General features: G+C 43.5%; 1 protein-coding gene and 3 long non-coding RNA genes across 4 annotated transcripts; all 4 read right to left on the reverse strand.

Moving 5' to 3' along the window:
• Positions 1–12,783: 12,783 nt before the first annotated feature.
• On the reverse strand, positions 12,784–13,700 carry LOC111256835. The gene is made up of 2 exons (XR_002677134.1): positions 13,401–13,700; positions 12,784–13,264 (listed from the first exon to the last, which is right to left on the reverse strand). It is a non-coding gene; the product is annotated as an uncharacterized LOC111256835 (long non-coding RNA).
• Positions 13,701–26,402: 12,702 nt separating this feature from the next.
• On the reverse strand, positions 26,403–27,886 carry LOC111256656. The gene is made up of 2 exons (XR_002676817.1): positions 27,729–27,886; positions 26,403–26,822 (listed from the first exon to the last, which is right to left on the reverse strand). It is a non-coding gene; the product is annotated as an uncharacterized LOC111256656 (long non-coding RNA).
• Positions 27,887–36,129: 8,243 nt separating this feature from the next.
• On the reverse strand, positions 36,130–41,452 carry LOC105914131 (zinc finger BED domain-containing protein RICESLEEPER 2-like). The gene is made up of 5 exons (XM_022825366.1): positions 41,281–41,452; positions 37,866–39,816; positions 37,685–37,783; positions 37,469–37,567; positions 36,130–36,534 (listed from the first exon to the last, which is right to left on the reverse strand). The coding sequence occupies exon 2, from the start codon at positions 39,802–39,804 to the stop codon at positions 38,605–38,607; it is 1,200 nt and encodes a 399-aa protein (XP_022681101.1). The 5' UTR covers positions 39,805–39,816; positions 41,281–41,452; the 3' UTR covers positions 36,130–36,534; positions 37,469–37,567; positions 37,685–37,783; positions 37,866–38,604.
• Positions 41,453–64,200: 22,748 nt separating this feature from the next.
• On the reverse strand, positions 64,201–65,843 carry LOC111256679. The gene is made up of 2 exons (XR_002676856.1): positions 65,688–65,843; positions 64,201–64,875 (listed from the first exon to the last, which is right to left on the reverse strand). It is a non-coding gene; the product is annotated as an uncharacterized LOC111256679 (long non-coding RNA).
• Positions 65,844–72,089: the final 6,246 nt, after the last annotated feature.

Here is a 72,089-nt window from a genome sequence, read left to right on the forward strand (position 1 = left end):
CACACAAGCACAACATGGTTGGGTTTAAAGTTCTTCTGAACTTTTACGCGACTTGTGGGTAAAGATGTACAACCTCTACAGAGTCTAAAATTGATATATCAGTCGTGCTCACTGTTAAAAGTGGCCTAGACCCTCACATGATAATTGAACTTGAAGATAGACTTAAATCATGGTTTATGTTATGGTTATGTTTCTACCATATGCTTATGGCTAATGTTGATGTCAATATGGGTTGGTATATACTTATACCTTAATAATCAGGTGCTAATAAAATTGACCTACTGAAATTGCTTATCGCAGTAAACTAGTAAGCCTTTCCTTGTTTAAGCCTTGCATTCATAATTTCCCCACACTTGCTGAGTACGACATGTGCTCACACTTGCTATAATCAACGTTGCTCAGAAGAAGAAGCTGTTATGAAGTTGTTGTGAAGATGATGCTGAGTTCTAGGCGTACGCAACCTCCAGTCGATTGCTTGTGAAGTTTGGAGCCTTCATTTTAAGGATTAAGCCTATATCTCTGATAAACTCTTTTTCTTTATGTGATATCGTTACTGTTATTCACTTATGATGTCACTATATGTATGGAACTAGATCCTGGCATACATAAAGGTAGCACTTGGTTTTGTTTTAAAACCGGGCGTGACACTCGTTTTAGTGGATTAACCAACTTCACCGAGCTTGTCCAGCTCTACGAGAAGTACAAGGACCAATGTTAGTGCCTTCTACTGAAGTCTCTGACTTCTTCATGACGTATCATTTGAAAAATTGAGACATATGTGATTTCATTGGGATAATCATAAGGTATAGATAGATAATGCATATTTGGCTATGATCCATTAACATTATTGTTTCCTGGCAGAACATTGCATCATATTTCTGACATCTAGTGCTGTTTTAATTTTTTTGCCTATCTGTACTACTACTATAGTGGTCTCATTCTGTTTTGATTTTTTTATTTTTAACTTTTTTAAAATATAATTTCAAAAATAACCTCAGCGGAAGATTATTAGCGGCGAGTGACCCTTTTGCCCGCGCCAGACTGCCTGGTGCGGCAGGAAGCCTCTGCCACGCCACTTGCACTAGCGCGGTGGATCCCTGCCACACTGGCGCGGCGCGGCACCGGGCCAGGTAGGCGCTGACGTGGGCAGGCGCGTGTCGCGCTAGCCCGCTTGGCGCGGCAGCGCCCCTCCTACACACGCGCGCTGGCTCCTTCCTCCCTCCCTCCCTCCTTTCTTCTTCCTCGAGAACACCCGCGCCCAACCGTTCCACACGCCGCCGGACGCCTCCATCCCCAAATCCACCCAAAATCCGGCGATTTGGGTGGGGGAAAAGAGTGAGAATTGGTCAACACTTTGTGTGGAAGGTATCCCCCAACTTCTTCCCTTGGTTTAGCGTTGCATTTGGTAGATCGGAGGATGTTTAGGTGAGCTAGGGTTAAGTTGTTGATTTGAAATTTTGATGAAATGCAATGTTGTTATGTGTTAGATGATGCGTAGTTCAAACACAATAGAGTCTCTGCCCACGATATTGACGTGTAGAACTTGTTGAATGTTTTGATTTAGGTATATATTCATCCAATTGTGTAGTGTACATGACACGTGTATTTTTTTGTTTGCAGTATGTCCAATTAATATGTCCAATATGTTTAGTTTATAATATAGTTTATATGGTGAAGTATTTGTATTTTGCAGATGGATTGTTTAATTTGTATGTTTGATGGTGGGATTGTGTAAGTTGGTATGCAATTGTGTAGTGTACATGATATGGTGTACATAACATTTTTTTGGCAATATGTTCAATTAATTTGTCTCATATTTTTGTTTCTTAATTTAGTTGCTATAGTTGATATGGTTAAGTGTTTGTATTTTGTAGATGGAGTGTTTGTATTTTGTCGAATTGATGTATATAGTCCGTATGGTGAAGTACATGGATTACGTGTTTAAAGTTTATTTGTGTATTAATTTACGGGCACTTGATGTGTAGGTGAGATGACGTCGTCCGGTTATGAATACAAGCGGCGTAGGTGGTATGTGCATTACGTGGGAGAGTCCAATGCTGGTGGTCTCGTACCTCCTGCCCTTCCGGTACCTCTTTGTAGATGTGGCGTGCAAGCTGAGGTGAAACAATCACGGCATCCAAAGACAGCCAGAAGAGCCTTCTATGTGTGCAAGTGTACTTTTGGTCCAATGCCTCCCGCGCCTTGTGATTTCTTTCAGTTGATAGATGGACCCAACAAATATGATCCTAGGATCCACCTATTCCCATACCATAGCACAGAGCTTAAACCATACCATCAGTTTAGGCGTTGGGTTCCTCCACCAAACCCACCTAGAATGACCGAGGAGGAGAAGCAGGAGGCTGCTTGTAGGCGTGTGAGGGATCCTTCCATGTGCAAGTGTGGAGTTCCTGCTAAGCTTATGCATCCTAACTTAGTGGTTCTAGCTAAGTTCACTCCATTCTTTTGATGCTCGCTAAAGACTCATGTAAGTTTATTATGAGAATGTTAGTATGATGTGTAGCTAGTAGTGATAGTTTTATTGATTTATGGTAACTTTTAATCTGGGCACCATTTTTATGCAGGATGGGTGGCCGTTGTGTGATTTCAATGAGTATATCTACGGTCCAAAGGCGATGTGGCCAACGGAGGAGCAAGTGCGGGAGTTCGAGAGTGGAAAGGCACCATGGCCATGTGTGTCCTCTCCTAGTTGTAGATGCAAGTGTGGCATATTGGCAACAAAAGATGTGGTGCCTTCTCAGGTTGGATATGGTTTGTTTGAGTAACTACTCGTGTCTTTTGTGTTTTTGAGGTTGGATCTTGTTTCAAATTTGTAAGAAAATGAAAATCTTGTTGTAGGAGGGAAGGACATGTGAATGGAAAGATTTTTCTGGTCATTGTGATTTATTGTTAAAGTTGGGTAGTACATCGGAACCATGGAAGTTAGGAAAAAAACAAGAACTGATAGAAAAGATTAGAAAGGAGTATGATGTGCCTATACCTGACGGCGACTTACTTTGGGGGAAAAATATACCAAGATATGGTTCAGGAGGTTCGAGTGGAGCCTGAAGGACCTTATGCAAGGGAACCTATTATTAAGTATTGGAGGCAAAATAGAACTAAGTATCCATGACCTCTAACTAAAAATGAAAAGAGAGAAAATAGGAGGAAGTTGCAGGAGAAGAGGGAGTTGGAGAAACAAAGGTTGAGGGAGGAGAGAGATCGCTTAGGTTTTGTGGTTGACCCGAATGCGAAATACCCTAAGGGTTCATGGGAAGAATATTTGCAGTAGGTTAGGGCAAGGAAGAGAAGGATTGAAATGGAAGAGTTAGAAGAAAAAGCGGAGGAGGCACAAATGGAGGCGATGAAGGCACTTGTTGCCGATTTACCTGTTGGTAAGGTTAATGTGGATAAGAAAGGGAAGGGAGTTGTTATTGCGGATGATGATGATGATGATGATGATGATGATGAGGATGATGAGTTACTATGTGAATGTGACTCCGACTAGATGAACGTGTTGATTGAGTTGGATCATATTTCTCTTTAGTTGTCAAAACCATGTTCATTTATGAGACAACTATGTTTATTGTGAGAACTACGATTATTTGTGAAAAGCTATGTTCATTTGTGAGAGAACTACGTTTATTGTGAGAATTATGATTATTTGTTGACAAAACATGTAATATGTTATTTGCATTGAGTGTGCGTGCGTGGTCGCGGTCAATGTTTGCATTTTGATAGTATGTTACAAGGGCTATTTAGGAGCCCATGGTGCCTATCCGATATCATACACACTTGCCGTGAAGGTCCAAGTACGTATCGTCGAACCAGTTTCATAAATCATGACCAACTCTCATTGTTCTCACTCTCGGCCAAGGCAAAAGCAAGAGGCACAAGCTGCTGTTCTTGATTGACACCAACTGCCATTAGTAGTGTACCCTTATACTTTCCAGTTAAGAATGTACCGTCCACAAGTATCACAGGACGACAATGTAAAATGCCTCACTACATTGAGGGAAGCACCAAAATACCCTTTGGAGCATGTGCTTCAAAACTCCATTGTTAGGATGCATCATGCCACATGAGTCAATGAACCATTTAACCCTGAGATTGTAGTAGGCCATAGCTGTGAGTACCCTAGGAACCATGCCATATGACTCCTTCCAGTCCCCCCAAAGCAGGGCAACGGCATGTTGCTTCGCCCGCCAAGCCTTTGAATACTTGACATGGTATTCACTAAAGGCGAAGATGGACTCTATGAGGGATGGCACCGATGTCTTGCTGTCTGTATGGATAATGCATAGGATACGCTGCCCAAGGTACTTTGCTGTGCACTAGACATGCACTCGCTTCGGTTGTGAAGAATGACAAGTATGCGGTTGCACAACATTTGAAATCCTCCATTGTCCGGTGCTTGATATTAGCCGAGACCATAGACGCTAATGGCGTCCTTGCTTGCACATCACATTGTACCTTAAGTTCTTGTCGGAGTGAACTACACTAAAAGGTCTATGTAACCTTACTGGTAGTCAGCCAAGAAAAACTTCAGCTCCTCAAAACTTTTGAACTTCATTCCCTTCTTAATCACTGGACTCTCATTAAAGGGTATCTCTTCAGAATTCACCATACTAGATTCACATATGGCTTTGTGGACCATACTAATGTCCTTATCATTGAGAACAGATGGCAATTCGGCATCATGTTCCTTCAACAACCGCAACTTGTTCTGGGTGTAAGAAAAACATTCGTCCATACGACCAATGCCTTTTACATCATGCCCACCATTCTGAGATGGTGACTCCTCCTCTGCCTCAACACCTACTACCCCATCTTCCTCGAATTCACTATCTTCGGAACCCATAGACACATCATCATCATCTATATTTGCTTCATCCCTCTCAAAAGTGTTATTGGGAAAATCATCATTGGCAATGGCCAAGTCAAAAGCAGATTTTGTTTCACCTAACACGTGTTGCAAAATTTCTTACTCCTGGGTACCATTACGATTCACTACCGGCACTTCGTCCCTCAAGACAACATTTGGGCAAGGCATATGAACAATTTCAACTATAACCTCCAAACATGCAACATTGGCTTCGTGAACTACATCCTTATAGTGCTTCCAATTTGAATCGGATGCCAAGTTCATGAGAACATAATGAGCTTTAGCTTTCCCACAATCAAAACGACCTCTCAAACTCATCTCATCCACTTTACATCCATACTTCCTCATTGCACGGTTAACTACATCAGTAAAACTTGGAGGACCCTCGAAGAATTCAACTAACTGATTCATATTCTCTAACTCCCCATTTTGTTTCACAATACCACAATAAAAAAATCGAACTAAACGATCCATCTACAAAATACAAACATTTCATCATGTCATGTACACTACACACTGCACATATTCGACATATCAACTGGACACATTCCACATATTGGACACATTGCAAACAAAAAAATACACATGTCATGTACACTACACAATTGGATGAATATATACCTAAATCGAAGCATTCATGAGAGACCAAGTTGAGATGTGCCTTGGTCTATATGTGATGAGTGATTGACAAGATGATTTGAGGCTTTACCGGTTGAGTCAATGTTTCATATGTGCATGATTATGCTAACGGCTAACTGGATGTGTTGTGTTGCGGTGTTTGTACAAAACATATCTTGTGTGTTGTGTCTCTTGGCTTGTGATGTGCAGGTGTAGAATGCGACATGGCGGTCGACGGTATGAGGTGAAGGTCAAGCGAAAGGTTCATGCCGATGTATTAGGGCTGTGAAGGGTGGACATGAGTAGGCTTAGACTGAGGGACCCGAGGAGTTCAGGTGGAGTCATGGACGATCCACATTGTGCATGGAAGAGCAAGAGTACACGAACGGGATGGAGACGACGTCGGTCGAGTCAAGCGGGATGGAGGCGAGTCGAGTAGGCGGCCCGGGAGCCGGGACCGAAAGACTTGGAGGCGTCAAAGGCTTGGCGCAGGCTGGATACGCGTCGACATCGGTGAGTCACGCCTTGGGGGGCGTGCAAGAGGGTTTGACCGGTTCGACATCAAAACTGGGGGTGAGTCACGCCAGGTGGGTGTGCAGAGGGTTTGGGTGGTTTGGACCTCAAAATCACCGCGCAGGCAGGTTTGCCAGTGTGGCCGGACGGCGTTGAGTCGGAGGATACGTGGAACCATCGCGAAGCTTGCATTGAGGCGAAGTGAAGTCGTGAAGGTGCTGGGTCCGTCCGATGAATGAAGAAAAAGTTGGATGACTTTACCCCTGAGGGTATTTGGATTGTGTGCTTAATGTAAGGGTATTTTGGACATTTTCCAAATGCCTATATATGTATAGGAGAGGCTGTTGGGGTAGCCAATCTCCTTGGGCTAGTTGGTGGTTGCTACTCATTTGTTTGTGAGAGGCTTTGGGAGAGAGGTGAGGAGAGCGTGGAGTGGATCTTTGTTTGATCTTTTCACCATCCTAGCTTTGATTGTGCTAAGGAGTGGCTTGTAACCGGACATGGTGGAGTAATCCAAGAATCAATTTCGTGCCATCTTGTTCCATCCCGTTTGGATTTGCAATTTTCGGTTGTGTTCTTCGCGTTCTTCGTTTCTTAGCTCTCACCCTTTTCACGTTTTTGTTCGATTCATGACTTGTGGGGTGTTTTGAATCAAACCGATTATTTGGAGATAAATTAGGAAGTGAGTTGAACCTTTCCACCAAAGGGATTTGATTGAAACCTCACGAGTTCATAGATCGGGTCGATTCAAGTTTTGGGGTTGAGAAAATAGAGTTCTTCACAAGATTTGTAATTCCTCTTGATTCGCAAATCTTTTGGGGATGATTTCTTAGGATAAGCTTCTTTACTATGTTGTGAAGGTATGGTTCAAATTTCGTGATTTTTGGAGGTCGTTTGACCCCATTTTGGATTTTTCTACCATCTTCGCGCAGGCTGTTTTGGAATTCCGGAAATCTCTGGACATAAAATCTCCGGACCTTCGGAAATTTCCGCACGTCCAGAATTTTTTGAAGCTTCCTGCGGATTTTTCCGCACAGAGGTGTTGGTTTTCAAATTTTGTCTTCCGAAGCTTATTTGGAGTCTTTCTTGCTTCCGCTATTCTCAAATTGGGTCCTAGCATCATTCCTAGGTCCATTAGCTTGTGCATAGCTAAGTGGACTTGATTTTGCTAGAAGAGAGGCTTGTGGGTTTTTAGCCGAAGTTCTTGGAGAAAATTTGAATCGGCTCCCATTCACCCCCCCTTTGGTCGCCTTTCCGGTCCTTCGCCTTTCCGGTCCTTCAATTCAACAAGTTCTACACGTCAATATCGCGGGCAGAGACTCTATTGCGTTTGAACTACGCATCATCTAACACATAACAACATTGCATTTCATTTAAAATTGAAATCATCAACCCTAGGTCACCTAAACATACTCCAATCTACCAAATGCAATGGTAAAACACGGGAAAAAGTAGGGGGATACCTTCCACACGATGCAGGGATCAATTTCCACAACTTTCCCCAAGCCGAATTGTCGAAGATTTGGAGGATTTGGGGGTGGGGCGGCGGCCGGCAGCGTGGAGGAGTTTGGATGCGGGTGTTCTAGAGAAAGAAGAAAGGAGGGAGGGAGGGAGGAAGGAGGCGGCGCAGCACGCGCCTGCCCACGTCAGCGCCTACCTGGCCTGGCACCGCGTCGCGTCAGCGTGGCAGGGATCCGCCGTGCTAGTGCATGTGGCGCGGCAGAGGCTTCCTGCCGTGCCAGGCGGTCTAGCGCGGGCAAAAGGGTCACCCGCCACTAATAATCTTCCGCTGAGATTATTTTTTAAATTATATTTAAAAAAGGTTAAAAATAAAAAAAATTCTTCTGTCTTCAGATCAGGTCGATGCATTCTAGCAAATCTGAAGTGTGCACTAGCTTCTGTAATGTTCGATTCTTCTTTGCCAGATTCGGCATTTGATTGTCCTCATGGTTCTATTCTAGTAGAAAGTGTTCAGCAAATTGAGAACCGCATATTCCATTTATCTTGAAATGTAATGAAGTGAGTGAACCATGCTATGGCCATCTGTTCCTGTCGATACAGTTCAGCATCATATTCAGGAGTATCCAATCTTGATGCACTTCCTGATGGCTCTAGTGTGCAGATGTCTGTCCGGTGGAGAAATGATGTTTGAAGGAGAGATTACTGGAGAAATGCTGTGAAGAGAAGAGGTTACTATGTAGCAGATAAGGGTAAAAGAGAGGTAAACTTAAAGCAATTTGATTCTTCTTGCTAACTTAGAAATATTCTTGTTTGTACGATCTAATATGAGGTTAACAATAAGGTGCTGCCAGGACCAGGCCATAATTCAGTAACATCCCGTTGTCACCGTTGTTGTTTTCCAACTCGAGTTCCGATATAGTTACAAATTGTGAAAAGTATTAGTACAATGTTTAACATAGTCCGTGCATCGCACAGGTTAACGACTAGTATAAACAAATTACACAGGAAAAAACTTAGCCCAGCTTCTGCTCGGAGCGCGCGTGGAGATTCTTTTCCGCGCCATCTACCAGACGAGCAACGAGATCGGAGCCATGGCCGCGACAGTGCAGAACCGCAGTGTCATCCACCACATCGCCGAGCTCGTAAGTCTTTTGTTGACATGTAAGTGCTGGCCTGCACATGTGCAGTTGACTAATTCCACTGTTCCATCATCATTGCCTCATGACAATAATGGCCATCATCGATCGATACATAAGAGCAGCTCCAGCGTATGTTTTGGGTACCGCTAGCAGGAAAGAGAAAGGTAGGGAGAAGCAATGCCATACGCTGGAGGAAAAAATTTCATGGGTGCTCCGGTAGCACCTGGAGCCAAGTTGAGCAGCCGGTGCTCTGGTAAAAAAGGAGAGCATGTTGTCAGGAAAGGGCTGTGCTTCCATAGAGTAGTAGTTTTTCAATTCAAAGTGGGACCACCATTGGCACAAGGCAAGAAGCTAACGTAGCTTCCTCTGCCTCCAGGGAACAGACTATACGCTGCTCCTGCTCTAATATATATACATTTTGTTGCAGGTGGGATGCACACGAAGAAGCTGGCTTCGGCTCGGAGCGCGTGGATATTATTTTCAGCGCCACCTACCACACGAGCAACGAGATCGGAGCCCTGGCCGCGGCGGTGCAGAATTGCAGTGTCATGCATGTCAGATCTTAAAAGCAAAACCAGATGACTATCATATATGTACCAGGATCAAGTTTCATACGTACGATAACTTCAGTAAATATTAGAAATAGTGTTATAACGTAAAGAGAGAGTTATATAAATTACAAAACCAGAAATGAGATAAAAATCTCTAGTATAAGCAGCCGGATCTCCAACAACTCTACGGGCAGTTGACTGGGGAAACGTACGCATAGCAAATCTTCAAAGTCTTTAACAGATTTATCTTGTACTGAACAACAGATATAGCAAGTGTGAGTACACTTATGGTTAGTACTTAGCAAGTATGGGGAATGTGTATTGTAAGGCCAAGTTAAGGAATGGCTGACTGATTTACTGCATTTAACCACTTTTAAAGTTGGTCAAGTTTTAATAGATTACTTACTAGAATGTAAGTTTATACAACCCAATTAAGTATAAGAGCAAGGATATATTACGAACATAAGTGAAACATAAATAAAGCACATGTTAATTATTCTTCAAGTTTAATTATCATGCGAGGGTCCAAACCGCTCTTGACCGTGAGCACAGCTGATATATCAATTTTACACTCTGCATAGGTTGTACACATTCACTATAAGTCGCGTAAAAGTTCAAGAGAACTTTAGAGCCAACCATGCTGTGCAAAAGTAGGCACTTATCAAACTACCGAGGTGTGACTGCATAGGGACGCTACGAAGCCTTTACAAAGATTTCCTAGTAGGTAGTAGTTCGCTAAGGTTTCGACAATTGCGTGTGCATAACCCTCCCCTGGTGAGTATCTACAAAGAGAATACCACTCAAAGGAGCCAAGCTATACCCCATCACAAGACCCGCTCTTGCCCTTTCGGTAAGACCACCACAAACTAGAGTCTCTAATTAATAAGCCAAGACCTGTTGGTCTTATGGTTGTACTGTTTTCCTGAGTGGTCACTCCATGTTCCAATTAAGGCACGTGAGTGGTTGTAATTAACAAAGATGCATAACAGAAATAAATTAGGTTCATTGTTGTTCATTACTTCCCACCATAAACCAAGTATAGCAACTAGCATAGCTACCCAACCATAAAGTAAAACCTAGGTTGACAAAGGATAATATGGAAACTAGGTAAATCCTTAATTAGGACCCATCAAATTAAGATTCAAGCGTGCATAGCATATGTTTCATGTATAAATGTTGTATAGGACATAATGTGATCATGGACACACTTGCCTTTATCCACAGTACCATTGCTGCTCAAAATGTCTCCATCTCCTTACTCTCGAATGTCCTCGAAGTGTGTTCGTACTACTCGTGACAATCATTCAAAGCAAACATCCAGAGCACACACATACAAGCAAACAAATGAATTAAATTAAAACAGTACACCAATCATCATAAACAATACTGAAAGGCAGTACAAAACTAATTTACACATTAATACGAACGTGTGAGTGAAAGAATCACTCAAAATGGAGTTAAAACGCAAAAGATATGGTTTTATGAAGCTCTAGGGACTTGCTGGCGAGGATTAGAAGCTTCCAGGGGCTTAATTGAGAGAAACTGAGGACTTAAACCTAATTTTATACAGAAACTCAAGGGCTAACGCGCAAAAGCTTAAAGATGGACTGGATCGAGAGAATCTAACTTTTGTGAGGGTCTTTTCGCAAAAACAGCAAGACTCAAACTTTTGTATCGGGATTTCCTACTTCTTCGAGGGCTAAATTGCAAAACACATCTTCTCCATCCTCCTCCAGATGCATCTCGGCCGACCAATTCAAATCGGTCAGCATAGGCAGTGGCGGCGACCGGGTCGGGGCAGCTCGCGCGGCCAGTGCACTCGGCGGCGGCACGGCGCACGGGTGGCTGCAACTCGGTGGCGGCTCAGGCGGCGGCGAGGCTGTTCGGGATGCAGCGGCCGAACACGGCAAGGTGGTGGGTGGGCCGGTGGCGGCACTGCATGGGCACAGCCATGGCCATGGAGGTTGACTAGAACAGTAAAGAGAGAGAAAATGGGAAATGTCGGGGACAACCTCGAAACTTGCACCGGAGTGGCAAAATGAATCAAGGACAACAAGATGAACGTATTGGTGTGCTCACCTTCAGTTGAGGACTGACGGTTTCACCGGATTTTCTCGTCGGAGTTTTGTTGGAAAACTCGTCGGAGTTTAATATATTCGTATGTTCGGCGCTGAATTGCGGGAGCTAGGGTCGTTGAAACGAGGTGCGGTTTGCGACGTTGGAAAGAGGATGTCAAGGAGATCACCGGAAAGTATTTATAGGCCAGGTTGCAGTCCGGATTCATTTTCCTCCTTTTTCTAATTTCAAGAATTAATTTTAGATTCAAAAATAATTTCAGAAAATCCTGAAATCGTAATTAAATTACGAAAAATAATCCAAAAACTCCAAAAATTTCAGGAAAAATCTTGGAGATGATTTGGGAAATGAGGAACCCAAATAAAATACTTGGAGCTCCTGAAAATACTTGTAGAACCATCCAAAAATTGGATTAAACTTTAGAAAAATAGAATAAATTCCAAAAATCTGAAAAATTCTTAGAGGAACCTAATCATCGTCTGAATGCATTTTAAAACTTTTTCACACTCAAGAAATAAGAAATGCAACTAGCATGAATGCAACACACATAAACCTATGGTTCGTTATGTTAATTTTAGAAAAAGATATTCATGCCTAATAAATTCACAAAGAAACTTTAAGACCATAAACGAACTCAAACAAATTCTAAAGAAATTCTAATTAATTCTTTTAATGTGCAAATTATAAAAATTATGGTGTTACAATCCACCACATCGCCGAGCTCGTAAGTCTTTTGTTGATCAAACTGTGCTATCCCCAGTGACAGTGAGCTGCTGATGTCGTCGCCGCATGGATCCTTGCATTGCAGTGGTCGGAGGCGGCGAGGGCAATGATGGTGGAGGCGGAGTGGAGGATAACTGGGTACCCGCCGTCCATGGAGGAGTACATGTCGGTGGCGCTGCCGTCATTCGTGCTGGGCCCGATCATCCCAGTGTCGGCCTACCTCGTCGGCCGGAGCCGCCGGAGGCAGCGTTCGGGTGCCCAGAGTACGGAGAGCTCTTCCGGCATATGAGCCCATGCGATCACCTCGTGAATGACCTCCGGTTGTACGAGAGGGAGGAGGAAGGGAATGTCAATAGCGTCCTGCTACTGGCTGGCGATCCTTACTGTGGGTCTGTGGCGGCGGTGACATCCAGGCGGCGAAGAGGGAGGTCAGGAGCGTCATGAAGGCATCCAGGATGGAGCTCTTGAGGCTGGAGGTCGGAGAGGAGGGGGGTTCGGTGCCCGGGCCATGCAGGAGGCTGTTCTGGAACATGAGCAAGGTGGTTCACCTGTTTTACATGGACGGGGACGGCTATGCATCTCCAACGGAGATAGTGCGCGCGGCGAACGCGGTGGTGCTCGACCCACTGTGGCGGCTACCGGCCGGGGAAGATCGTCGACTCATCGGCCACATACAGTAAATCTGGACTTGCATACTTGTCGTGATATATCACGGCTGGACAAAGAGTGAGCTCTAATAATACATGCATGAAAATATCAATTTGAGCCATGCCATGTGAGCCCATATTAACAAGGAAAAATTAGAAAGAACGATGTTTCCGAAAAATACCACCGGAAGATCTTCGTCACGTAAAATACCATCGAAAAAAAGAACTGTTACCTGAAAGTAGCATTCCGTCACATTTGCTGTTAACGCCGCAGACTCCGTGGAGAACATGTCCGGCTGGAGAAAGAACACGACGCGCACCACACCTTCAGCGTCCGCACCACGCGCCGCTGCCCAGCTCCAATTGTGACCCACGCGAGCCACGGCCTATTCCCGGCAGAGTTCATGAACGGGGACGCCGTGCGCGTCATGCCGGCCTGCGGCCAGGGCTTCCGGACACGCTGCATCGAGCGCTGGCCAGGCCGCCATGCCCGTGCTCCGGCCGTAGCGCCGCCTGCTGGTGGAGCCGAAACTTCCAGGCAGAGGCTGCTGCCGCATCATCATGAAGGCTGAGGCCCCAGGCCCCCAGCAGCCAGAGTCGCATGTCCTACCGCTGCCTGCTTTCGGTGCCAGCACAGGCCTCGCCACGCACATCCTGCTTGATTGGTAGCAATGCGTTACAAGGCGCTCCAATGTCCGATCCATGGCTATGTAATTGATTGAGTTTAGTATAGAACAGAACAGTTAACTCTTTTGCTTCAGAATTTCATCATGGATTCACGGAATTTTACCTCCATGGCCTGTCGATCGAAGAGGTTCTCCGTTCTCGTTCGTTGGCACCGTGCTTCCGGCCGGCGGTTTGTCGTCCTGGGCATCGCGTCTGTTGCAGCGGCCAGCGGCACGGGCTTGGGCGGGCTTGCACGGCGAGCTCCTTACGGGATGCCAAGCCCAAGCAGCAGGAGGAAACTGCACAAGCTATACGCTGCGGCCCGCGCCGAGCTCTGCGGTGCCGCAGTTCGCGTCAAGCTGTCGAGCTCCAGGACATTGGCAAGGTGCGCCACCACGCAGCTCAGTCGGACCAGCCGCCTCGTCAGGCCCACCCCACCGGCCGGGATCCGCCCCTGACCAGGGCTCCGCCGATCTACGCCACTAGACTTAGTGGCGGATCTATGATTTTATCAATCATAGGATATGCTAAAAAAAATTTTATGCAGTTCGATAAAACCATTTACAATTCGATAAATTCAAAGATTAAGCTAGAAACAATAACAAATCATAATATAAATAGTTCGAAATATAGCATAAAAGAAACTTACAATGTTACTTGTCTGCTTTGTTTACCCACCGCTTTTTGAATGACATGAATGTCTTGATTATATCTTCTTCATTCACTTGGAAGAAAATATCCCGCTCAATGAATGTGACTAGACAATCATCCAAAACACTGCCACCTAGTTTATTCCTTGACTTTGTTTTCACTTTAACCATTGCAGAAAATACCCTTTCAACACTCGCTGTTGCCACTGGTAAAAGCAATATCAATTTGAGAAGCAAGTAAACCATATCATACACTTTGTGCCTCCGTGTTTGAACAAGTTTAACTGAGAAATCAACGATGCTATCTAGACCCTTGAAGCTATCATCTCGTTGCATGTCATCAATATAATTATCAAGTTGTAATTCAAGTTTTAGCAAATCATTATTAGAGAAGTCCTTAGGATAAAATTCAGCCAATCTATGTACCTTCTGTGCATCAAACGAAGCAAATGAATTGGAAGGACTGAAGGCTGACATACACGAAAGTAGCTCCATATTGATCTCATCAAACCGATTATCAAGCTCTTGCCTAATTTGATCAATGACACCAATATATACTTCTCTTCTAAAATGATCATCATTTGTTTGGTTTCGAGCACGGGCATACCTTGCTGATTTTCCATACGACACATAATCACCATCCATAGCAGGAACTTCAACATCATGTTTAATGCAAAAAGAAGTGACCCTCTCAAGGAAGTGGTCCCAACCATCAGACCTTAACTGTTGCATTTTGTTCTTTGCCACATTAACAAGGGAGATTGCATTAAGAATATCTTGATCCCTTCTCTGCAAACACTCTGATAACTCATTTGTGTATCCAAAACTAATAAACATTAAGTGCACAAAGAAAATAAACTCAAAAGTTTCAAATGCTCCAAGCACAAAATGTATCTTTGTCCAATCATCCTTATGTGAAATATCATCACCAAGATCAATGAGCACATCATGGATTGAGGAATACATTGTAATGATGCTGCATATAGTTTTGTAATGAGAGCCCCATCGAGTTTCACCAGACCTAGGCAAACTCATCTCTTGATTTAATCCACTCCCTGATTCAAGTTCACCACACTCAAGTGATTTCTTGATATTCTCAAGCCTAGCAGTTTGAAGCATACCATGACTCTTGCAAGAAACTCCAATAATATTCAATAAGATAGATACTTGATCAAAAAAGCTCTTACAATCAGTATTTCTCTTGGCAACAGCAACAAGAACTAGTTGGAGTTGATGTGCAAAGCAATGAATATAATAGGCAGAAGGTGATTCTTGCATGATCAATGTTTTAGCCCTTTAATATCTCCTTTCTTATTGTTGGCCCCATCATAACCTTGACCTCTAATTTGAGTCATAGTCAATCCATGACTAACAAATAAACCCTCAATAGCTTACTTAAGTGACAAAGAGGTAGTATCATCTTCATGAACAACTCCAATAAAGTGTTCACAAGGCCTTCCAAGTTTATCAACATAACGCAAGCAAAGAGCTAGTTGTTCTTTATGTGATATGTCACTGGACTCATCAGCTAAAATTGCATAGGGCTCATCATCAAGTTCTTCAATTATTTTCTTTCTAGTTTCTTTGCACAACAATGAATAATTTATTTTTGTATCTCTGAGCTAGTTAAGGTGCAATTACCTGGAGCATTATTCAAGACATACTTGTTCACTTCATCACTATTTCCTGCGAGAAACTTCAAAAGTTCAATGAAATTTCCTCTGTTGCTAGATTCTTCATTTTCATCATGTCCACGAAATGCCAATCTTTGATGCAAAAGAAACTTGATACATCTAAGTGAATATGTCAACCTTTTCTTATAAAGACGAAGATCCTCATCAATCCACTTCTCAATGTGATAATCAATTGCTACCTTGGGATTTATAAAACCAATGTATCTCTCCTGAGCTGCATTGTGTGCCATAGAACCACTATGTTTGAGAAGTGCTTTGTTTCCTATATTCCAATTATTCAATCCTCCAACAATAAATGTATTTGACCTAGCACCCTTCTTGAACAAGTAGCATATAAAGCAAAACGCACAATCCTTCTTGATACTATATTCAAGCCACTCATGATTATACATCCATACATAATTGAATTGGCGATCCCTACCTCCAATTTTTCTTGATGGAAAATCATGATTAACAGGTTTGAATTGACCTTTAATAATATATGCTCTTCGAATTGCATCTTGATCATTAATATGATAACTTTTAATGGGCTGTCTTTCACCTGGATCATGTGGAAGGGGATTGATGTCATAAACTGGCGGCTGTGATGTGGGTGGTTGTAGTGGCGGAGGCGAGGGCACAGGATCCACGATTTCTTCAACTACCACTCTATCATGCTCTTGATTCAGTTCTTCCACAAAAGTTTCAACTGGAGATAGGATAGTGCTTGAAGCAGCTGCTGCCTTCTTTGCTGCATGTTTCTGAAAAAGAGATGCAATATCTCCGCCTCTCTTCATAATCCAACCGTTCTGAAAAAACAATGTCTATGTAATGTAAGTACAACAACTAACTAGACATTATAGCAAAACAAACATGTAACGATAGAATCATATTTTAAATTTTCGGATAGAAAACTTACAAATCACAACCTCACACGATATTAAGTTAAGAATGCTGATGGATTGACAGTCTGTTCAATAAACTCACGAACTGAAATAAAAAAAGCACTCATACATAAATAAATAAAAATATTTAAGAATATATGTCTTTTCAAATAAGAAAAAAAATAGAAGATTGATTCATCTTAAACCTCCTCGTGGTTTGTGGACGATGAGAAATTTTCCTTGTGGACCATCAGAAGTTTTCGAGCACAAAATCCCCACGCAGTTGCGCACTTGCGCAGACGCGCTGTCCCTGGTGGCCTGGTGCGGCGGCCGGCGGCACCGCGGCGGAGCCGCGAGAGGATGGGAGGAGTCCTGGCGGGCGGAGGAGTTGTAATCGTCGAGACGTGGAGTCTGATGCGTCAAATCATGGGCCAATCTTGTACCAGAGGCAAGCAAGCAGTCTACACACAGTACGTCGTATCCACGCAACACAAGTCGCAATCGGCAGGGGGCCAAAAGCTGGGCCTGGGCATCGTCTGCCTTGCATCGTCTGCTAGGCCTAGGAATCGGTTTTTGCAGCTTGATTTCTCACGGATGTACACGTAAAGTGCTGGATCCCAGGGTATGCCGGGGCCCACCCGGCATACCCTATAGCTCCGCCCATGCCGGACTCCATCCTACACAGATCCACCACCTTTGGAGCTCGGGGAAGAAGAAGGTGAGAGGACTGTCTGCCAGAGCTCAGCGTCGGAAGAAACTGAGGACTTACCAAAGTTTCACACCGTTAGCTCCAAACTGTGATAGAATGCTATTTTCAAGTAACGTCCATTCCATTCTTTCAATGGTATTTCACGTGACGGAAGTCTTTTGATGGTATTTTCTAAAAATGACGTTCTTTCGGTGCTGTAGAAACAATTTTCCCAAGAATGCGTATACAACAGTGATCCGTGTGAGCCCAGCCGGTATCTAGGAAACTGGTAATTTCCATGTGAGCCTGCGCGCCGCCCATGGCAAGGTGTGCCTAGAGGCCACTTCAAAATCTAAGAAGGCCAAGATGCCAGAACAACCAGAGGATGATAAATGATCTCTGCTGTTATTCTATTTCCCTCTTTTGTTACTTACGGAAACAAAAACAATGTTGGCTGTGTTACTAGTGTGTCTCTGTTTATTGTCAATGCTTTATAAGCAGACAGTTACTCAACTTTATGTTCCTTTGAAAGGCCTATATACTCTGTGTCTCGCCTTTTTACTGGTTTATATTACCCCACGTTCTGGAAATGTGGAGGTCACTTTGGTTACTCATTGTTCGTTCATAGATGAATAATTCCTAGTCTTTTCGATCATGGAAAGTGCTCTCTTGGAATGTACGGGGGAGCAACTCTGATAAGAAATGGACTCCATCAGGGATAAAATTATTGAAGCGAGTTGTGATATAGTCTGTCAGCTAGAAACAAGAAGGGCCTTCTTTGATATGATGGCTATTAAGCAATTCTGCCCAAGATATATAAATATATTTATTTTTCTCCCTTGTGAGGGTGCATCCGGTGGTTCAGCTATTATCCAGAATGGAAACAAATTTGATGGGGAACTAATGTTTGAAAATGAATATGCTCAATCGGTAGAATTCACATCACTTCATTCTCGTGACTACTGGATCCTTTCTAATATCCATGCTCCATGTTATGATGAAGGTAGAGTTCATTTTATTAACTGGTTCAAGAGGATCTCAATGCCAAACAATATTGATTAGTGTTGGTATTTCTTATGGCCTAAAGATTAATTCGAGATTAGTTCTGCAAGCATATAGAATAACTATTGTGGCATTTCACCCGGGAGTATTCCAAAGTCTCATATTTATATTTTCACGGGGAAGCACTAGTGGCATATACAGATGATCGGTAAATAAATTCTTGGAACATTACCACAACTTAATGGACTACAACCCAGTGAGGGTAACGATAGATAGAAGTGATAATTGTGACACAGAGGAGATCCAAGATAAATAAAAGAGAACAAGCGGACTAGCTAGTTGGGAGGACAACGAGACAAGATGAGACTAGTTTCCTAAAGTGAACTATCCATTGGATCAACTTCTAATAGAAACTAAACTAGATATAGCATCGGCTAAAGAATCCTTATCCTAATTCTCCCTAGCTTCTGGTGGCTAAGACACACCACCCCGGAAAGGGATGGGAAGGAGAATGATCGTGCCTACCACTAAATCCTACAGGCCAGAACTAACATGGTGGACTATGTAGAGCGAACATGGCTGTCACCACCTTCCGACTACCACAACTATACCGTTGAACTGGGTACAAATCAAGTCAGAGATAAGTTCTAGGTACCGCACCTACAACTAGTCACCGAGATATCCTCTGAGAATCTAACGAAGGAAACTCCTTGTCCAATCACAACAATTGGACTCAGATGTGAACCCGCTAAGAAAGATTCTAAAGGTAAATCAACTAGAGCCTAAGCCAACCCACAATAGTCTAAACTAGAAATATTGCAACTAGAATAAAGTAGATGCGGAATATGAATTGACTCAATGAAAGATTGAACTTATATTGATAACTCAAGTCTTATAAAAGGATAAAGGAAAAGATACAAGAGCTTATACCAGAACCTCTGAAAACTACTCTGGAACCCCAAGGCGAAGCTCGACTTGACTCTAACTCCCAACTAAACTATCTTACTCTACTAAGTGGCAAATGGGAGTGGAGAGCACCTTCTTGGTGTGTGTCCTATTTTGGCGCGAAATGGTCCTATTTATAAGTCTTGGAGGGCAGAGGGGTACTTGTAGGAGCAAACCAAGGTCGGTTGGGTGTGGGTCCCAGGTCAGCCGAACTGGGGAGGTAGGTCGACCCTATGATCCACCACCTTCACTTGATCAATGCATGAGGATGGCTCCTGGACGTCGGTTGCTTGCATGCAAATGGGCGGTTGTGCTTCGTGGTATTCAAGGGATGGTTCGGCTAACCCTACCCCTTGTGCCCGAAGCCATTCGTTGCATCGTCTTGTCTTGTGGATGTCCTGGATTCCTCTATGGGGAAGTTGTTCAGTGAAGTTCTTTTATCTTGTGGGATCATGGATCCAAGGGAGGCACACCTTGTCCTCAGGATCATACCGACATTTGTCCAATGCTTGGAATTGGTCCTGGGTGTGTTTCCTCGTGCATGTGTGAAGCTAGACCATAGGGGGACACATAGGCTGGGTCGGCCGACCCTATGAGTTTAGCCTACCTAGCCATAGTCCGCAGTTCTCGTCTAGAGTTTGTTCTCTTGTCTCCTGCAACAGATATGCACCAAAACTTGTGGAACTTCATTATTCAAATAAAAATATGCCTATGGATTGGTTCATAGTTCATTATTTCCGAGAATTTGATGGTTGATTTAGAAGTAGCTCATTGCATGGGAGACTTCTATATGATCACGAAAATTGAAGATAGAAACAAACCAGGAGCAAATATAAAAAACATTTTACTCTTTAATGAAGCCATAAGTGCGCTAGGACTGGTGGAAATCCCTTTAAAGGGCAAGAAGTTTATATGGTCCAACAAGCAAGATTCACCTCTTCTAGAAAGATTAGATTGGTTCTTTACATCTGTGTGCTGGAAAAACCACTATCACATGAGCTTAGCTCACTCCTTAACAATGGAAACTACTGATCATGTACCATGCATTGTATCTACCAGTACTGACATACCTAATTAAAGCAAAGATTTTCATGTTTGAAAATTACAGGATGGAACATGAACACTGCAAATTAAAATAGCTAAGATCATCACTGCAAAACTAAAGAATCTTAGAAGAGTTCTAAATGCTTGGAGGTCAAATATTTCCAGTCTTGTTGACTCCATCTCCAACATCAAGCCTTTAATTGAATTCCTGTGGATTTACTGGAAGAGCACATGGACCTGCTTGCCTTGCATGAATGGAACTTCAGAGGATCTTTGAACCAGCTCCTCGTATCTTTGCTAAACCAACAGAAGAGTTATTGGAAACAAAGAGGAACATTCAAATATGTGAAATATGGAGATGGTTATACTAAGTTTTTCTATCCAAATGCCACTATAAAATCCAGAAAGAATGCCATCACATCTCTCACAGACTCAAATTGCAACGAATGTTTTGATCATAATAGCAAAGCAACAATTCTGTGGAAGGTCACTAGTAGAAAACTGAGTATTAGTCCCGGTTGGAAGGGTGCAAATCTCTCAAAAAACTATCTGGGATAAAGCAATCGAGACAAAAGGGGGTGTCTTTTATCCCGGATCCCTCAATCGGGACTAAAGACACCCTTTAGTCCCAGTTGGTAATACCAACCAGGACTAAATGGGCTGCCACGCCAGGCGTGGTACATGCCCCCTTTTATCCCGGTTAGTAATACCAACCGGGATAAATGGTTTTGCAAAAAAAAATTGCAAAATAAATAAATCCCCGAGGGGTCCCAGGGAGGCCCCCCACACAGTCGCACGTCACAAGTCACGCGATTTTCACGCGAAATATGCGCGTGCGCGGTTCGTGGGATTCGAACCCACGACCTCAAGCCTCGCGCGTAGCTTCCTTGCCATCCCACCTACACACCACATCTGACTATATAGGGGATCCAATCCTTTTATACTAACTCGTGGGGGACCCTTTTATCCCGGTTGGTTCCAACCGGGATAAAAGACCCCCTTTTTGTCTCGGTTGGTATTACAAACCGGGATAAAAGGGTCCCAAGAATTTAGTTCTGCCCCATCCACACATGGGGGACCCTTTTATCCTGGTTGGTGTCGTGAGCTTTAGTCCCGAGTGGTAACACCAACCAGGATTAAAAGGGTGACCTTTAGTCCAGGTTATTCTTACCACCCGAGACAAAAGGGTCCCCCATGGGTAGCTGATTTTTTCACCTGGGACTAAAAGGTCCCCCACGGGTGGCTGATTTTTAAACCGGGACAAAAGGTGACTTTTAGTTCTGGTTGTAAATACCAACCGGGAGTAAAGCTCCGCGCACCGCCTTTTATACCAGGCCTACTTTAAACCGGGATTAAAAGGGGGCGCATCGAAAGTCAGTTCTCTACTAGTGGGTGTTCACGGATAGATTGGGAAGATCTGAATTCACTGATACCAATCACAATTTGGCTGACTTTCTGAAAGCTCATCATGATATACCCTAGAATTCTAGAACCTTTTTCCAAACATGAAATTGGTAATGTTATTAAGAATTTACCATCAGACAAATCCCCTGGTCCGGATGGCTTTAATACAAATATTTTTAAAAGTGTTGGACCATCAACTACAATGACTTCTATGCTCTCATTGATAGCTTCCATAAAGGTGATATGTGCATTCTAGGTATAAATGGTTCTCATGTTACTTTAATCCTAAAGAAAGATAATCCTTCCTCAGTTTTTGACTACAGAACCATTTCTCTGCTCAAATGTTCTATTAAAATTATCACTAAACTCCTGGCAAATAGACTCCAGACCAAGATTATGGAGCTCATTCATCTAAACCAATATGGGGTCCTCAAATATAGAATAATTCAGGATTGTCTAGCTTGGTCATTTGAGTACTTACACTTATGCCATTAGTAAAGAGCTAGTCATTCTAAAGCTTGACTTTGAAAATTCTTTCTACAAGGTGGAACATCAATTCATGCTCCACATTATGAAACATAAGGGTTTTGGCTAGAAGTGGTTTCATAAGGTGCAAATGATTTTCAATTTAGGAACATCTTCCATCTTATTAACTGATGTGCGTGGAAAATTTTTCCATTGCAGAAGAGAGGTTCGACAAGGTGATCCTCTATCACTACTACTTTTGTGTTCTTGCTGCAAACATCCTTCAAAAAGTAATAAATAGGGCTAAAAATGATAGAATTATGAATTAGCCCATACGAATGGGTGCTGGATCAGATTTTCCAAAATTTGAATATGCTAATGATACCCTTATCATCTTTGAAAGTGATGAATCTCAACTATCTTCCCTCAAGGATCTACTGAACAACTTTGTGTCATCCTCAGGTCTCAAAGTAAATTATTCAATGCCAGTGATAGTGCCAATAAACACACGACTGATCTGCTATTTTCACTGCCTGCGAATTCATCGGCTCAGAGTGGGATCAAGGCATCAAGCCGATGGAGTTCTTCGATGTGACTTTGAATATTGCAATCAGACGTCATTGGCTCTAAAGACAAGTATCGGACTTCTATAATTAGTTTCGAAACATGAAGCATTCATACTCCGAAACTGGCAGGCTGTGTTGACACCGAATTATCAGACTTCTATAGTTAGTTTCGGAACATGAAGCCTTCATACTCCGAAACTAGGGGGCCTGTGTTGACACCGAATTTTGGAAATATGCTCTGAAAGGAAGGAATCGGCCGATGATGCAAAAATGATGAAATCTTTTAAATAAGGCTATTTGCGAGCTGGCCGCAGAAATCAGGAACACGTGTGTATGAAGAAAGAGAAAGCAAGAAAGCTAGAAGATTAAAAGAAGGAAATCAACTCACGTACGGGAGGTTGAATAAAATATTCTAGAGATTAAGTTGGTTAGGGATAAGCTTGGTTAGAGATAGAGTTGGATTAGTTAGAGATAGAGTTTTTTTTATTAGAAAAAATTGCGTACGTGACTTGCCTTGTAGGTGATTAGATGCCAATTATGTAATGTCAAAGATCATCCACCCTATAAATATAAAGGGTCGTGGCCATTGTAAATCATCACACGATCAATACAACATATTTATTTTTTATTTACCTTTTCGGCTTCACGCCATTCCATTAGGAGTAGGAGTAATGTAGCTTCTCGAGAAGTTCCTTCTAGCAAGCTGGGCTGCATCGACCTCGATCTCCGGCAAGCTGCAAGTCCCCGTCAGGTGTACTAGACTTCAACCACCGGGCGCATCGCTGTGGTTTCGTCTAGTTTCATCTACCAGTTATCGAGTATCTTGGATCTGACTTACGGCGCATCGCTTCTGTCTCGATCTACGGTATTCACCAGTTATCCCGCCTTGATTAAGCTTGCATCGACTGATATTTATCTATTCTATCATCTTGCCGTTCTGTTTGCTTTAATTAGATTTAGATCGGCTCATCATAGATGATAGATCGCTTGATAGCGTGTTGCATCTTAATCCTGGCTACCCTTCGAGTGCAGTTGGAATTAAGTTCCATTGTGATTAGATTCATCGGCTGGCAGGGTCTGAATTGATGTCCTGCTGAGTGTTTCTAGGTTGCAACTACCAGGCGCATCGTTGTGGTTTCACCTAGGAATATTGGTGGTGACATTAGTTTAGATCTCATCAGTTTGTGGCTCTAGCTATGGTGGAGCGAGAACTCGACGACGCTCTGTCTCCTATCGGCTGTCTAGCCGATGGTTATTATGAAGTTATGTTGAATCGGCTTGAATAGCCGATGAGCCATTTGCATTCATCAGGATGTTGGAATCGGCCTCATGGCTGATATTTTGTTTATCATGATTTATTTTGCTACACCATTATCGCTACTGGTGCTCGGATCACATCGGCCTGATCGGCCGGTTGCCTCCGACTTCACAACGACTATCATCTCCTTGTCAGTTGAATGGTCAAACTGACTGGCACGCCCACGCACACCACGCGCACCAATTTGAATTTTGCACTGGAGTTAAGCAGATCTCCCAGGTCCTCATGTGCTGATGCAGGGTCCACCACCACCAGGATTTTGCGTCAACACACACCTAAAGACAAACTGTCACTTTAATTATCCACTTTTGGGCATGCCCCTGGGTCTCACAAAACCATCTGTAAAAGGCTTTATGCTTCTTGTGAAGAAATGTGAGAGTAGAATGCTGGTGACCTCAAATCTCCTCTCTCAAGGTGATAAGCTTATCTTAGTCAACTCAGTTTTAACCTCTCTCCCAACTTTCATCATGTGTACCATGAAAGTACATGCCACTGTCATAAAACAAATTGATAAGTATAGAAACCATCTTCTATGGAGAGGCTCTAATTTAAATGCTAAAATTAAAGCCTCCAAAAGCTGTATTGGAAATGGTGTGTTTGCCCAAGGAAGAAGGAGGCCTAGGGGTTCTAGATATTAAGACTCAGAATGATGCCCTCCTAATGAAAAATCTTCATAAATTCTTCAATCATGCAGACCTGCCATGGGTCTACCTTGTCTGGGATAATTACTACACTAATGATAAGCTCCCAAGTTAAGAAAGGTTCATTCTGGTGGAGAGATATCCTCAAAATGTTACACCTCTACAAAGGTATGGCCATCCCTATCCCTCAAAATGGGAGATCATTATATTTGTGGAATGATCTGTGGTGTGGCCTAGTGCCTAGTATCAGTTTTCCAGAGTTGTTCTCTTTCACAAAATACAAGAACATCAACCTAATGAAAGCAGTTGCCACTGAAGAACTATACTCACTATTTCATCTACCCTCATCTATGGAGGCATATGAGCAATTCTTACAATACAGAATAATATTGATGCTCTTCAACATACATCTGGGGATCAAATATTTATAGTTCAAACAAAGCTTACAGAATAATGAAGGGGCACTCAAACATCCATCCAGCATATAAATGGTTATGGAATAGCTGCTGCAAGACGAAACACAAGGTTTTCTTCTGGCTTTTGCTCAAAGATAGGCTCAACACAAGAGATATTTTACAAAGAAAGAATATGGAACTTCAAATTAACAATTGTGTGCTCTACAATGACAATAGTCTCGAAACCATTCTCCATCTCTTCTTATGTTGCCCCTTTGCAAACTATGCTGGGAGCTTACATTTCTTTGACAGTCTCTCAGGGTATGATAACGTGCATTCTCTCAAAGGGCAAATTGAAAGGCCTTTCTTTATGGAGGTAATGGTTATTATGACGTGGAGTATACATATGGACATCCAGAAATAATCTCATCTTCGACAACCAGATACCTACAGTTCAGAGATGCAAAGACACTTTCAAGAAAGAATTTCCTATATGGTTATCCATGGAGCAAAGAAGAAATACCACCCTAGTATAGATATCTGGCTATCTTTGTTGTAATTTCTTTTCTTCCTTTTCTCTTTGTACATTTTCCTATTTTTATTAATATATAACCAGTAGGAGCTTGCCCTCCTGTTTAAAAAAAAAAAAAACTGGCCGCCTCAGGCCTAGCAAGCAGCAGGGGCCTTGAGCCCGCAACATATCTACCGATCTACTCCTCTATACTGAAGTGCCTCGAATCGGCGCAAGCTGAGGGGGTTAGGCCTTTTGTATAGCTGTTTCACGTACGCAGTCGCTGGCAGGTGGGCCAGCAACCACAACCATCTTTTTTTTACGTCCTATAGCATTTGACACAATGCTCCTATCTAGCACGTTCCTCTTCTTGGGCTACAACGGATATTTTATGGGTCTAAACTCCCGTTTTAGCAAAATTTGTCAACATCAGGCTTTTTACACCCTTATATCATCATAACACTCCATACTTCAAGCATTTAAGGCAGCTTGTGAATATATGAAAAAAATAGTCCCTCCATTCCAAGAAAAATGTAATTACAATTTTATCCTAAGTCGAACTATACTAGGGGTAACTAATTTTAAAGAGAAGAGTATAACATTATAACACCAAATAAATATAGTTAGATTCATCATTAGATATTTTCATAGTACATTATTTGGTGTTATTAATAAATATTGATAATATTTTCTAATTTTAGTTTGAAGAAATAGGAGGGGCAAGTCCCTAATGATTAATTATATTAAAAGGAAAGAATAACAATACATGTGCATGAAATAAAAAATAAAGAAAAAAAGAAAAGTAAGAGGAAAAAAGGGTAGTTTGAGTTAGGGCAAAACAAGAATTGCATTTTTTAGATAGAGGAAATGTATAATACTCCCAGATTTTTTTAGAGAATGGAAATATATCCATCCTCTGGAATCAACGCACACAACCAAGTTCTTACAGAGTCTTCATCTTCATTGCTGATCATAAAAAATAAAAGGATAAAGAGTACTCATATGAGAAAAATATTCTTAAATAATGTTTAATATTTCTTATCCATCCATTCTTAACTTAAAATTCCCAATGCCTCCATTGATGTGCTATCAAACGGATGGTCTCCTTTATGTCCTTATGCCACGTTAATAAATAGCGACCACTATGTTCCTTGAAGGTAACCTCCCAAGCGAATAAAGATCATCCACGAGCAACCGAGCACGAATAGGAAATGCTGAAACACTAGATGGATCTCCATTTACTATAAGAGTAAATTGTCCCATTTAATACGGATTCCATATAAGGTGGGAAATTGTAGCCTATTCATTGTCATCCGTTGCGAGGATCAACAATTGGAGGCCCGACATGAGGGCCTGCACCCTGCAGTGATGGGTATAATGTGTTAGATGAGACTGTTAAATTACAATTTTCAGTCTTTACATTACAATTCACAAAATATTTATTTGGAAGCATTGTACGTCTCGAGTACAAGTTGGGATGATTCCAATGGTTAATTGTAGACCTAAAAAACAAATAATATTTGTTGTACGAGAATGGAATTGGTGTAATTGGTTCTACCCTACTACTGAGTCTCTCGTAACCGGATTATATATGAGTACACTACTTAGGGGCAAGGAGTCTCCCTTAGAGACAAGGTAAGTGAGGATTACAGTCAATTCTAATCTACCATATATAGATATTCCAATGGAGTCTAATATTTGTATACGAAAGGCAGAACCACGCGTGTGGCACACGTTACCAAAACTCAAAGGGGATGCAAATTTCAGATATTCCTAACAGTTGATGTAGAAAGTGTTAGTGTAATCTGGCCCACTGCCAATAAAATACATGAACTTCATCCGGAAAAAAACACGAACTTCGTAACTACAAATTACTTCTGCGAATGGTTTCTTTTTTTAAAAAAAAAAATACAATACTGATGCAAAACGCTCCATGCATGCACACTCACCGTTGTAAACTCATGCATATACAGCATTTGTGAGTAGGATAGATAGCGGATAGAGTGGTTTAGTGTTTGTTTTTGGGGTTATCTTTTTTTCCACTAAGGTTCAAACCCGAATTTCATTACTTTACAAAGTCTGTCCAGTCAACCCTACAGTTCAGAAAGAAAAGACAAACTACTTAAAGATACCGGGATAACACGGCACACAGGGCTGTCACCTGTGTCACAGGATTTTTACAGAGTTATATGTGCAGTTTAATTATTTGACAGTTCATAAAATTTGCAAGAAGAATATCTAAGGAATTTTTTTATTATGCACATACCGGAGGGCCCGGTCGACCGAACGACAGTTGAAGACAAAATAACATCAACAATGCGATTACGATGGCAGCAAGTTGGAGCAGATGATGCATCTGGGTGCTTATGTGTGCGGAGAACACCATCCTATCTTACACTATGTGTTGGGAATGCTTTCGTTTGTTTGTAAGTTATTAAGGTAGAACAACTCCAGGCAACTATATATAAGCACTCTTACCGTGTGCTGTACGTGATGGCGCCATTTACCCACTCCCATTCACACGATGGCGCCGACTACAGTGATGGCCTCAGACGGTGAGAAAACAAGAAAACGCGTCTTACGGGCTTGACACGGAGACTTGTGATTGGCCGGGAGAGACGACTCGCGTTCACGACCGAGTTCATTCCATGCATGTGTCAAGTACAAACTTTTGTCGAGGAGCACACGTGTTTTCTGCATCTCCTCCCAGACAACGACACTGTACTTACTACTTAGCCAGGCGTGGTTTGTAGATGTACAATGGAAAAGCTTCCCCGGGAATAAAAGAACCCGACAGATAGAGATTTCTCGCCAAACACGCAGCCGAAAGTTTTCGCTGCGTGTGCTTTTTTCATTCTGAATTCCTTGTCTCCAATAGTATGGAGCGTGTTGTCAAAATGCCCCCACGATGGTGGATTCCCGGCCCACTTCTCTCCAGTAGATAAAATGGACATCGATCCTCAACAAAAATGTCAAAATGAGTTGGACCTGAATACTAATGCTAACATTAGTCAAGGTCTAAATTTTGTAGTCCCCGAAAGCATTTTAGTCCCTGTTGGTAACACCAAACGGCACTAAAACCAACCCTTTAGTCCCAATTTCTAATATCAACCCAGTACTAATACTTCTCAATCTTCTGAATTGAGACAGGAAGAAGTATATTATACTTGTTTTTTCCCCACTAAAGTGCTTGAGAAAGGAAGAAGGCAATAATTTGTGTGGATACTACGTCTGGGAACACATGAATAGTTTTGTGCATGGCAAGGTGCTGTCGTCGCATGATCTAGATGTACGTAAAATAAAACTATTAATAATTAATTATTTTCTAGCTCCTTATATTTAATTGTTTGTGTAACATTCACATATTTCCAAATTACAGATCTGGAAGATTCAAGAAAAACTCTTGGAGAAAGAGAGGATTTTGGCAATATGTGAAGGTCTCATAGGATTCCTGGTGGGCGAGGTGAGAAATCCCGCGGGAGAATTTTATTACGACGGACGTTCAATAGCCTCACCGAGAAACATCACAACGGGAGGATCCTAGAATGAATTGGACAAATTATTGTATATATAGTAATTGTATAAATACTAGTTTGATTTGTATAATATACTAAGAATTGTATATATATATATTTATATATATGTATATATATATATTACTGCCATAAAATATATATACAAATTGCATAACTTGCATACAATATTAGTATGGAAACAGATTTGAAAAAAAAAGTCTTAAGGATACGTGCATGCGCCATGCAGACGCGCATGCAGGCGCATGCACGTACCCCCTTTAGTCTCTGTTGGTTTTAGTCTCACCGAGACTAAAGGGGATCTTTAGTCCCGGGTGAATGATCCGGTGTAGAGAAGTAGATGGGAAACACCACACGCCCTAATGAGGGGGTGACCTCTATATATATGGCTAATAGGGCTTGGAGTACAAGGAATATCCAAGTGTACAAGGAAAGGATAAATACATCCTAATATACATATATACTTCCTAATACACGCCCGCAGTCGAAGCGGGAGGATCATGAATGCATAGACTGGACCTAAACTTAGTAAACAAAGGAGTTGGCAGGTCCTTTGTCATGATGTCCGCGAACTGGTGAGGGATGGCACATGGCGGACCCGAACCTCACCCAAGGCCACCCTCTCACAGACAAAGTGAATATTAGTCTCGATGTGCTTCGTGCGCCAATGATGCACTGGGTTGGCTGTTATGTAGACAGCACTCACGTTATCATAGTAAACAATAATGGCCGAAGCAAGCAGGACATGAAGCTATTGAAGAAGTTGACGCAGCCAGCAACACTTTGCCATAGCATGAGCCAAAGCTCGGTGCTCCACCTCAGCACTAGAATGAGACATCGTGGTCTAGCGCTTGGAGGATCAAGACACCAAATTGTCGCCGAGGTAGACGTAGAAGCTGGAGGTGGAGCGTCTAGAGTCCGGGCAGCCATCCCAGTTGGCGTCGGAGTAGGCAGTCAGAGACTGAACAGGGCTGGTGCCGATGTGAAGCCCGAAGGAGAGCGTGCCCTTCACATAGCGCAGGATGTGCTTGATCAGGGCCATGTGGGGCTCGCACGTGTCATGCATGAAGAGTCACACCTGCTGAACCGCATATGCGAGGTCAGGTCGAGTCAGAGTGAGGTACTGAAGGGTCCCAGCAAGACCCTGATACTCAGACCCGTCCTGGAGCTTGGCGTCGTCATGTGCCAAAAGCTTAGCATGAGTGTCAACGGGACCCGTTGTAGACTGACACTCAACCATGCCGGCATGCTGGAGGAGATCCAGAGCGTACTGTCGCTGAGATAGGAACAGGCCCTAGGAGGAACGCATGATGGAGATGCCGAGGAAGTGGTGTAGGTCACCAAGATTCGTCATGGCGAACTCGGAGTGAGGACGCCCCATGATGTGCCGAAGAAGAGTCGAGGATGAGGCGGTAAGGATGATGTCATCGACATAGAGCAGCAGGTAGGCGATGCTCGGTTGGAGGTGTCGGAGGTGGAGGCAATGAAGCCGAGCTGTCCAAGGAAGGAGGCGAACTGCTGGTACCACGCCCTCGGGGCCTGCTATAGTCGATACAAGGACTTCTGCAGGACACAGTCGTGATCAGGGGTGGCGGGATCGACGAAGCCAGGAGGCTGATGGCAGTAGATAGTCTCCGCGAGGTGTCCGTGAAGAAATGCATTCTTCACGTCCAGCTGGTGGATCAGCCAGGCGCGAGAAGTGGCAATGCTGAGGACGGCCCGTATCGTCGCCAGTTTGACAACTAGATTGAAGGTCTCATCATAGTCGATGCCATGATGCTGGGAGAAACCACGAACCACCCAGTGCACCTTGTGCCAGGCGAGGGACCCATTAGTATGAAACTTATGCTGGAAGATCCACTTGCCTAACATGACATTGGCACTGGACGGCTGCGGGACGAGGCATCAGGTGTCATTGTCGTGGAGGGCCTGAAACTCGTCGAGCATGGTAGCATGCCAGTTGGCGTCAGCTAGAGCACTGCGATAGTTCGTCGGAATTGGAGAGGGCAGAGAAGAAATCAAGGCTGTCATGCCCTGGTAGTGGACCCACTAGATTGCCCCAGTCACAGACCGAGTGACAGGGCGCGGAGGGGCTGGTGGCGATGACGCCCGACCGGTAAGAGCACTCGCTAGTGCGATTAGAGTGCTTGCCTGACCGGTTGGAGCACGCGTCGGTCCAGTCGGGGCGCTGGCCCAACCAGTCGTAGTGCTCGCTAGTGAAGGAGAGAGCAGCGTCTCGCCCACAGATGGAGCGGGGTACACGGTTAGCACGGTCGCGGTCGGAGCAGTCGGGAGCACACCAGCGCGCATCGCGGTTGCAGTCGGAAGCGCTGCGGTCACGGTCGGAGCAATCAGGAGCATGGTGGAGAGTGGCGACCCGCCCGCAGATGGAGCGGGGTACACGGTCGGCCCGTGTAACAAGATGGCGGGGTCGTCATTAGTGAGTTCCTGCAAAACAACTGGTGAGGGCCGGGGCTGCTCAATGTCTGACGACGGAGCGATCAAGGTGGAAGCAGGAACAACGGAGGGGCTCAACAAAAGGAAGTCGAGCTGCGATGCGTTAGTAGGGTGGGAGAAGAACGGAAAGACGGACTCATCAAAGACAACATGGCGAGAGATGATGACTTGACGGGTGAATGAGTCAAGGCAGCGGTACCCCTTGTGAGACAAGGGATAACCGAGGAAGACACAGGCTGCGGAGAGAGGAGTAAGCTTGTGGTGTTTCGTGGTTGAGAGGTTGGGGTAGCAAAGATAACCGAAGACACGCAAGTGAGAGTACTCGAGAGGCTAGGAGTAGAGGAGGCGGTAGGCGATGTCATTCTGAATGGCAGAATAAGGGCGCCGGTTCAGAAGATAGGTGGCGGTGGCAAGTGCCTCGGCCTAGTATGGGGCAGCCATGGAGGCGTGAATGAGCAAGGTGCGAGTGATATTATTAAGTGTGCGGAGGACACGCTCAGCTTTCCCAGTATAGGGAGAAGTGTAGGGACACGAGAGGCGCAATTGGATACCCTGAGAAGTCAAAAAAGATGTGAGAGTCTTATTGACAAACTCAGTCCCATTGTCAGCTTGGACGCTTCGAACAGGAAGACTAAACTACGTATCAGCATAGGCGTAGAAGTTAGTGATGTGTGAGGTGACTTCAGACTTGTGAACTAGAGGAAACGTCCAACAAAAATAAAAGAAGTCGTCCAGAATGACTAGGTAGTAGCGATAACTAGAGACGCTAGCAACGGGAGAAGTCCAAACATCACAGCAACTAACTCAAAAAGAGCAGAGCTGCGAGAGCTAGAATTTGAGAAAGGTAACCGTACATGTTTCCCTAATTGACATGAATGACATAGAGTGTGACTGGCTTTATTTCAGGCAATAGATGAAGTCTGTCTAAATGTAGCGATGGCGGCAGGACCAGGACGACCAAGACAAAGATGCCACAAACTAGAGGAGATGGCGAGGCTGGCGTGGGGCGCTGCAAAGCTGGATGCTGGAGGCATGGTGTAAAGATCGTCGGTGCTATTGCAGCGAAGAATCACGCGTTTGGTCGGAAAATCCTTGACTGAACAACCAAAGGCATCAAACTCTATGGTGCAGTTATTGTCCTTAGTAAACTGACGAACAGAAATAAGATTACAAATTAAAGAAGGGACAACAAGGACATTGTTAAGGCGAAAGTGGGATGCGGGGGTGGTTAGGGTGGAGTTGCCACGGCACGTGACGGGATGGGTGTGACTGTTACCGATAGTAATGGAGGAGTGAGAAGGAGGGAGGCGGGAAAGAAGAATACCATCCGATGAAGACATGTGGATTGATGCACCCGAGTCAACGACCCAGCTGCCGTTCTGTAGCGCCATATGGTTCAAGGTGGCAACCAGGCCTGCCTGGTCCCAGATTGGCGCTTGGGGGGCACCTGAATGAGGGTGTAGGTGGTGTGGGTCTGTGAAGGGGTGCAAGGAGGCCAGGGGTGCCGACATGCCATCCCCTACCACCCCGACCACCGGCCTGCTGGAAACCAAGGGTGCCGTAGGAGCCAGCCCCTAGACTGAAGCAAAACCATGGGCCGATGGGCCATGGGGGCCCGCCACCATCGGAGGGCGCCTGGAAGCCGCTGCTGACCTTCTTCTACTGCCACTTCTTGCCGTTGCCACCGCCGGTGCGGCCGCCGCGGGCGCTGTCACTAGTGACGCCGCCACCGCCGCCGGTCTGAACAGAGCCAGACGGCGGGCAACATACTTCTGTACAGCCGGAGGATGAAGATGACGAAGAGTTCCCAGCAAGGAGGGCAGTGGAGTTGGAGATCTTCTCCTCGTTGGTAAGGTGAAGTTCCTTCAGGGCGAGCATGTCCCACTCCTAGACGAAGGACAGGAAGCCGACAGTGGAGTTGGCGGTGTTGGAGAAGCGTGAGTTGAGGCCGCGGAGGAGGTTCAGGACAAGCTGGGAGTCCTGAACAGGATGGCTGATGTCGTGAATGGGGTCGGCGAGAGTCTTCATGCGATTGCAGTACTCGGTGATGGAGGAGTGGCTCTGCGTCATGGAGTGAAAATCATGGCTGAGAAAAATCGCCTTGGATTGCTTCTTGCCGCGGAAGAGTCCCTCGATGGCGAGCTAGAGTTCCTGAGCGGTCTGGTCATCGTCGTTCATGGTGAGGTTGTGGATGGAGTCGTTGATGGAGCTGTAGAACTAGGAGCGGACACAGCAATCCACTTGATCCCAGATAGGGTCCTGGGAATGAGGAGCCACCGTGCCGTCAATGTGCGACCGGAGGCCGAACTTGCCGCACATGGACTTGAAGAAGGACGCCCATCTAGAGTAGGCGTTGGACTTTATCGTTAGCGTCACGGGGATGTAAGACTTGATGGAGACGGTGGCGTAGCAGTGGACGGTGGGTGGCGGCGCCGGGTACATGATGAAGCCACCGCCGTCATTGCCGGGCGCGTCACCAGCAGGAGGAGCTTGGGGCGCACCACCGGAGGATCCGCTGTTGCCAGGTGGCGGCACAGATGCACCATCGTCGACAGCTGGGGGCGGTACAGGAGGTGGCACAAGATCAGTAGCAGGGGTGGTGGTCTCGCCGGACACAGAGGAGTCGGCAGAGGACATGGCGCACGACCGGGGAGGGGAGTGTTGTTTTATACCCGACAACCTACAACGGAAGTACCCGAGGTAGTATATTGGTTGGTGGGGAATCACTGGACTTGGAACTTGAAAGTAAAAGCGAGGACACAAAACACAGATTTATACAGGTTTGGGCCACTAGAGTAGCGTAATACCCAATATCCTGTTTGGGATGTTTGTATATTGCATCCTACGCTTGGGTGTTGAGTAGCCTAGTTGTTGGCTATTGATGATGGTTCTGAGCTTGCCGATCTAGGTACTCCTACTCTCCTATATATACTCCAGGGGGCAGGATTACTAGTTGGTTACAAGCAGAAGTCCTAGTAGGACTACATGGTATGAGTCCTAGTAGGATTATGGTGGAATCCTAGTAGGAGTATGTCTTCTTCCTTTTGTGAGCGATTCATAGTCGAATGCAGCAGTCTTCGAGTACTTTTAAGATCCTCAGCGAGTAGGTTTGGTGCTCTTCGAGTACTTTATCTGGCTGAATTTTCAAAGTTTATAATAGTTGCCATGAGGCTATGGTGTGCTCAAAGCCTTTGATCTTCTTGATTCTGTAATCTTCATATATGGAGGGTGGAAAAAGACGCACTTCATATGGAGTAACCCCCGAGCCTTAGGTTGAATCGTAGAATCAGGCTAAGGGTCAACAAAATCTTGAATCTTCTTTCTTCAACTTGAAAAACAATCAATTATTGGGTCTAGCTTATCAGCCCCCGAGCCTTGGATTGATTGAATAATCAACTCAAGGACCTTGAATCTTCACGAAGTCATCATCCGAGTAGTTGTGCAGCATTCAGCCCCCGAGCTTATGCGCCAGATGAGCCGGAGGAACCACGTCGAGTACTTCTTGGTAGTTAGCCCCCGAGCTTGGAAGCTAGCTGAGCAACTAGAAGTATTTCCAAGTAGTAAGTGGCGCTTAGCCCCCGAGCCTAGGAGCTGGTACGCTAAGCGTCTTGGAGACTGGTCACCGAAGCTTAACCTGAAAGAAAAGATGCATACATTATGTAGCATATTTGTAGAATATTGAAACTACTGAAATTTATTCTGTGATCAATATAAACATTTTATGTCATGCTCTTATTTTGACCATATTTCTCCTGAGTAGTTAGCCTGTTACGTTTAGGCTCTCAATCTCTGTTTAGCCGCAGCCACTGCGTGGCGAGATCTTTGTCTCTTATCCGCGTATGAGCACTGCCATTTGCACAGCTGAGATCTTTGTCTCGTGTATGTGTGCTGGCACTTAGGCATGATAGATGCTCCTGAGGCTTTCACGAATTAAGGCATGTTCTGCTCAAGGAGATTATCAACGGCTAAGAGAATACTAAAGTAGTCAGCATTGCGACAAAAACAGAGCGCGATTGCACTCAAGAGTTTGCTGCTCTCTGGCGAGTAGTTGGCAAAGTGTAGCTTTGTAGGGTAATTCCCATCGAGAGGCGTCCGTAAATAAGTAGTCGGTGTGAAACAAGCCGGAAAAAAGTGACTTAGCTTGATTCGTGGTCGATTCTCGATGAAACCATGTTGATTGTTGATGAAGCTAACTAGTCGGAGTCGTTTCCGACTAGTTGTTGATCACGCGGAAACCGCCCTCAACTAGTTTCTAGTCGAGACAAGGAGTCGACGTAGCCATCAGCAACCTGATGCGGCAGGACATTGGGGTAGCAGTGCTCGCCCGCCGAGTAGTCGAGACGAGTAGTCGAAGTAGACCATCCTTGACTAGTTTTATAGTCGAGACGAGTAGTTGAGGTTGTCATCAATGAAGCCGTGACAGTTGTTGGTGAAGCCAACTAGTCAAAGTTGGTTCCGACTAGTCATCGATGGTGCGAGGCTTGTCCTGACTAGTTTCTAGTCGAGACGAGTAGTCGTTGAAGTTTCTGGTGTGGCAACAAGCATCATGGCGAGGTCAACATCGTAGTTCATGTTGGCACGTAGCCTTCTTGGTGCACGTGCCAAGAGATTGGAGCCTTCTGGTATGATTCAACCTGTTAATTGGGTTGGAACCCAAACTGTAACACCACCAACCCATTCTCACAAATATATAAATTTAACTCACCCCAAATCAAACTTCCACCTTCACACACCATACCACCCCAAACTTTTCAGTGCATAAGTTATACAAACTGCTTGCCAAATATGGTTACAACCCAATAAGAACCCATTAGATAGCTACTAGTAGTCAAACAAGTTGCAAAGACCTATGTTACATATATATATATATATAGGTTGTTCACGCTTGTGCTTGGTTGCTCCCTGGCTGGAGAGACGAGACGACGACCCAACTGCCGACCAGACCCTGGTTGTTGCCATCGTCCAACCCTGATGCTTATCTCCTCACAGGAGCTCGGCGAGTTGCGTTATCTTTTGTTGGCCACCAGTTTCTGGTTCTTCTGGCCTTTGCTTGTCCATGTCATTCTCACTTTGCTCCTGCACCTGCCAAATGCCAATGCACATGTCTCATACCTGCTTCAAGTGATCCACAAGTCGCTGGACATGAAAACATGGGTGCAAATAGTCTTTCAAAAAAAAACATGGGTGCAAATAATCTTTCAAAAAAAAACATGGGTGCAAAGAAAGCCACAGGTAGACCGTCATGTCTATCTGTGCAGCTGCTTATGTGGCTCGCATGCACAATCATGAGCTTGCAGATGTGCGGCTCCATGAAAATATTATCAACATGCCCCTAGGACCAGAATTAATTGAATAGATATACATCGATGCTGTCCAAGTATGAGACAACGACACCAGGTAATTTGAGATATATATACTGATAGGCAAGAATTTGAGAAAAAAGAAGCGAAAACAGCACATCAACTAGATTACAGGCTTACAGCTAGATTTACAGCACATCAATTTGCTTTCTTAAACTGGATTAGGCACGTGTTACATGCTTACAGCTAGATTTGCACTGTCATAAGTAGGATAATAGGAAAAAAAATAGCAAATGATGCAGTATATCAACTACATCCCCAAGGCTAGTACATTCCAAAGGCACTAGCATTCTTGCAATATGAGCAGATACATCAAAAATAACTTGTTTGCTACTCTGCTCCATGTTGGTCAGTTAAGGTCTGGGGCGCAGCATTGAAAACAAACAATGCACTTTCAGCAAGAACTGAAGTACATTAATTTAGCTACGAAGTCAGTAAAAAAAATCTGAATGTTGACAGGTTAGTTGATGAGTGATCTATCAAACTTAAACTTTATATTCTAAAATGGACTGAATGGAACCTCAGCTAGAATTTTTCAGACAACAATATCTTTTTCTTTACTTTTCCTTTTGCACTTACTTTTCAGCTTTGCCAGAAATTTCACAAATTTACAACAATAAAGAGCATGCAGCTCTGAGGAAAGGATGAGAGCTTACAGTTGCTAGGATCCAGGAAGCCAATGGCCACAAGAGCTCCAGGTCCCACATGAGCCAAGAACTTCCTCCATTTTGGCTGTTACCACCAACAAAAAATAGCTGGGGCAGAAACAAAAAAGGGGACTGAATTTTAACTGAAAACATGGAAATACTTCAAAGAAATAAGGTTTTCTGCTAACATGGTAATACAAAAGTTAAAGCATTTAAAAGAGAAACCTCTATGCAACAGCATCCAAGAATTCAGTCCATTTCACTAGTCTGATGGAGTGGCAAAGGTGACCATTTCACTAGTCTGATCTTCACTAATTTGTTGACCTGCAATATAATGAGCATATAGTAAGTAACAGAATATGAACATGGAAATATGCACACATGCCAAAACAGAATGAGGGTATACCTTCATTGTCTGCATCTTTTTCCTTGAATAACCAGTCTTTCCCACACACAAGGGCTTCTAACATCTCTGGAGTTAGTGAGCTTCTTGACTCCCCAAGAATCCTACCTCCAAGACTAAAGGCTGATTCGGAAGAAACGGTACTAAGAGGAATGGCGAGGAAATCACGTGCCATAACTGATAAGATCGGGAACTTCTCAGCATGTGCCTTCCACCAAGCCAAAATGTCAAAGTTTTCAATGTCTTCCACACAATCTTCTTCAAAGTAGATGTCAAATTCAGATTTTGGTGGACGAGTCTTTCTTCGACTTGACTTGAAGTTTGCAAATTCTGATCCTAGCTGCCTTTTCGCAAGCACCGGTGAGCCCACACAAATGCTGCCCTCACTTGAATATGTAACAGAGTATGCATTAACTCTCCTCAAGCGTTGCTCATACTCCAGGAAGTATTTTTTCATCCAAACTAGAGCAGCATCAACACTTGAATCAATCTGATCTATATTGCTACAAATCTTCTGGTAGAAGAACTCTGCATATTCTGCTTTTCCCCTCGGATCTAACATTGTTGCAATAACAATTCCAAGGTTGACATCATAATCCTTTTTATTTCTGCGAGGAATAGGCTGGTTTGACTCATCAAAATCTCTACCCCAATACTTTTCAAACTTGATCCTCATGGCTGCAGCCAGGTCTTGTAGTGCCACACTTGTCTGCCAAGAAGGGTTATCCAAGGCATCCCGAATTCAAACAATTAAAGGCAAGAACATGTATGAAGTTGGTTTCCTATGAGCTGATATTGCTTTTGTAGCCTCTTCAAAAGTTTTAAGAAACTTACATATTGAATCAGCTGTGCTCCATTCTTGTTCATTTGGAGGAATTTCTGCATGTTGATTTGCATAGCTATTCAGGACGGTCTTGTACTTGATTGCTTCTGCAACCATCTTGAAGGTGGAATTCCAACGGTTGGGTATGTCAAGAGCAATACCACGTTTTGTTGGAAGACCATTCACCACTGCAATTTCATTAAAAGCTTGCATTCTTGAGGGCGAAGAGACAATGTGCTTCAAGAGCTCCCGAATCTTCTTTATCCCCTCATGAATAATTTTCATCCCATCTTGAACCAAAATATTCAGGATATGCGCACAACATCTCACATGCAAATGTGCACCCTCAAGCATCAACTCATACTTGTGAGTATCTACCAACAGGTCACATGTAGTGTTGTTGTTACTAGCATTGTCCACTGTGAGAGTAAACAATTTGTTTCGTATGCCCCACTCAGTCAAGCAGCTAACAAGTGCTTCTTCGATAGCAAACCCTGAGTGTGGATATTTGACCTCTTTGAAACTTATTATCTTCTTCTTGATCTTGAAGTCAGGAGTGATATAGTGAGCTGTTACAACCATGTAGCCTAAATTTTGGATTGATGTCCACAAATCCGATGTCAAGCACACATGGGAGTCTAGGCTTTCAAGTTCATTCTGAATATCTTGCTTCATTCTCTGGTACTTCTTTAGACAATCATTGCGAACAGTTTGTCGTCCCACAACACTTAGAGTTGGCTGCATGGACTGAACCCATGGTTCGAAGTATGGATCCTCAAACTTGTTAAATGGGATTTCAGCATGTATGACAAACTCTATCATACGCTCACGACTAAACTGAGGGTCAAACACAAAGTTCTCTATGGGCTTCTTTAAGGTTGCTATGAATCTGTTCCTCTCGGCTTCCCCAATTGCATGACAATATTGAGAAATGTGGGTTCTAAGGCTACTAGTTCCAGATTTGGTGCTTAACTGCATTCGACAATACTTGCAAATAGCTCTAAAATAATTATCCACTTCCACAAGATTCTGCTCAAAATGTTCCCACACCTTGGACCTTTTTGCACGTGTTTGAGTTGAATTAGAGTCATCAGAGCTTTCCGATGTGTTAAGAGACATGTTGAAGAATCCCTAACAATTTTATGACTTATCAGAACTTAAGTGACAAGATAACATCATATAATAATTACAAAGCAATGACAGTATGTTTACATTCAATCAAAGACAGAACAAGGACATGACTCCAAAGATTTTGACTTATCAGAACAATGACAGTATGGATTGCAACTCTGCTCGACTGTTACTCACAATGATCGTTACTCACAATGATTACAGATTTGGAAGAACCAGAACATGAACTTCTTGAATTTAGGTTTCCCTTAATTAATACACACCATTATCACTTATGAACATCAACAAACAGTACAGGACACATGACTTGTTAAGTTGATGACCTTGCTGTTAAACTGCACAAATTTTGCATCCATATTCCATCTACACTAACCCTTTATAAATTTAAGGATGATTATTTAGAGCATGTGCAAGGAAAAGACAAACTTTCAGTCAGCTAGATGTCACAACTTTATTGTGGCAGTTTGTGCATTTAAGTTACAAGAATGATGTCTAACTCTAATTGCAATTCCAATGCCAATTTCAAGGGTGCAAAGCATGAACTCAAGTAATGAACAAATACTACTTGTTAATTGCTAGTTCTACTGGCATCAGCAAACCATCAAAAACAATGCGGACAAATTATGTAAGCAGTTTAAGATGCTCAGCTAGGCATTGACATCTAAAATGATACTGTACCAAGCAATGAAATATGAAATGCTAGCAAGCGAGGAGAGAAACCCAAAGCAAGCACAAATGGCCAACTACGTCATAACAAACTGGGACTAACAGTTGCCAAAAGAAACTATTAAAGAGATAGGGTTCCACTGACTAATTACCAAGAGTGGATTCTGTGACCTTCACAGCGCAGCACACCAAACGGATGTTCAAGAGCTAACGCAAAATGCGTAAGCGCAATGCGTCTCTTCACTGTGTCGAGCTAAATGGATAGCTCGATCTGCTCAGCTGAATGAGCAGCCAATAGTAACTTCCTAAGCTAAATGTGTTCACGAGGAATTACCTGCACATCAAAAACTGCAGTGAGCAATGTAAAAGATCTAAGAAACAAGATGTTCAATGTGCTGTATCACACACAATGCAAGATCGAAACTCGCTATCCCTATCAATAATCAAGCAATTATCAGCTTCTTGCCGTTAAGGCTGCGAAGACTGGATGCAATTATCAGCTTCTTGCCGTCAATCCAACCCAAATTTGACACAGGAACTAATTGCAACAGAAACCCAATTTCCAGAAAGGATTCTTGCGGGAAAAAGGAGCCGCCCACCTCTAAGTCGCCAGCCAAGGCAGGATTCTTGCGGGAAAAAGGAGCAAATTCCACGGGCAGGGAGCAATCGAGCTCGAGACGCCAAGGAATTGCGGCGGATCCGGGATGGGGGTCGGGGAAGGAATTGGATCTGATGGGCCAGGGGGCGGACTGGCGGAGGGAGGGAGGAGAGAAAGAGGGGGGAAGTGCGGAGGCGTACCTTGGCCAAGGAATCGCCGTCAGCTTCCTTGTTGCCGGAGGGAGCGGGATCTCGGGATGGGGAGGGAGGGAGGCGAGGCGGAGGTGGCGGCGGTGGCGGCGGGATCTCGGGAGGGAGGCGAGGGTGGCGGCGGGATCTCGGGACTGAGTCAGTGAGACCTGAGGCCGGCGGATTGTTTAACGGTTAGAACCCACGGTTACGATCCATTAGAAGTCCAATAATGACTATCCCTCACCACACCACACCAAACTGTTAGGGAGGTGGAGCCCAAACCAAATGAATTTGTTAGCAGTGTTGGCCCATTAGCACCCAAGCTAAGGAAGCCCAAAGAAAAATCCAAACTGTTAAAATTATTTCAGCCCAAACCATTTGCAGGGTTAGGTATGATCTATTGGGTGCACGAAGCTACATAGCGAAATTTGTCATGATGCACCGTGAACCAATTTTTGGTAGTAGCGTAGCAGATTCTCTTGTCAATCTTGATGCGTGTTCTCTCTTCTTTCTTGATCAGCAACGACACGACATAGCATGATAATATTTATATGGTGGATCGATGAGCCTGACCAGACTTCGCAGATCAGGATCTTTGATCTTGTTCTGCTTCAGGTAGGTCAGGGAGATCGATTCTTGCTCAGACTCCGCCCTAACACTGCAACAGGAATAAGTCGCTAATTAGTAATCCTTCGTGAGCTCCTGTCGGTGATGCGGTCCGATTGAATGGGAACATTGCGTCGCTTGAATCCGCTTTTTGACTTGACGTGTGTAGGGTCGTCCTGAGTTGTCGATTGATGTACGGAGTATCAACCACACGCGCTGAATAGATTGATGTTCATGAGTAGGTCCTTCATGCTCGCCCGATGATCTCGATGATCGCCCCTACCTAGCGCGCCAGATGTCAGTGTTTTATGCCCAGCAACCTACCACAGGAGTACCCGAGGTAGTAGATTGATTGGTGGGGAATCACCGGACCTGGAACTTGAAGGTAAAAGCAAGGACACAAGACATGAATTTATACAAATCTGGGCTGCCAGAGTAGTGTAATACCCTACTGAGAGACCAAGTTGAGATGTGCCTTGGTCTATTTGTGATGAGTGATTGACTAGATGATTTGAGGCTTTACCGGTTGAGTTCATATTTCATATGTGCATGATTATGCTAACGGCTAACCGGATGTGTTGTGTTGTGTTGTGGTGTTTCTGTAAACCATATATTATATTATTGTGTCTCTTGGCTTGTGATGTGCAGGTGTAGGATGTGACATGGCGGTCGACGGCATGAGGTGAAGGTCAAGCGTGAAAGGTTCATGCCGATGTACTAGGGCTGTGAAGGGTGGACACGAGTAGGCTTCGACTGAGGGACCCAAGGAGTCCGGGCGGAGTCATGGGTGATCCACATGGTGCATGGAAGAGCAAGAGTACACGGATGATGTTGGAGATGGTGTTGCTTGAGTCAAACAGGACGGAGGCGAGTCGAGTAGGCAGCCTGGGAGCTAGGATCAAAATACTTGGAGGCGTCGAAGGCTTGGCGGAGGTCGAACACGCGTCAACATCGGTGAGTCACGTCGTGCATGACGTGCAAGAGGGTTTGACCGGTTCGACTTCAAAACTGGGGGTGAATCATGCCTTGCGGGGCGTGCAAGAGGGTTTGACCGGTTTGGCCTCAAAACCAGGGGACGAGTCCGGTGCGGCTGGACGGCGTTGGGTTGGAGGATGTGTGGCACCATCGCGAAGCTTGCGTCAAGGCGAAGCGAAGTCGTGAAGGCGTCGGGTCCATCCGATGTACGAGAAAAAAGTTGGACGATTTTACCCATGGAGGGTATTTAAGTTGTGTGCTTCATGTAAGGGCATTCTAGAAGTTTTTTGGATGCCTATATATATGAGAGATGGCTGGTTGGGGTAGGCATCCCCTTTGGTTGTTTTTGGTAGGGGTTACTCATTTGTTTGTGAGAACCTTTGGTAGAGGGAGAGAGGGAGAGAGGTGAGGGATCTTTCTGTTGATCTTTTTGCCATCCAAGCTTTGTTTGTGCTTGGGATTGGCTTGTAACCGGACATGGTGGAGTAATCCAAGAACCAATTTCGTGCTCAATTGCTTCTCCTTCTTAAGATCTGAATTTTTTCTTTTTCCCTTTTTTCGGAGCATTTTGGGGGAATTTTTGGATCTCACAATTGGCAGTGTTTTGGGGTGTTTTTCTTGGGCAAAATCAGTTCTAGGACATGTGCAAGAACATCTAGGATGATCCCCTATCAAATCCATGCATGAAAACCTTGGATTTTGAGTATTCCTGAAAATCCCCTTCTTGTGCTCTTCTTCAAATCCATGGAATCTTGTGACCAATTTGTAGTTTTTCAACTTGAAACTTTGGGAATACCTTTGGTATGTTATTGTGAGTCTATGGTTCAAATTTCATGATTTTTGGAGGTCATTTGATCGAGTTTCAAATTTTTCTTCTCTCCTCACGAAGGCTGATTTCTGGAATTCTGGAATATTCCGGAAGATTCCGAAAATTTTAGGACCTCCAAAAGTTTCTGAAGGTTTCTCCAGAAATCTCCTAAAATCCATAATTTTCCGAAGGTTCTTCCGGACTTTTCTGAACTGAGGTGCTGGTTTTCAAAGTCCTTCTTCCGACACTTATTTGGAATCTTTATTGCTTCCGCTAATCTCAATTTGGGCTCCTAGCATCATTCCTAGGTCCATTAGCTCGTGTATAGCTAAGTGGACTTGATGTTGCTAGAAGAGAGGTTTGTGGTTGGGTTTGAGACTTTAGCCTAGGTTTTTGGAGAAAATTTGAATCGGCTCCCATTCATCCCATCTCTGGTCGCCTTTCCGGTCCTTCACCTACATCTTGTTTGGGGTCTTTGTATATTGCGCCCAGCACTTGGGTGTTGAGTATCCTAGTTGTTGGCTATTGATGATGGTTCTGAGCTTGCCGATCTAGATACCCCTGCCCTCCTTTATATACTCCAGGGGTAGGATTACTAGTCAGTTACAAGCAGGAGTCCTAGTAGGACAACATGGTATGAGTCCTAGTAGGATTATGGTGGAATCCTAGTAGGAGTCTGTCTTCTTCCATCCTTGCGGGTACTGGGGATCTATCCCCGACAGGCGCCAGACAGGGAGGTGCAGCGGAGGGTGGGTGGCGACGGCATAGCAGGGGGCGCCTCCTAGGTTTGCACAGATCAGGAGGGAGGCGTAGGAAGAGGAGAGGAGGCCCACAATCTAATCTCACGATTCCATATAGAGAAGTAGATGGGAAACACCACACACCCTAATGAGGGGGGTGACCTCTCTATATATAGCCATTATAGCTTGGAGTACAAGGAATACATCGAGTGTAGAAGGAAAGGATAAATTTAGTCTCGGTTGGATTTTTTGGGATCTGACTAATGCCGCGTTTTGCCGTAGTGCAAGGTTTTAATCCCAGTTTGTAACACAAAGTGAGTATTAGCACACACTTGAAAACTCCTTCACTCACCTTTACTCTTAGTTGGTGTTACAAACTAGGACTAAAAGGTCCCCCACAGGAGACATCAAAATGAAAGCATCCCCTATTGTTGGTGTTTAGACCGGCAACCTACCAAGGGGTATCATGAGGTAGTGGATTGGTTGGAGGGGTTTCATCGAGATCTGGAACTCGAAGGTGAACGCAGACACAATTTAGACAGGTTCTATCTGCTGAATAGGGGATGCTTTGGAGAGATTTGGAACTCGAAGGTGAACTTGAAGGATACCCTACGTTAAAGAGATTATATTGTGTTCGGTGTATGAGATGCTTTGGAGGGGTTTCCCTACCTCACTTATATATTATGGGGTAGAGTTACAGGTCGGTTGTTAGAAGAATGCTAGTTGCTTAGGAAAAGAGAAGTCCTATTTGTATTACACCGAGTATTTTCCTTTGACCCGACTAGTTCTATATGTAGCATGGTCAACTACACCATCCTGCACCGTAAACTTCATCTCAGACACGCTTGGATGTCATGTCCCATATTTGAAATAGTCAATGCCTTGCTGGTGGGCCCATAGATGTATATCCAACAAGTCCCCGAGCTCTTCGTAGTCGAATGTAATAGCTTCAGTACTTTTCAGATCCGCATCAAGTGGCTTTGCTCCTCTTCGAGTACTTTCTTTAGTTGAATCTTCAAAGTCCTCAAAGCTATCAAGAAGCTACGATGTGCTCAAGCCCCGATAATCTATATTTTGTAATCTTCATCATTGAATTTCTTTATGGATGTGTGAGGAAAGTCGCACTCCATATGGAGTAGCCCCTAAGCTTTAGGTTGAATCAAAGAATCAAGCTGAGGGTCAAAACTGTAATTTGCTCCTTTTCCTTATTTTCAAGAAAAATTTGAACATCGTGATGATGGACACGTGTCACAAAGCCCCCGAGCGTTGAGCCGACTAGTTGTGTAGGCATAAGGGTCAAATATCAATCCATGTGTCCATTCTTGGAAAAAAACACACCATATCATGAAATAATGGTCAACTGACAATCATATCCTAGATTAGATCGGATAGATCTATTGCAGGATAAATAGTAAACCACCATTTATAATCTACCCATTCACCTTCAACTACAATGGAGCCTTGTTGGCGCTCGTTAATGACACATTTTTACCCCTGTTTATCTTCAATAATGGCATGCTTTTAACTATAGATCATACCTAATAATAGGGTCATTTTCACACCTGCAATGTATTTTGGAGAATATTCTATTTTCGCAGCAAATTGGACTATAATGGAGCATAATTGGACAAAGCCCTGAACAAAGAGACAAACCAGAGAAAGACGAAGGCCAATGGGCCTAGAAAGGGCCTAGGCCAATCCACCTATAGAGCCCAAGCCAATCAACCTAGGGTTCTCAAGAGTGAAAGGATCGTGTGATGCCTAGAGGGGGGGATGAATAGGCTCGATCTTTAAAACCTGAAAATTCTTCGCAGCTGAGTTAAATGGGTTGGAACTTCCGGCGCTGTGCCGGAACTTCGGATGGGGTCGGAACTTCGAGTACAGGGGTGGAACTTCCGACAGAGATAAAAGTACTCTACAAAATTCAAAAATAAACTAGTTTCAGTAGAATCAATTTGAATCAAAAGTTCAGCAAAGATGTACAGAGACTATTGTAGGTGATCTTTATGAGAGAAACTTCACAAGAATGTAGATCGGCACAAATCAAGCTCTAGAACTTGAAGAACAACACAAGCACACGAGACAAAGGATTGGTTTACTGAAGTTCACTCCCACAATGAAAGCTATGTCTTCGTTGACGAGTTCACAAAGAGCTGGTTCCACACTAACCCTTTACCTCTCTCAATCAACCACAAAATAGGCTTGAGTCACTTACTATGAATCCTCCAAGAGGATGGGCAATACAAACTTCCCGGGCGCACTACAATGAGAGGGCGCTCGAACGGGTGACGCCGAACTGTCTAGAAGCAAGTTTCAAGAGTAACAAACGCGAATCAAAGACCGAAGATGCTGCAAGTGCTCTTGAGATGAACTTGGTTGACCTCATACTCAAAGCTATAGTCACACACCTCAAATCTTCTCTCACATAAGCCCTAGCTCAAAACTCTCAAAGATTTAGCTCAAGGAGGGAGTGGGGAGGAGTATTGAATTCTCTAGGAGGTGTTTGCCTCGGGTTAGGTGAGCAAAAATGAGGGGGGGGGGGCTGAGGGGGTATAAATACCCGAGCCCCCAAAACTAGTCGTTACTGTTCTAATAAGTGATTGTCGGGACTTCCGACACTAGCTTGGAACTTCCGACCCTGTTCAAATAAAATAGCTGAGCACCCCTTGTCACTTCCGACACTTATCGTCAAAACTTCTGACACTAGGTTGGAACTTCCAACACTGTTCAATTAAATCCGTTGAGCACCCCCTGTCGAAAGTCTTTGAAAACTTTTAGCATTGGCAGATGTTGGAACTTCCAACCCCATATCAAAACTTCTAACACTCAAAGAAACTATGACAAACTAAATGTTCAAGTGTGTGAGTGGTGTCTCTCATAGGTCGTTAGCATCTCAAAAAAGCACTTTGACACCTTCAAGCTATCCATCCATGTCCCTCTTTATAGTACGGTGTTCCTATACTCAAATTCAAAAATAGAAAGAATAAAAAGATCTTCCTTTATGCTTCAACACTTTCCTTCAAACAAATTGGGGTCATTTCTTGCACTTTTTCATTTCTTAAGATTAAACCTGTCAACTTCTCGATTCATTAGTTCTTTAATTATGTATGTCATCAACACCAAAACCACTTAGGAGGCCAAATGCACTTTCCATCTCCCCCTTTTTGGTGATTGATGACAACAGAATTAAGGCTCACAAGAGAAGTATATAATCATTTTGAATCCAATATTATAGGTAAGCTCCCCCTTAATATGTGCATCTTTCAAGATAAAATCAAAATGGCCTCAAATGCTATTTGCACATTTTAAGAGAGCTCCCCCTATATTCTTGCATTCGTGGGGTGCAAAGTGTCGCATGAATATCATCATGATGCATATGACAAGATATAGCACATGAATAAGGTGGAAATAAATAATACATCAAACCATGATCATCACACAAGCATTAAGTTCAAGATCCACACGAACATAGCAAAGCATGAATAAGTATTACAAATTTTAAAAAAAATCTCACTTGGCACACCACACATCACACCATATCAGTGTCTTACATGTCCACAAGCCAACAAACTAAAGCTCATAGCTCAAAGATAAAGGATAGAGAGCAGCCACCACATGGTCCATGGTGAGCTAACTCCCCCTTTAGCATCAAGCTCCAAAAAGGGGAGGCCCTTCCATAGCCATCACTCATCATCATCATCGTTGACCTTATCATCATCATGTTCACCCTCATCAGTAGGAGTATGAGCAGCAGGGACATCTTCTTCTTCCTCCTCGGACTCCTCTTGCCCACCTAAGTAATGATCATCTTCTTCTTGTGGAGCCCCAAAGATCATGGAGGGCTATCCAATTTCCTCCCAAGGATTATAGAAAATTGGTGGAGGAGAAAAATCCATAGGAGTATGGATGGGAGAATGTGGTATATCATTTTTAGCCATGAGCTCCTTTTGCCTTTTCTCAATCTTCAAAAGCTACTCATCCACATGCTTCTTACAGGCATACATCTCTTTCAGATTGTGGCGGCCCACATTGAAGCATGCAAATAGACCTTATGATAAGAAATTGAAGATTCCTTTCTTCTTAGGAGCACGGGAGGGTCGAGGGCCTCTAGAGCTAGATGGTCTATAAGAGGATGATGGCATTTGAGAAGGTGAAGTTCCATGAGATGGTCCTTGAGAAGATGAAGCCCCATGGGAAGGTCCTTGTGGAGGTGGAGGACGAATAGCATGAGAACCAATCTTGCATAGTCTCTCAATGTGACCTTTCTTGGACTTGTATACCGGATGGCCCTTGTCCATCAAGATCTCTAATTATGTCACTTCGTTGATCATAGCAAAGATATACGGAGCATAGTGACAACTCTTCTTGGGTGAGTAAGAACAAATGATAATTTCTTTCCAAATGAAGTCAAAGACACTAAAATCACCCTTGCCAAGGGCCATTCTTGCAAGAAAGTTCTTTGACATATTGGAGATATTGTCCACATCACCACCTTTAGGACAAAGAGTATACTGGAAGAGTTGGTTGAGCAACTTGTAGTAAGGAATCATTCCCTTGGTAGTAGCATGCTCAATTGGCCCATAAGCTCTATCATACATGAAGGATATCTCACCATCTTCAATGACATTCTCCATCTCATGAATCTTCTATCTATTGAGATCATCTTCGTTATAACGAAGTATGCTCCCAAATTCTGCATATGTCACGGAGAGGAGCTTCCCTTGAAGAGTCCAATGCATTATTTTATTGACATGGTTAATGTAAAGATTTGCATAGAATTGAGCAATAACCTCTTCATTCCAATCACAATTGAATTTCATGAGAGGGGCAAGATTCTTATCCCTACATGCTTCCCAAACATGCTCAATGACCGACAGCTCAATAACATTGAAGTACGGCCAATGAATAGATTTCATCTTAGTGGTAGGATGACTCTTGCAAAAGATCACTGACTCATACCAACCGGCATGAAAGCGCAGCAAAAAACGAACATCCCCAAAGAACTCCTTTTGATATTGAGAGGGCCTATCATACAGTAGAGCTCTTATGTCATGCTTGCCCTTTTGATAATCAACCATTTGATCTCCATTATATCCCTCCCTCTCTTGTCAAATGGGTTTAGACATGCAAAGAATGACTTGTTCAAGAAAATCCATTGTGATCCTCTCATTGTCATCCATATGAGGACCCAGAGCGAAGGCCTTCTTCATGCAAGGTCTACCACTAGGACCTCCAGCTGGAATAGGCTTCCCCCTACCTTGAGCACACATGTGATCCTCTCATTGGGCAATAGACATTTGATCTTCAAATTCGGTAGATGAATTTGATTCAATCTCCAGTGTCTCCTCATGCTATTTTCCTCTCTTGTCACGACCCATCTGACATGGTATACAAAAGAATTAGGATGGAGTCAAGAGATGATACACATGAATCAAAACAGAAACACCATGCATCTACCGGAACTTTCGACACCAGTCGGAACTTCCAACCCGGGGTCAGATCATCCAACAGAGCTTGAGTCCACCCAAAGATTCATGGAACCAGAGATTTCTCCCACCAAATTTGACAAGAATGTAGGCATGAGTTCTAAGACATATCTAGAGTCTATCTACCAAAGGAAATCTCTTAACTCCAACTATATTGAGAGATCGAGCGATGGGATATTTGAATGAGTTACGTTGAAGATTTCCCACGCGAATCGAAGAACTTCCGATGGGGATTGGAACCTCCGAGGAATGGGCAATCCAAAGATAGCACTAGCAAAGATTTCCCATGGCTAGAACTTGAGATCTCCTCATGGACTGAGAGAAGAGAGAGGAAGGCACCAGTGTTTGCAGTGAAAGAGGGTTTTGGGTTCTAAGGGGTACCCAACGGGTATATATAGTCCCTGCCAGTCTATCGGAAGTTCCACGGATCGTCGCAACGGTAATTAAATCAAACTCTTGTGAACCCTCTATCGGAGGAAATCCGAAAGTTCCAATGTGCATCGGAAGTTCCGACTAAGAATCAAAAGTTTCAATGATAGTTGATTCAGACTCCTGAGAACCCTCTGCCAGAAGTTTGCTGAAACTTCCGATGGTCGTCGGAAGTTCCGACCTTGTGTCGGAAGTTTAGGTAGATAAATTTCCAATCTCCTGAGAACCCTCTGTCGGCACTTTGCTGATACTTCCAGTGGCTATCGGAAGTTTCGGTGGTGTGCCGGAAGTTCCGATGGGTACTTGACAGCTCCAAAAAAAATTGATTTCAAGATAGATAAAGATTGAGATTTTGAGATTTATGGCTTATGGACATATACGACAACTTGACACTTAGTGATCAGCCAACAAGCAATATTACATAACAATGATCACTTGTGTCAAGTTTTAATCCAAAGATCAAAATCCATGTTTTGAAAGAAACTCAACACAAAGAAATCCATTTTTCCTATCTAGTCAACAATCAAGAATGTGCATTAAGTTAAGCCAAGTTTGAAGAATCCAAGATATTTAGCTCATTCCTCAAAGCACAAAACCTTTGCTCATCTAGATGCTTAGTGAAGATATCGGAAAGTTGCCTTTCGGTGTTGACATGATGTAAAGCAATATTTCCCTCAGCCTCATGATCCCTTAAGAAGTGATGTCTAATATCCATGTGCTTTGTTCGTGAGTGTTGTACCAGATTGTTAGCTAGCTTGATGGCACTCTCATTGTCACACCAGAGTGGAATCTTGCTAAACTCACAACCGAAGTGACTCAACATTTGCTTCATCCACAAGAGTTGGCACAACAAGCACCGGCTCCCACATATTTGGCTTCAGTAGTGGATAAAGCAACCAAATTTTGCTTCTTAGAGCTCCAAGACACCAAGGAATTGGCGAGTCTCCGTTATACTCTTTTGGTCTACTTTGCAACCGGCATAATCCGAATCGGAATAGCCAAGTAGATCAAAAGTGGAGCTCATAGGATACCATAAGCCAAGGTTAGGAGTGTATCCTAAATATCTCAAAATTCTCTTAACAACCATCAAATGACATTCCTTAGGATTGGCTTGAAATCTTGCACACATCCACACACTAAGCATAACATCCAGTCTAGATGCACAAAGATAAAGTAGAGAGCTAATCATGGAGTGATATACCTTTTGATGAACCGACTTTCCTTCTTCTTGAGATTGAGATGCCCACTCAATGCCATGGGTGTCTTAATGGGCTTAGCATCGGCCATGTCAAACTTCTTGAGAATATCATTTACATACTTGGTTTGACATATAAAAGTTTCTTCCTTCATTTGCTTGACTTGAAATCCAAGAAAGAACTTCAATTCACCCATCATGGGCATTTCAAACCTTTTGGTCATGATCCTACAAAATTCCTCACAAAACTTTTGATTAGTAGAACCAAATATAATGTCATCAACATATATTTGGCAAATAAATATATCCTTCTCAACTTTATGAGTAAAAAGAGTAGAATCGGCTTTTCCCATTCCAAAGTCGTCCTTGAGGAGAAATTCCTTAAGGCATTCATACCATGCTCTAGGAGCTTGCTTGAGCCCATAGAGTGCCTTATGGAGCTTGTACACATGGTTGGAAAATTTAGGATTTTCAAAGCCCGGTGGTTATTCCACATACACCAACTCGGATAGGAGGCCATTCAAGAATGCACTTTTCACATCCATTTGATAAAGCTTGAAATCATGATGAGTAGCATAGGCTAATAAAATAGAAATTGACTCAAGCCTAGCAGCGGGTGCATAGGTCTCACCGAAATCCAAACCTTCAATTTGAGTGAAACCTTGTGCAACTAACATTGCCTTATTTCTTGTGACTACACCATGTTCATCTTGTTTGTTTCAGAAAACCCACTTGGTGCCAATCATATTTTGCTTGGGTCTTTCAACCAACTCCCACACCTCATTTCCTGTGAAGTTGTTTAGTTCTTCTTGCATGGCAATCACCCAATCTGGATCATCAAGTGCTTCATCTACCTTGAGAAGTTCCAAAGAAAAAACAAACAAGCAACACCAACAAAAGGTTGCTTAACGTGAACGAGTAGTTACCCCTCTTTGGATACTTCCAATTATGTTGTCAACGGGATGATCCCATTGAATGTTTGATGAACTCTTGGATGAGGCACTTATGATTGACGTTGAATTGGTTAATCATCATCATCTTCAACTTGTGGAGCATCTTCTTGAGTTTCACCAATTTGTTCTCCCCCTTCATCAACCTTTGGTGCAAACTTGGAGCTTTTGGGTTTGTTGTTTAGAATAAAATATTTACTCTCAAAAACACTAAAGTAGTGCACCTTGGGTTTGTTACCGGTGATGATCCCATAGGATGTCTTGCTTAAATATTTGTGGAGGTAGAGATGGTTGATGGCATAACAAGTCGTATTAATTGCTTTTGCCAAAAAACTATCCGGGGTCTTGTTCTCATCAAGCATGGTTCTTGTGGCTTCAATCAAGGTTTGGTTCTTCCTCTCCACAATACCATTTTGTTGAGGAGAGTATGGAGCGGAAAACTCATGCTTGATCCCTTCTTCATCAAGAAATGCTTCAACATTGATGTTTCAAAACTCCGAGCCATAGTCACTCCTTATCCTTTTGATTTTCAACTCATATTTATTTTGAGATCTATTAATGAATTTCTTGACTATCCCTTGAGCTTCACTTTTGTCATGCAAAAAAATACCCAAGTGAAATGGGAAAAATTATCAAAAATAACAAGACTATATTTGCTACCGCCAATGCTAACGTAAGCAATGGGTCCAAATAAATCCATGTGTAGAAGCTTCAGTGGTCTTGAAGTAGTCATGATGTTTTTGGCGGGGTGTGGAACACCAACTTGCTTCCCGGCTTAACATGCGCTACATAACCTATCTTTCTCAATGACACCATATGTTAGTCCGAGGATTTGATCACCCTTTTGAAGTTTGGCCAAGTTCCTCATCCCAACATGGGCTAGTCGGCGATGACAAAGTCAACCCAAGTTAGTTTTTGCTACTAAACAAGTCTCAAGCTCAATTTTATCCAATGTGAAATCGACTAGATAGAGCTTGCCCTTCAAGCGACCTGTAAAAGCAATAGAGGAATCCTCCCTTTTAAAGATGGTCACACCCTCATTAGTAAAGAGACAATTATAGCCCTTCTCACAAAATTGTGAGACGAACAACAAATTGTATCCCAAAAATTCAACCAAATAAACATTAGAGAGAGAATTGTCATTTGAGATAGCAATGTTACCCATTACAATTACCTCCCCTTTGCTATTGTATCCATAGATAATACTTTCTTTAGGTGTATAAATGCTATAGGGATGGAAACATATCCTTCTTCCCGGTCATATGATTTTAGCATCCACTATCAAGCAACCGTACGGTGCCACCGGAGGAGTAGGCCTACAAAACAAGTTAAGCTCGAAATTTAGGTACCCAAAAAGATTTGGATCCTTGTTGGTTAGAGGGATACATCTTTGGAACCCACACACATATAAAGATAGCCTTTTTCGTGTATCCACCAACATACTTGATCACTATTTTACCATTGTAGTCCATTGTAACCATGTAGTCGGTGGTATAGTTTGGTGAGGGCTCATGTGCAACCACCTTGTCCTTCGACCTTGTCATGGATTTTTCCACAACATTTACCTTGGTAGTTGCTTTGACCATTGACTTGACTTGAGTTGGATTGGTCTTTGTCACACCATGCACCATGTCCATCAAATCACCAAGGTTTGCACCCTTGTTGAACATGAGGACCTCCTTACCATTTACCATCTTCCGGTCATTTATCTTGCTTTCCCTTGTAGTGTCCAAGCCCATCCATATGGCTAGGATGCCTCCTGACCTTATACTTGATCTTAGGCTCAGGCTTCACACTACCTTCATAACCTTGTGCCACTAGCATGTTCAATCTTTTGATTTGAACATCCCTTTCTTGGATTGACTCTTCTAGCTTAGCAATGTTAGGAACACAAGCATTTACATCAATTTTGTAACATCTTAAGCAACCTTCACTTGTGGAGACATTGAAGTTAAGATTTACCTTGGAATTGGTTTTGGTGTTTTTCCCAAAGAGAACTATAGTTAACTTCAAGGTCCTTGTATTTGACCGTTAAGCATGATAAGCTTTCTTGAAGTTCATTATGAGTGACATCTAGAGAAGCTAGAGATTCATTTGCCAAAGTATACTTCTTTGACATCCTCTCATTTGAATCATTAGCTAGAGACAAATCAATAGCCAATTTTTCAACCTTCACCTTTTCTTCAACAAGGGCCTTCTCTAAAGCAAGGTTTCTCTCTTTTTCAAGGATGAGAAAATCTTCTTGCCTATCGAGAGACTCCTTCTTTTTCTCCAATTTCTCCATAAGCTTTTTAATCTGTTTGTAACCTTTCTTTCGAAATTCTTTTATCATGTTATTTTTATATTTTTCTTCTTTATCTTCCAAATCATTTTGCACATTACTAGATATGGAGGAAGAGAGAGAAGAGGAGGTGGTTGTTTCTTCTACCTTGGTTCCTCTTGCCATTAGACAAAAAGGAGTGTCATCATCATTGTCGGAAGTGTTGTTGAAGAGTCCTGTTGGTGTAGGAGGCTTGAGTATGGCTAGAGTTGCCATGCATTCCTTGTTAGAGTCTTCATCACTAGAATCCCATTTTTGACCAACATGAGCTTGACCTTGATATTTCTTCTTGTAGTCCTTGCTCTTCTCCTTGTACCTCTTCTCTTCCTTGTCCTTGTTTTTCTTGTAAGTACAATCGGCAATATAGTGACCCAATTCCTTACACTCATAGCATGTTCTTTGTGATCTCTTCTACCTATCATCACCATCATTCTTGAAATTATTCTTTTTCATGAACTTCTTTAAATTTCTCAAGACCAAGGCGGTTTCTTCATCGGTTCTTCCCTCATCACTTGAGTATTCTTTCTTTGACTTGAGAGCTTTGGGGCTTGACTCAACCATGATACTTGAGCTAGCGTTGAGAGCAACACTCTTGTTCATCTTTAGACTAAGTGACTTGGCCACATCTCTTTCTACCAACTCTTGATGTAAGGTTTCACCAAGAAGTTGATTAGGTGTCTTTGTTTTGAAACTTGGATCTCTTCTAATCATAGTGGCAAGAGTAGGGTTCCTTGGTGTGAAAGCCCAAGCATCTTCTTTGTGACCTTGTGATCATCCCAATCCGTGCTTCCAAGAGATTTAATGTCCAACACAAGGATCATTAGTCTATCAAACATTTGCCTCACGGTTTCTTCATCAAGCATGATAAAGTACTCTAGCTCTCCATGGATCAAATCCATCTTTCCTTCTCTAACCTGATCGGTCCCTTCATGTGCTCCTTTAGTGTGTCCCAAATCACCTTGACAATCTCAACGGAGCAAACCTTGTTGAACTCTTGAGCATATAGAGAGCTTGTGATGGCCCTTACAGCTTGTGCATTAAGGAAGTAATCTTGAGTTTGCTCAGCCATCGGTACACCATTCTTGGGTAGAGTTACACATACAACCACAACTTTCCAAATAGAAGGGTGAAGCCCATAGAGATGCATTGTCATATCATATGACCACTAGGGATAATCCGTCCCATCAAAGTAAGGAGGTTTTCCCAAGTGGACCGATTGAAATTGTGAAGGAGGATATTGAGATGATGCATTTACATAATTATAAGCAACTTGATGTAACCCGTAGAAAGGATGCTTGTCCCTTTCTTCCTTGATCCTCGTCTTCACCAACTTCTCCGCCTTCTTCTCAACCTTGGCTTTCATCTTCTCTTTTCTTCTTCTCCTTGCTTCCAAGTCCTCACACTTAAGTTCATCACTTGAGGTAGAATCGTCATCGAAGCTTGCTTCATGAATATAGAGCGAGCGACTCATTGGTACCTAGCCTTGAGGATCCACGGGACCTCCTGCAAGACTTGCATTAGCAGCAACTATAGCAGCGGCTTCTTCGACGGCGGCGGCACCATCCCCAACTTGAGACATCTTGAATCCCTTAGAGGTTAAGCCTTAATCAAGAGATTAGGCTCTGATACTAATTGAAAGGATCGTGTGATGCCTAGAGGGGGATGAATGGGCTCGAACTTTCAAACCTGAAAATTCTTCGCAGTGGAGTTAAATGGGTCGGACCTTCCGACGCTGTGCTGGAACTTCCGACGGGGTCAGAACTTCTAGTACAGGGGCGGAACTTCCGACAGAGATAAAAGTACTCTAGGAAATTAAAAAATAAACTAGTTTCAGCAGAATCTATGAATCAAAAGTTCAGCAAAGATGTATAGAGACTACTGCATGTGATCTTTACGAGAGAATTTTCATAAGAATGTAGATCGGTAGAAATCAATCTCTAGGTCAACAAGAACTTGAAGAACACAACAAGCACATGAGATAAAGGATTTGTTTACTGAATTTCACTCCCACAAAGGAAGCTACGTCTCTGTTGAGGAGCTCACAAAGAGCTGGGTCCTCACTAACCCTTTACCTCTCTCAATCAACCACAAAGAAGGATTGAGTTACTTACTATGAATCCTCCAAGAGGATGGGCAATACAAACTTCCCGAGTTCACCACAATGAGAGGTCGCTAAAACAAGCGATGTCAAACCGTCTAGAAGCAAGTTTCAAGAGTAACAAATGCGAATCAAAGACCGAAGATGCTTCAAGTGCTCTTGATATGAACTTCATTGGCCTCACACTCAAAGCTAGAGTCACACACCTCAAATCCTTCTCCCACCCAAGCCCTAGCTCAAAACTCTCAAAGATTTAGCTCAAGGAGGGAGTGGGGAGAAGTATTGAATGCTCTAGGAGGTGTTTGTCTCGGGTTAGGTCAGCACCAAATGAAGGGGGGCTGAGGGGGGTATAAATACCCGAGCCCCAAAAAACTAGCCATTACTATTCTGTTAAGTGGTTGCCGGAACTTTTAACACTGGGTCGGAACTTCTGACCCTGTTCAAATAAAACATCTGAGCAGCCCCTGTCGAAAGTTACTAGGAACTTCCAGCACTTATTATCGGAACTTCTAGCACTGGGTCGGAACTTCCGATTTCGTGCAATTAAATCTGCTGAGCACCCCCTATCGGAAGTTTCTGAAAACTTTCAGCAGGTGTCGGAACTTCTGACCCCATGTCGGAACTTCTGACACTCACACAAACTGTGAGAAACTAAATGTGCAAGTGTGTGAGTGGTGTCTCTCATAGGTGGCATCTCAAATAAGCACTTTGACATCTTCAAGCTATCCATCCACATCCCTCTTTATAGTACGGTGTTCCTATACTCAAACTCAAAAATAGAAAGAATAAAAAGATTTTCCTTTATGCTTCAACACTGTTCTTCAAACAAATTGGGGTCCTTTCTTGCACTTTTTCATTTCTTAAGATTTAAACCTATCAATTTCTCAATAAATTCATTAGTTTCTTAATTATACATGTCATCAACACCAAAACCTACTTAGGGGGCCAAATGCACTTTCAAGGAGCCCAATCTTGTTCATTCTTAGCGAGCAATGCTCGATGATGCCTTAGGGGATAAGTCTCTAAAGATATGGCAAGATGATCTCGGAAACAAAGTGAATTAAGTGAGGATTTGGAAGGTTATCATGAGGCATTCTTATCCCAAAGCTATCGACATGCCAGGCTCACATACAAGTGAAAAGTAGACTCCGGAACACCTAAGGTTACTTGGGGATGAAGGGGGCACGAGAAACCACAAGGAAGAGCCAAGCTGATCGCCCTGGACCACCCTAGGCCGATCGGCATGGTGCATTCCTTGCCCCCCTTGACTTACCATTTGAGCCATGGGTCTTCCAGACTATTAATTTCCCTATTCTCTATCAAGCACACAGATTCATTTGACGCATTCAATGGTAAGCAGCAGAGAAGCAGAAGGAGCCTAAGGGACACCACTTCGAAGAGTCGAGGGTCATGCAGCTGTCTAGGGATTAACGTAGCTAAGCCCTAGCCAACGTGGGAACCCGGCGAGGAAGATCCACGTTGAAGTTCTAGAGCTAGGATCATCAGATCAAGGTAGGATCCAGTGGAGATCTAGTGATGTACTATCATTAATTCTAAAGTAATAGATGTGTTCTAGTTCTTAGCGATCTACGTGCCTCCTTTCATGGTTTTATGCTCTATCGGGTTTGCTTGCTTTTCAATCTATGATCGATGATAGATTGCATGGGATGTTTATGTAGGCGTGATGACTAGATTTGCATGCCTGATCTACCGATGAGTAGGACATGTTCTTATGATCATGCCCTTAGACTACCTATGCTCATAGGGGGATCGTGACAGCATCTACTTTGTGTAAGGTGTGGGTTTTTGGGAGGCATACCGAAGCTGTAGATTTAATGATGCTTTTGACTGAGATCATATCTATCTTACAACATATGCATAGTCTAGGTTAATCTAGATTAGTTACCTCTTGCTCGTATCTGTTATCTATCTATACATCCTAGATTGCATCTGATCTACTCATCAACATAAGGTCCATACTGACGATGCTAGTTGAAATAGATGTTGTGTTATAAGTCCCACTAATTGATAAACAGCACGATTACGATGGCAGCAAGTTGGAGAAGATGATGCATCTGGTTGCTTCTGTGTGCAGAGAACACCATCCTGTGTCTTACACTATCTGTTGGGAATGCTTTCGTTTGTTTGTAAGTTAAGGTGTAACATCAGGCACCTATTTATATAAGCACTCTTACCATGTGATGTACGTGACAGATTGACACACGCTTAAGTAGTTTTCGTCTGTTAAGAGTCATTCGTCGTCAATATATGAAATGGTAGACTGACTAGGATCACAACAATATTGGCGCCAAAATGATGGCCTGATACGGTGCCAAAACCAGAAAGAAAGCGCATCAAAGAAAACGGCTTGTAAGCACAGATGCTGGCTTGACACGGAGACTTGTGACTTGCGCATGCGTGGCGACTCGTGCCCGCGTCCGAGAGACCGACTCGAGTTCACTCCATGGTCTCAGTAAGCACATGTGTTTTCTGCAACTCCACCCACACAACACTGTACTTAGCCAGGCGTGTTTTGCAAATGCACAATGGACAAAGCTTCCCCGGGAATAAAAGAACCCGACAGCTAAATCTTTCTCGCCAAACAGGCAGCCGAAACTTTTTTTTATTCTGAATTCATTGTTTGTAATAGTATGGAGCGCGTTGTCAAGATGCCCCCGCGACGGGGGATCCCCTTTTGCTACCGTTCACTTTTTCTGCAGAGGCAGGCTTTGTCTATGTGAAATCATGGGACCTAAGAGTTTGATCTTTTATATTCCGATTTGCTTGTTGCGTTCCCATTATAATAAGCAGCTAATAAGAACATAGTTTGTTGTCGAGTTTTGTGTCCACAAACACCTTAATGATACGCAGCTAATGAAACAAACAAGGGGCATTCTAAGTCAAACTACAGGCGAAGCCAGATACAAAGCTAGTGCACAACGAAATTATCAATACAAGAAAACAGGGTTCCAACCAAGAGGTCTGCATACTAAAAAAAGGCCTCTCACTGTGCAAACTACCTTCAGTTGTGGGCACATGAAACTATTGACGCAAAATCTAGACATTAGGCTTCTGTATTGAACAACACGGAGGACCTAAGAGATCTGCTTAACTCTAGTTATGGCTCCAAATCAGCTCGCGAGTGGTGCAAGGCGTCCCAGTTAATTTGACCTGAAAATTGACAAGGTAAATATTGAATTTCTGAGCGGATCGGCCGCGAAGCCTCTCGAACTCATGGGTACGCGTTCTTGTAATAAACACCACAGCAGATAAATCTTTAATGTAAGCATGCGGTGTAAATAAAAGATCAATGGCATGTGCCATCGGCTATGCCAGCCGACGGACTAAGATAAAGCAGAGTAACACAATAACCATAAAAGAACCATAAAAGGGAGCTCTTGTTAATTATGTGCTTATGAGATAAGCTAACAGATCTAGCCAATGTCTTGATAAATGTATTGAACTCAGACAAGGTAACATGAATGAGAGGACATTGGCATCAATTTACTAACTTAAAGGATTAGAACGTAGCAATAAGGACCAGCCGATGCTGACCATACACAAGCCAAATACATTAACAGATCTTAATTAATGTCTTGGTAAGTGTATTGAACTTAGACAAGGCAACACGAATGAGAGGGCATTAACCTCAATCTATCAACATAAAAGACTAGAGCATAATCACCAAAGACCTCTTGCCTACCGCTTACAAGCTGATTAAGGTAACAAAATCTAATCAATGTCATGACCGTATATTGAAAATAGACAAAACATGATGAGAGAGCATTAACTTTGACCCGTTAGTCTTAACAGACAAGCTCGCGGTAGCAAGTTCTCGTACGCGCCCCTATCGGCTCAATGACATCATCACGCTTCTGCAAGATACGAATAAGACCCGACCAAAGCATCGGCTCTCAACAGTAGCACGGTGACGTTAGAGGCTAGACGGTTAGTGATACGAGGGGCAGGGGTAAAGATCTATCAGACCTAGCATGTGTAAAGCAGTGAAAGCATGCAGAGTCTACTAGCCGATACGATCTAATAAGTGTGAACGTTTAAACAAGGCAAGGGAGCCGATGAAGACAACCTAACCAGATCTAAGCCGTTCGATAACTGTGAGCAATTGTCGAAGACAAGTAGAATATTGGACAAAACATAGAAAGTCCTACTTGCAATCTAAGATAACTCAATAACTAACCATACAATAATATCATAATATGAGACTTAACTTAGAAAGTTCTAATAGAGGTCGTAATGACCGGATGACGGTACTTACAAGCTCGCCCGAGATCGAAGCTGATGCAGCCTTGCGCGCTAGAAGGAACTCGTCGAATCTACTCTACTCCTACTTCTAGGATTTTAGCGGCGTGGCGCCGAAAGGTTGTATTAATTGATTGGTTTTTTATTACAAAGCTCATGGGTTTATATTTATACCTTGGAGCAAACTAAAGTCCTAGTTGATTACATCATGACTATTAAAGATACATCTCCACGCTTTCCTTTATTTGGTGGAGTTGATTTCACTTCGGACTGAGCCCGGCTGGTCTTCTATCCGCTTTTGGAATCATGGTCAACAACGGCTAGACTTGGTCAACGTGGCGCCAACTTCAAGCTCTTTCTCTCTCCTTCATCGGCTGTCAGAATCTTATCTATAACGGTTGACTCTTGTGAAAAACCGGTGTCAACAGGAACACCAGTCTTTGGGACCTTTTCTCGACCCATTGATGGTTTACATTCTTTTTAAATCAAAGCCGTGGATCTAGTTTTTCTTCATGTTCTAGTTTTTTTTAAGGAAACATAAATATAAACAACAAATAAAATGACATTCACATCAAGTAGTCCATTTCGTAAAATCAGATGTCGTTTTAGTTACAGTAGCCCTATGTTTAAAACATAGAGAGCTGACATAACCTATTAGCTAATCACAAGGATCTAACATACACGAATATGAGGAACATAAAAAGTTTCCGAGGCTACGACAGCTTAGCCTTTTCGTTTTTGTCTCTATATTCCTCACATTACAATCTCCTATTACATGCCTTTTATTTATAGTCCAGGGCGCGTATCCTGACCCGTGATACTGCTTGACTATAACTCTGAATCATGTAAGCCACCGCCTTGCTGCCTTGACATATGCAACAGTGTAAGCTTCCTGGCTAAGTAACTTCGTAGGATAGTAAATGGGCTTTTCCTATACGCAAATGGGTCTCTGCCTAGCCTCTTCCAGATGCTCCTCGCCGCTCTTCACTTAGTAGAGCTTTGGCAAAACACCAAGGGCCTCTCCTTTTCACATGCACCGGAACCCACTCCACATACATGGTTAAAGGGTCTCACAAGACTTACAAGCCCCAGATTTAGAACTCTTGGTGCACGCAAGCACCGATAACAAAGAGGTGCGCAATCCTCGCCTAACTCTAGGCTAATCCCTAAGAAAATGCGCTAATAGGCCTAAACTAGCACTAATCAAGATCTAAGTCTTATGCTAATTGCTTTAATCTTCTCTTGAGCACTGTGTTGGATACTGCACTTGTGTATAGCTTCTCAAGCTCTAAAACTTTTCAAATGCCCAGGTAATGGGGTATTTATAGCCCCAAGTCCTAGAACTAGCTATTGCTTCAACGGTCATAAAAACTGCGATCACCTACTGATTTGGTGCTCCAACTTTAGCTAGCCGATGAGCTACTGACGCCTGAGCTCCATTGTCACCGACTGATTCGGTGCCTCTTCTTGGCCATCACCTTATGAATCGATGAGTCCTCTGATCCAATGCCTTCTTTCACCAACAAACCAAGTTATCCCCACTCATAAGAAGATTGGGATCAGCCCTCGCCGTATCACGGCCAACACATTCAGCTGTTGGAGGAGGCAGCGAGAGACAGGCAACTCCAGAATAGGTTGGACCATGCTGGTGCCCCTTCTTTGCATAAAAACAATAAGCACAATCAACAAAATTAGAAAAACATGGAGCGAGCAAGAACAAAAAGAGTAGGCCGGAGCAGAAGTACTTTGCCTTTTGTCGAGATGCAGAACAAAGCCTAATGGTGAACAAGCAAAAGAAGTGAGAACAAGAAGATAATACTAGGAAGCCGGGCAAAGCACACACACGTGCGCGCGCGCGACTAACTTCCGATTCAATCCGTTAACTTGCACTGGGAGATGAAGCTCTTCAACTTCCATCTTTTTGAATTCACACTGGATGCCCTCGGAGAAGCCGAGCAGTTGATTCTCTCTGGAGGCTCGATGAACGCGGTAATGGTTCAAATTTCTAGCAGGCTAGCATATAAAAATGAATGTGCTGATGCGGAATGACATCGGTACATTTAGTAAACGTGCTGATGTACAGCAGCAGTGATAAGACTAATCCCAGTGCAGGTTTCGTAGAGGTTTCATGCACATTAATTAGGGTGTCATATCAGCATTTTTGATGATGTGGCAGTGAGTTTACGAGGAGAGAGGTAAGAGGGGTTTCATCTAGATAAAACCATGTATGCACAGTTACCAACACAGTTTGTGTCTTGCATGTACTGCATATGAAACTACACCATGAAATTTTGCATTGTAGAGGTAGTTTCAAACACAATTTCATTTTCATGTTGCTTATGTGGCTATCTTGGAAACATCAAAATGAAACTCTCCATTAGGATTAGCCAATGTTACTTTGCTATTCTTGTCGGTTCTATTCTGCAGCAGTGTGAAAGGACTTAATGTACCGGTGCATTTTCAAATGTACGTCTAGTGGAGCCTCATGCATAAGGCCAGTTTTAGTGCACAATTAAGATTGTGAACTTGGTGAAACTCTCCATTCCTCTTTCGTCATAATTATCCTACCAAGTAAGCAATTTTGATGATGTAGTATAGAAGTTAGTGTTCCTGAAACATCCATTGAGACTGGTCTACGAATGTGACGACGCTGGTGAGTGCGGCGCCGGATGCACGGGTCGGTCCAGGAAGACGACCATTGGAGCTCCTTCCTAAATGATGGGTGGGTCCCACATGGCAAAAGCTGTAGAAAAGCCTTGCTGCCAAATATCTACCATTTTCACTCTCTGTCTAACAAGCTACTTTTTTGTGGGCAGCTGGGTTAACAAACGCTTTAGTCGTGCCAAACGGAGGCATGTCTAGCAGGAAGATCTTCTGGAAGCACAAACAAACGTTTCAATAGAAGTTTGCGGAACGTCGACCAGACCGTGACGACTGCCATAGATGAGGCCAAATCTGCTCAGAAGCGTGAGAATCAACAAGGTCGTGTTCGGCAAGAAGTGTCCAGCACTCTCATGCTAATACCGTGTTATGATACGTTGTTACCATGCCAGAAACAAAAGTTAAGGAAAGTACAAAAAAACAATATTGTATTAATTGATTTTTGTAATTGTGTACCGGCCCAATGCAACTTGGAAACGTTTCCTCTTACTAGAAAGGTCCAAAGGTTTCCTTTTTGGCAGCATGGTATACTAAACTTTCTACACGGATGTATGCTTCTTCTTGGGCTGCAGCTGTTATTTTCCACATCAGGCTTTTACACCCTCTATATCATCTAACACTCCATACTTCACGCATTTAAGGCAGCTCGTGGATATATCAGAAAAAATACTCCCTCCGTTGCAAAAACAATGTAAGTACAGTTTTATCCTAAGTAAAACTATTTTAAGCATGTGTAAATTTACAGAGAAGAGTATCAATATTATGACACAAAATAAATATAACTAGATTCATCATTAAATATTTTCATAGTACATATATTTGGGGTTATCAATGTTGAGAACATTTTCCATGTTCTCTAAATTTAGTCAAACATGAGATAGTTTAACTTATCACAAAATTAGAATTGCATTTGTTTAGATAGAAGAGTGTACAATACACCAAGATAGATAGTTATAGATTAAATGAGAATAAATTGTCTCATTTACTACGTATTCCATATGAGGTGACAAATTGTAGCGCATTCATTCTCATCCCTTCTTGGGAGGATCAACAGTTGGAGGCTTGACATGATCACCCTGCAGTAGTGAGTATATAATTTGTTAGATAAGATTGTTAACCGATAATTTTCAGTCTTTATATAAAAATTTTCAAAATCTTTATTTAATTTGAAAGCATTGTACTCCTCGAGCAACGGTTGGGATGATTTCCAAGGGTGAACTCTAGACCCAAAAAACAAATAATATTTGTTGTACATATGAGAAGAATTGGTGTAATTGGTTCGACTGTACTACTGAGCCTCGTGGGCAGATTATATTCAAGTACATAGCTTAGAAGCAAGTAGCCTCCCATAGAGACATGTCAAGTCAGGATTATATAGACAATTCTAATGTAGCATATCTAGTGATATATCCCAATATACTCTAATATTTGTGTACAAAAGGGAGAACCATGCATCGTGGCACACCTTACCAAAACCCAAAGGCACCCAAATTTCAGATCTTCGCAACAGTGGATGTAGATGGTGTTAGTGTAGTGTGGTCCACGGCCAATAAAATGCATGAACTTCGTAACTACAAAAACTGAGTTCTGCGCAAGGCATCCTTTTTTTTTTGGAAAATGCAATATAGATAATGCAAAATGCTCCTTGTACGCGCGCTCACGTTGTAAACTTATGCATACACAACCTTCAACATTGTCCTTGTGCCATTTGTGAGTAGGATAGATAGCGCATAGAGTTGTTTAGCGTTTCTTTTTGGGTAAACAGATGTTATGTAGAGAGCCTGATTGTTTATAAAAGGATTTAACAGAGTTATATGTGGAGTTTGTTTGACAGTTCACCAAATTTTCAAGCAGAATATCTAGGGAATGTTTTAGTATATGCACGTACCGAAGGGTAATGGTGTGCTCCACTGCCGAACGACAGTTGAAGACAAAATAACATCAACAACGCGATTACGATGGCAGCAAGTTGGAGCAGATGATGCATCTGGGTGCTTCTGTGTGCAGAGAACACCATCCTGTCTTACACTATGTGTTGGGAATGTTTTCGTTTGTTTGTAAGTTAAGGTGTAACACCAGGCACCTATTTATATAAGCATTGTTACCATGTGATGTACGTGAGAGATTGACCCACGTTCAAGTAGTCTTCGGCCAATATATGAAATGGTAGACTGACTCAGGTCACAACAATGGAGAGAGACGCTACTAGAGAACTGACTTTAGATAGCACCCCCTTTAGTCTCGGTTTAATTTCGGTCCAGGAGAAAAGAGGGTGCCCTACACTTTACTCCCGGGTGGTATTTGCAATCGGGACTAAAGGGGATCTTTTAGTCCCAGTTCAAAAATCAGCCACCCGTGGAGGTCCTTTAGTCCCGGTTGAAAAATTCAGGCACACACGGGGACCCTTTAGTCCCGGTTGGTAAGATCAACCGGGACTAAAAGGTCACCCTTTAGTCCCGGTTGGTATTACTAACCGGGATAAAAGGAGGTCCTTTAGTCCCGGTTGGAAACTCTAACCGGGATAAAATGGTCCCCACAGGTGGCTGAAAAAAGAATAAAGCCCTCGGACCCTTTTTATCCCGATTGGTGTTTCCAACCGGGATAAAAAGGGTCCCCATGTATGGCTGGGAAAGGACTAAATCCCTCGAACCTTTTTATCCCGGTTGGTAATACCAACCGGGATTAAATGATTTCTTTAATCCCGGTTGGTGTTACCAACCCAGATTAAAGGGTCCTCCATGAGTTAATATAAAAGGATAGCATCCCCTATATAGATAGATGTGGTTTGTAGGTGGGATGGCAAGGAAGCTAAATCACGTGACTTGAGACGTACGCATATTTTTGCAATTTTTTTTGCAAAACCATAGTCCCGGTTAGTATTACCAGCTGGGATAAAAGGGGTGGGAGGCAGCCCCTAGCGTGACGACCGTTTTCTCCCGCTTGGTAATACCAACCGGGACTAAAAGGGGATCTTATACCCGGTTTTGGGACCCGTGATAAAAAATCCTCCTTTTATCTCGATGAATTAATCCCGGATATATTTTCAGGAGATATCCACCCTGCGAACTAGTACTAATATCGAGTTTTCTAGCAGCAAGAGCATCGTACACAGAAACAAAAAATTCCTTCCATGCCACTTCCTCCATTCACACGATGCCGCCGACTACAATGATGGCCTGATACGGTGACAAAACCAGAAAACGCGTTGGAAAATGGCGACTGGCACGTGCATGACGACTCGTGTCCACGTCCGAGAGACCGACTCGAGTTCACTCAATGGTCTCATGTAGCACATGTGTCTTCTGCAATGTTTTGTAGCCAGGCGTGTTTTGTAGATGTACGATGGGCAAAGCTTCCCCGGGAATAAAAGAACCCGACAGATAGAGATTTCTCGCCAAACATGCTGCCGAAAGTTTTCGCTGCGTGTGCTTTTTTTATTCCGAATTCCTTGTCTACAATATTATGGAGCACGTTGTCAAGATGCCCCACACGAATGTGGATTCCCCACTCCTGCTGCCATTCACTTTTTCTGTAGAGGCAGGTTTTTTATATACGAAATCTTTAGCTGGCTAAAATTTAGTGTTTCTTTTTAGCCTGCTAAAAATCACCTAGCTAAATTTTAGCTAGAGGTGTTTGAATACACCAGCAAAATAAGATATTTTTCTTTCCTACCCTTCATCCCTCTTCCCTCTCCTCAATCCTTATCTTCGTGGCACTACTGGGGAAGTGACATTTAATACCGGTTAGTAACCCCCTTTAGTACCGGACGACTGGCCGATACCGCTCGTTCGGTACTGAATACCACGCTATTTAGTACCGGCAAAAATGCTCAGTACTAAATGCGCCATGACGGTACTAAACAGCTTTGCGTTTAAAAAATAAGAAAAAAATTGGCGAATAGCCAAGAGGTCCCCGCACACGTGAATTTCACGCGTAATATGCGCGTGTGCAGTCTGTGGGATTCAAACCCACAGCCTCAAGCCTCGCGTGAACCTTCCTTACCATCTCACCTACACAGCACATGTGATTGAGTTAGATATGCTTTCCTTTTGAAGTAACCTGTGGAGAGGCTTTTAGTACCGGTCAATAACACCGACCGGTACTAGACATTTAGTACCGGTCGGTGTTATTGACCGGTACTAAATTGTACTCTACAGGGTACTTGTATTATTGCCTGGTACTAAATGGTCGAGGCCTTTTAGTAGCGGGCAATAATACCGACCGGTACTAAATGTCACCATTTAGTAGACATTTAGTACCGATCGGTGTTATTGCCGGTATTAAAAGGCCTCTGAGGATCGAAAATTTCTACCCGGTACTAATTTCACGCTTTAGTACCGGACGAAAAGCTGTCCGTTACTAACGTCAAGGATGAATGCTCATATTTCTAGTAGTGTGGCGTCAGCTCCCCGACGATGGTACGTGGTGGCGAGCTCCCCCACGAAGGGGCGAGCGGCCGTGGGCTCCCCGTCAGGGGGTGCCTGCGGCGGCCCTTCCTCCCCCCAGCAAGGGAACCGCGGCCTCAATGCAGTGGCCCTTCCCCCGTCAAGCGGCGGCGGGGGTGGCGGTGGCCCTTCCTCTCCCCGACAAGGGCGTGCGCGGCCGTGGGATCCCTTGTCGAGGGTGCTCGCGATGGCCCTTCCTCCCTCGGTGAGGGAGCCGTGGCCTCGGTGTGGGGGCTCCTCCCCCGTTGGGCGACGACGCAGCGGGGCGCGGGAGGCGATAGGGGTTGCTCCCTGTCGCGGCGGCGTGACAGGGGCCAGGTGCGGGACGCGGGAAGCGCCGACGTCAAGAGCCAGCAGGATGTGGGGAGCGCCGACATCGGGGACTGGCAAGGTAGGCCATACTAGGGTTGTTGGAGGTATGCCCTAGAGGCAATCATAGAGATGATGATATTCCATTTGTATCCATGATTTGTATATTGTGTTCATTGAATATCCATTAAAGGCTACTTGAATTGATTTGCAATTATGTGAATTGGATGTGAAACTCTTTACTTGTGTGGTTATTCTAAAGTTGTCCCTAGTCGGAGTTCATGTGAGGACACACATGAATATAAGACTAGCACATGTATTAGTTGATGACTATATTTCACAAGTCATGGACATGGAGATGTTGAACTAATAATGTGGACACATGTGGAGACATATGTTAGGACTGACCCAACATGAGAAGTAATTCTCTCTTTAAACAACATATACCCTTTGTCCTTAGACCCAAGATTGTCGCATGTATTCAAGATGTGGATCGACCTACTTAGGGGCTATCAAACGCTACGCCGTAACAGGATAGTTATAAAGGTAGCTTTTGGGTTTGTCAAGAAGCATGCTATGAGACATGGTCAATCAAGATGGGATTTGCCCCTCTCTGATTGAGAGTGATATCTCTGGGCCCCTCGAGTGATCGGATCCGAAAATGCATGGCCATGCTACGTACGGTTAAGAGTTAACCTACAAAGGGATTCCGAATCACAGGATTGAGAAAGAGCGGTTGCCTTGAAGCTAGACCAAATATCGTGAGGGAAAGGGAATAGCATGTATATTATGTTGTGATGGTTCATCTGATATGATCTTCGTGTGCGTATAGGAGTTGGCACGTCTTGCTAGAGGCCGCTACCGACTATTGGGCCGACTAGGAGTACTCGGGCCATATCTATACGTATCCGAACCCATAGGGTCACACACTTAAGGGGCTGGAAGCCCAATTCGGATCTGATCCGAGTTGGATTAGGTTTAGAAGTACTAATGGGCCTCGGACCCAGAGGCCCGTCAGGAACCTCTATAAATAGAGGGGTGGAGGCACCCTAGGGTTTATACCTTTTAGCGAAACACATCTGCCGCGCCTCCCACGCCCTCGCCTGTTGCAACTCGCAAACGTAGCAGTCCGGCTTGCGACGCTTCCTCCCTGCACGTGTGGATACCTTGGAGGTGTTGCGCCTGCAGCACTTGGACGAGCCACCGACGAGCCACGACGAGCCGCCGACGAGCCACGACGAGCCGACGACGAGCCGCGGCACGAGGGCGATCTTGCTGCACGTGGACGAGTTGCTGAGGAGCTGCTGGACGTTGATGTGATCGACTACGTACGACTATGTTGATCGACTACGTACGACTACGTTGATCGTCTTCGCTGCATCAACGCAAATCTACATCTTCCGCACCAGTAGTGCGTCGAGTGGTAATCCCGTGATCCTTATTCGGCAGTTCTTCCTAGTTTTACGTGGTAGAAATTTTGATTTGCGCTAGTGTAGCCTACCTCGTATCTCAACAGTGGTATCAAAGCCGTAGCTGTTTAGTTTTAGATTCGGGATGTGTGCATATGGAGATATGCGAGTTTTCAGTTTGATCTATATCCTGGTTTCGTGCTCTTGCTGCAATGGTAGTGTAACGACATACTCCTACCGGTCAGTTTCCGCCATCGGAGTTAAGTGATACATGTAAATCCAGTTGCAGTGAGTGAAGATCAATATGATTGGTCGAATCGAAATCCAGGGTCATACGCCTGGCGCATTAGATGTGCAATAGTAGATGAGATCTACTGCCGGGGTCGGGATTTTTGCCGTATGCGTATGCTTCGGTAAATCAGCCGTAACTTTTCGGTACGATCTCGGATCGGGGCGAATTTTATACGAAAATTGATCTACAGAAAAAGTTACACATGAAATTCAACCACTTCGCCATTTTTGGCGAAATTAGATTTCCCAAATTCGGCTTGGAAGATAGAGTTTTGGGCATCCGAAGTTTGGAATGTTAGGACACTTAACTCTGTTTTGCAGGATGCATGTATCTTGTGATTAGTATGGCCCCTTTGTGTATGTGATGCATGTGTGTAACTCATTCGTGACCTGCATGTCGCGCGTACGGCAACACGGCAGGAGCCATATGTGTTGTCACCTTAATGTATTTAATGGTCTGCGTACCAATCTGTGATGATCCTAGCAACTATGTAATCTTCATTACTAGCTTCTTTACTAGCTATTAGGCATAATAGCTTGTTCTAGTTCTTGGAGGACTCATCACCAGGAGGATGGCGCACATGGAACATGGAGATGGAGATCACCATGGTGAACAGGTTCTATGGAGATGGAGATCACCATATGAAAACGGGTCATACTGTGTCACAACTGTGTGAATACTATTCTGTTTATGTTTTACTTTCTGCATGCTGTGATGTTAGAAGTAGAATGATCCCTCACAAAGTTTAAGTTAGTATGCCCTCCCAACTAAAACTTGCATCGTCCCATGTCTTGTACAATTAGTGGTGGGTCTATTAAATTAGGGTACCACTAGTTTTCCTTGACTAGATGGGTTTGTGTCGGACACTTACATGCATAAGGGTTGGTTTGCTTAACAAGGTTATCTTAACGGTTAAGGACCTTGGGGCATAAAGGTTGGGCGCCGAGACATGGAGATGTCACCCAACAACAGGAGTCATATGTGATATGATTAGCAAAAGTTGCTTACCGATCTACCTTGTTTACTAGCGGTGATCCTAAAGCTCACTAGTAGACTTGTTAGTTGTGGATCCTGAATCACTAAGTTTCAATAGAGGGATATTGATTTTAGTGGGAGTAGATTCTGTTAAAATAGTTTAATGTGATTTGCTCTATCATGGATACATTTGTCTTAGTGTATTTTGCATTACTTTTGTTGTAGATTAAATGGCACCTAGCAACACCACCACATCGTTTGCTTTGCGTTCGGTCCTTGAGAAGGACAAGTTAAATGGAATAAACTACTCGGATTGGATCCGTAACCTGAGAATTGTTCTCAGGGCTGATAAAAAGGAAGATGTTCTAGACACCCCACTACCACCAGTACCTGCTGATGATGCATCTGCTGCCGTTAAGGCTGCTTACAAGAAGGCATTTGATGCTAATCTTGAGGTAAGCTGCCTCATGCTTGCTTGCATGGAACCCGAGCTGCAGATGCAGTTCGAAACAAATCATGAGGCACACGATATGATCGTGGCGCTCAAAGACAAGTTCCAGACACAGGCTAGGACTGAAAGGTTCAATGTGTCCAAAGCCTTTTTGGAGTGCAAGCTAGCAGAAGGCGCAGCAGTAGGACCACATGTAATCAAGATGGTTGGTTACACTCAGCGATTGGAGAAGCTGGGCTTCCCAATGGGCAAAGAGTTGGCCACTGACTTCATTCTTTCATCTCTTCCGCCTAGCTATGGGAACTTCATCTCGAACTACCATATGCATGGGACGGAGAAGGGTCTGAATGAACTGTGTGGTATGCTCAAGACAGCAGAGGTAGACATTAAGAAAAGCGCTAGTACCAGC

The sequence above is a fragment of the Setaria italica genome, chromosome III (genome assembly GCF_000263155.2).
Source record: "Setaria italica strain Yugu1 chromosome III, Setaria_italica_v2.0, whole genome shotgun sequence".
In the NCBI taxonomy this organism is placed as follows: Eukaryota; Viridiplantae; Streptophyta; class Magnoliopsida; order Poales; family Poaceae; genus Setaria; species Setaria italica.

Coding starts and splice junctions, on each gene's coding strand:
- LOC105914131 (XM_022825366.1), bottom strand. CDS start 39,804: ATGTCTCTTAACACATCGGAAAGCTCTGATGACTCTAATTCAACTCAA.